We start from the raw sequence: 71268 nt of genomic DNA on the forward strand, positions 1-71268 counted from the left end.
TTTCAACCATCAGAACATGATGGGCTGAATGGCCTCCTGTGTTGTGAATGTTCTGCAATTCTTTGATTTTTGCTCCAGCTCCATGCCTTAAGATATTTGACTTTCCTAAAACTGACACATGAATGCAAGTCATTTGTGATTAATCTTGTGGGTGATTTGAACGGTAGATTTAACTAGGCGACGGGCCTGGCAAGTGAATTTCACTGTGTGTTTCGATGTACATGTGGCTAATAAAGAAATCATCATCGTCATCAAATGGTCCAAACCCAGATAATGTATGTGAGATGAGATGAGATATCTTTGTTAGTCACATGTACATCGAAACACACAGTGAACTGCATCTTTTGCGTAGAGTGTTCTGGGGGCAGCCCGCAAGTGTCGCCACGCTTCCGGCGCCAACATAGCATGCCCACAGCTTCCTAACGCCAACAGCAAATACTCAAGCAACATTCTCAGACAATTCACAAGACAAATATTGTTGAAATTTTAGCAAAATGTCTCAAGAGGTCTCCTAAGTGTTTCTCAGAAATGAATTAACAAACAGACATGGGCAAGTGTACTGGTGAGTCCTCCGGGGTTTGGAAGCAAGGTATCATGCAAGGGGGACGGGGAGGATCAAGGTCGACCAGTGTGAAGGGGAAGGGGCAAGATTCCACAAAGGGAGGTGGGGAGGGAGTGAGATGGGGGAGAAGGTATTGCAGCCTCCCCATGAGTGGAAAGAGTGAGGCAGAGCGGGGCGAGATTGGCAGGAGAAGTGCTCCCCAGCAAGGAGTCAAACTGCACCGTGTAACCGCATCTGATTGGATCAATTCATCCACAAGTCAATGGGACTGAGCCTATTCCAGCGATTGCAATGCATTTACCCATTCACTTTTAAAGAACTCCAAAACCCATTAGCATAAATTTGGCTGCATTTTCTTTTAATAGCCAGCAGACAGCAAGTTCAGTGAGCCGATTGGTGTGGTGTCCTGGAGAGATGCTCCGCAGGGTTAGCTGGCAGATGTTGAATTGAATAATATCCAAAATCATGACAGAGAGACAGCAGAGGATTCAAAATAGATACAAAATAGAAGGTCATAGTTACAAGAATGAACCACAATGCAGGCAAAGCAACATTAAATGGTATTGAATCAGAGTCACATCTCGTGCTCTAACAGCATGGGGATGTTGCAATGATAACACTTCCACAGAGGACGAGTTCTCTTAATCTTCTATTGTACCTTCGGCAGAAGGTTGATAGAAGCCTCGCAGAAATAACAGGGCAGTTCCTTCTGCTATTTCTCTTGGGTTTTTGCAATCTCCTTCTATAGAGGACAGAGAGGAAGGAAAGTATACACTCCGTCCAGTTTATTCATTAGAAGTCACTCTTAAAAGAGGTTTCCCAACTTCATTATTATTGAGGATAGACCACCAAAGTAAATTTCCCCGACGGCAGAGAACAGCTGCAGATTGGGATTGGTTTTGTTGTAGGGGAAAGAATAGTGAGGGCTAATAACTAGTAAATAGGGAGGTGGATAGTGCTAATGTGGTAACAGGGAACCGTAGACAAAGCCTAAGAGTAGAGACATGGACTGCAGCAGTGATGACACCCAAGCTTCAGGAGCTTCATTAGTTATGTTATAGTGTGCACCCATTGTTGTAATGGATAAGATGAGATAAGATCTCTTTATTAGTCACACGTACATCAAAACACACAGAGGAATTTCTGCGTCGAGTGCTCTGGGGGCAGCCCACAAGTGTCGCCATGCTTCCGTCGCCAACACATGCTCACAATTCCTTAACCCGTACGTCTTTGGAATGTGGGAGGAAACCGGAGCACCCGGAGGAAACCCACGCAGACACGGGGAGAACGTACAAACTCCTCACAGACAGCGGCGGGAACTGAACCCGAGTCGCTGGCACTGTAATAGCGTTACGTTAACCGCTACACTACTGTGCCTTTGGATTTACTGTTAGACTTGTGGATAATAATTTTATTCTGTAATCAAGGCTTTATTTGTTACTTAATCAGGTCTTTCTGTAGTTACCATTCTGTCACCCAAACCTAGTTTTACTATTAATCAAGTTTCTGTGTAATCTTGTCAGCTGAGAATGTAAAAGCTGTACCAAGTTTGCTCTCAGGTAGATCAGCTTGGACTGGTCTCCTGGTGCGCACCAGTTTTTAATAAGTCGTCCGTTATTTCGAACACCAGCTCCGCGTGGCCTTTCCGCTTGCTCCTAAGTTTTTATTGTCACACGTACTGAAATACAATGAAAAGCTTTTGTTTTACGTGCCATCCAGACAGATCATGCCATACATAAGAACACAAGGTAGTAAAAAGAAAACAGGATACAGAATATAGTGTTACAGTTACAGAGGAAATGCAGTGCAGGCAGACAAATAAAGTGCAAGGGCCACAACAAGGCAGATTGGGAAATCAAGATTTCAAAGAGTTCATTTTTTAACGTATGTGAGATCCGTTCAAGAGTCTGATAACAATACGATAAAAACTGTCCTTGAGCTCGGTGGTTTGTGCTCTCAGGCTTTTGTATCTTCTGCGCAATGGGAGGGGAGAAGAGAGAATGTCCGAGGTGGAACAGGTCAGGAAGCGTAGACAGAGTCAATGGAGGGGAGGCTGGTTTGCGTGATGGACTGGGCTGTGTTCACAACTCTCTGCAGTTTCTTGCAGTCTTGGGCAGAGCAGTTGCCATACCAAGCTGTGATGCATCTGGATAGGATGCTTTCTATGGCGCATCTATAAAAATAAGTGAGGGTCATTGGAGACGTACTGAATTTCCTTAGCCTTCTGAGGAAGTAGAGGCGTTGGGGGTGCATTTTTGGCTGTAGAATCCACAGGGCTGAAGCAGGACAAATTCCTAGTGATATTTACAGCTAGGAACTTAGAGCACATCCAGCACGTTCCCTTTCCTCCATAACACACCTTGGGTACGAGCAGCATCTAGAGGGGAACTGGGGCATCAGATTACTTTTACCTTTTCACTTTAGGAGAGGATTAAAGAGCTGTAGCATCATCTAGACTGGGATCAGAGGCAAAATAACCTTTAGCAGGTCAAAGGCAGGAGCAGAACTCTTGTCAATTTCAGACATGTTCTACTTTCTAAGTACAAATAGATCTTGCACGTTAATCTTCAAACTGAAGGCTTGTACTGTAGCACACTGCCATATTTTATCAAAGCATTGAAGGAGATATGAAACAGATCGTACATGGAACATTTTTGATGTTGTCTCATCTCTAAGAGGAACGTCATCAGATATAGAGTGCTTCCAAGTCACATAAAGGGACCAGGTCAGTTGACCAGAGCACTGGTAACCAACAACTGGTCACAGCAGTGGTTTTAGAGCAGGCACAGTAGTGTGGTTGTTAGCGTAATGCTATTGCAGTGCCAGCAACCCGGGTTCAATTCCAGCCACTGTCTGTTTGTACGTTCTCCCCTTGTCTGCGTGGGTTTCCTCCAGGTGCTCCGGTTTCCTCCCACATTCCAAAGATGTATGGGTTAGGAAGTTGTGGGCATGCTATGTTGGCGCCGGAAGCGTGGCGACACTTGCGGGCTGCCCCCAGAACACTCTAAGCAAAAGATGCATTTCACTGTGTTTTTCGATGTACGTGTGACTAATAAAGATATCTTACTTTATCTGATAAGAGGTGTATGTGGATGAGAGGTTATGGGGCAAATTCTAGAATTTGGGGCTGAAACAACTGTAGACATCACCATTGGCAGTGAGACAAGGAAGCTGGAGATGTACCTTGGAGGAATACATTCAATGGGCAATTATCCAAATGGAGGTGGTCATAGAGATAAAGGGGAAAGTAATGGATGGTTTTAAAATAAACAGTAAAAACATTCAAACCATCAAAGCCATTCCTCCTCAGGCCAAGAACACTTTCCTTTCCCATTCATAAGAGATAAGATAAAATAAGATATCTTTATTAGTCACGTGTACATCGAAACACACAGTGAAATACATCTTCTTTGTGTAGAGTGTTCTGGGGGCAGCACGCAAGTGTCGCCACGCTTCCGGCGCCAACATAGCACGCCCACAACTTCCTAACCCGTACGTCTTTTGGAACGTGGGAGGAAACCGGAGCACCCAGAGGAAACCCACGCAGACACGGGGAGAACGTACAAACTCCTTACAGAGAGAGCCCGGAATTGAAGCCAGGTTGCTGGCGTTGTAATAGCGTTACGCTAACCACTACACTACCGTGCTTAACTCTTAATTCACTTAACTCTTTTACTCAACTGTGCTGACAAGTTCTTCTCAGAGCCAAGTAATGTTGTTCAATTGTCCTCATTAGCCAGACCGAGCTTCAGTTGTTCCTTTCATAGTCTCAACAGCACACAAAAGACTGTGTTTCATTGAGTATTTGACTGGAAACAAAATGCTGGCATCAAGCTGACAATGGACATGTTTGTAAGAGCTTATTGGTGAATAGCAGCCATTCATTCATGATCTCTCAAGTACAATACACGACTGTTGGACTCAGCGTACCAAACACAATTAATGCTGAACAGGGTTAAGTAACTCAAGAGTACCATAAATCAACCAGGCTTCACAATTCAGAGTGACTTTGGCCTCTTCTTTACACAGCAAGTCCCATTTGAAAAAGCTTTATGAGTTGTCTCTACGTCAATACCAATTAACACGAACCATCAGGCAATAGACCATGTAGCAATGTGCTGATTAAATGATTTGTCCAGCCTTGCTACTTCTGTTTTGACTAAATTGATGAGCTTGTTCAGGGAACAAATGAATTGTAAATCAAATGGGGAAAAGGAGAAGTAAAGGTCCAATTGAAGTGAAAATCAAAAATAACGGCAGATGCTGCAAATCTAAAACAAAAGCAGAAACTGTTGGAAATGCTCAGCATTGCCCTCAATCCTGATGAGTTGAAATGTTAACTCTGTTTCTCTTCCCACAGATGCAGCCTGACCTGCTGAGTATTTGAGCATTTTCTGTTTTTGTTGTAGCAAAGCGATATGAATCAAGGTAAAAGATTGATGCTTGGCCTTGTAAAAAACGTACGTGGGTTCTTAACCCAATACAGAATGTGCAATAAAAGTAGAAAATGCCGGAAAAACTCAACAGGTCAAGCAACATCTGTGGAGGGAGAAGCAGTTAATGGCTTCAGGTTGAAGACCCTTCATCAGAACTGAGAAAGAGAAAAAACAAGTTAGTCCACGTCGGAGAGAAAATGGAGGATGAGAACTGGTGGAGCAAAGGGGGTTTCTGAGATAGGCTGAGATAATGTAGCTCCTTCATCTGTAATGTGTTGCTAATGTTGGAGTCGGAGGCATTTGTTAGAGGGAAAGAGATGTGGCTGTGGATGCAAGTTTTTGTCAACACCTCATTGAAGACAAATCCAGTCAGAGAGCAGGAGGGATGCTGGAATTTCTGGAAGAGAAGCGACAGTGAGTGGGCAGAGTGTGCAGACTTATACACAAGGCATGCAGACAACATACAGTACGTGTCCTTGTTCAGAGGCTCTCTGCAAACCATCCGTGCAACCTTCCACAAAGCATTGTTGCAGCCCAGAGAGCAGTTACCCATATGACGCTGTCTTTAAAAAGGTGACAGGCTCAGAGTGGCAATCATTGTTCACAACCGATGTTACCTATACCAGTGGGATGTGCACTGTTGTGTGCAAGGGAGAACCCTCTCAAAGCAGGGTGTAAGGCTTAGGCCAATGTTGGACAGTCAGGCCTTCTGGGACCACGGTACAGGTGGGGCAGGCACGGTAGTGCAGCGGTTAGCGTAACGCTTTACAGCGCCAGTGACGCGGGTTCAATTCCCGCCGCTGCCTGTAAGGAGTTTGTACGTTCTCCCCGTGTCTGCGTGGGTTTCCTCCGGGTGCTCTGGTTTCCTCCCACATTCCAAAGACGTACAGGTTAGGAAGTTGTGGGCATGTTATGTTGGCGCCGGAAGCGTGGCGACACTCGCGGGCTGCACCCTAGAACCTTCTACGCAAAACGATGCATTTCACTGTGTGTTTTGATGTACATGTGACTAATAAAGATATCTTATCTTTCACAGACTTAAAATGATTGTCAAAAGACTGGTGGGAAATGGGGAGGATTTAACTCACCGCCCAAAAAGGTGGTGGAAGCGGATTAGATAGTAATTTTCAGAAGAGACTTGCTGATCAGTTAAGGGAGAAAAGTCTAACCCTTTGGGAAAGAATGTCGTGTGATGGCTTGCATGTATTTTTTCAGAGTTGATACAGGTATGACTGGCTGCATGGACACCTTTCTGTGTTGCTGGATGTGCCAAAAGCTGACTTATCACAAAATTCACGTGAAAAACACGATGATGCTGGAGGAACTCAGCAGGCCAGGCAGCATCCGTGGAGAAGAGCAGGCGGTCAACGTTTCGGGTCAGGACCCTTCTTCAGGACTGAAGATAGGAAAAGGGGAAGCCCGATATATAGGAGGGAAAGCAGAGCAGTGATAGGTGGACAGAAGAGGGGCGGCGGGGTGGGCACAGGGTGGTGATAGGTAGATGTGGGTAAGAGATAGTGATGGGCAGGTGCGGGGGAGGAGGGGAGGGCAGATCCACTGGGGGATGGGTCAAAAGTAAGGAGGAAGAGAAAGGGGGTAGAAAAAAAGAGAGATAGGCTAGGAAAGGAAAGGAAAGATGCATGGTTGGGGTGGGGGTTGTGGGGAAGGAGGGGTGGGGATTACTTAAAGTGGGAGAATTCAATATTCATGCCATTAGGCTGCAAGGTTCCAAGACGGAAAATGAGGTGCTGTTCCTCCAGTTTGCGCTTGGAATTCAGACGTTAGAAGGGCCAGTGTTTACTTTGTCACAAGCAGACCTCCCACGAGACAGATATGAAAACTATTAGGTTTCTCGGGGAAAGAAGTGCTCACAAAAGGGATATTGACAATCATGTTATCTCCCCTCACCCCACCTAACACGAGAGCCTAAAATGGATTCACATGAGACTCAGTGGCGACACTCTCAGCTTTTGGTCAGACAGTCCTAGAATCCTGTACGCGGAGGCCAGTTTTAGCTCTTTTATCAAAGACCTGCCAACACGTTATAGTGGTTCAAATCAAGCAATATTTTCTTGGCGAGCCATCTGTTTTCACTGGATTTACGTTAGAGTGCTGTCATTAAGATAGGACTCTATGGCACAATGTTATACAACAAAACAAGCCATTTGCTTCACCAGGACTCGGCTGAGCACTTACACTAATCCCATTTTATTCTCCTCACATTCACATCAACTCCCCCCCTTGATTCTACCCCTCACCTACACACTGGGGGCAATTTACAGTGGCCAATTAATCTGCCAATCTACTCACCTTTGGGATGTGGGAGGAAACCGGAGCGCCCGGGGGAAACCCACACAGTCACAGAGAGAACGTGCAAACTCCACACAGACAGCGCCGGAGGTCAGGATTGAACTGGGGTCGCTGGAGCTGTGAGGCAGTGGCTCTACTTGCTGAACCCTTCTCCTGCTCTTATATTAACAGGTTACTTTCTGGAACAACCACTGCGCTTGTTGACTGTTGTAATCCATCGACCCTCCAGCAGAGTCCCAAGAGTAGATAAGCGGTTTTTCTTTGTACAGCCAGGAGGCAGAGGTGTGTTCCTCTGGGTCCCACAGCTAAACCCTTGGTGTCCGCCACCTTGGCTCTGCTATTGTCAGCTGCGGGTGCTTGCAACCTAACGGTGCCAGTGAGCAGCTTCGGGATCATCCGGTTTTCCCAGGTCAGCTGCCTGCCTGCGTCACCAGCCCAGCCGTCATCCCACACCCTCAATCCTCCCACCACCACCATGGACACTCCCAGGTGGGACGTTGAGCAGAACCCACCTCCACTTCTCCACTGCCTTTACCAGACTGGTAGACACCTAAGCTCAGAGACAATGACCGACCACTTGGATAAGATGGTGGTGAAAGGTGGAGGGTGTAAGCGAAAACAAATGAAACTGGCCGTGATACAAACTGATCCTAGGGATTCTGACAGTGGAAACCCACTAATCTTAATTGAACACAGCCTTCTCAGGTTTGTCTGCTGTGACTCATGTCGGTTCCTGAACCTATAATCTAAGCCACAATCAGTTCTAATTCTACATGCCTGCAAATTGCATATCATTGTTATTCTGTGGTAACAACATTGCTACCTCCAATCGATGTTACTTCAGTGCCAGCTTAGCTGTCATTGTTTCTACACTATTGAGATTTGAATTGGAATGATGATAAGAAACAAAATAATATGTCTCCAGGGCTGTAATTTAACCTCCAGATTTGTTGCTCTGGCTTATAGTGTTACCTTGCAGTAAATTAAAACTATTCACACTGTTATAGTATTAAAAATGAAAAGCCATTTCTCCAATGAGGAGCTAATTACATATGATAGGGTTATATGAGCAGCAGAAGACACCCCTTCAGATTCAGACACATCTACTGAACCTTTAGGTTCTCTTCTCTTTCTAAGTACAGTGCCTATCACTGACCTGACACTGCCTTGATATCTGGAGACATTCTTCCAACACCTCACTATAAGTCTCCTGGACAGCATATAAGGAAACATCAGGGTACAAATTTGAAGCAATACTCCTTTTATTTGGGATAAAATAGGCAACATCAAACCAACAGTGCAGAGTTTGGCTTGAAGTATTATATATAGGCTTGGCCCTACTGCGAAATTTATGGAGGATATTTCCATGGTGTTCACCCCAGTGGTCACCCCTCTAACACTCTCCACCACAAAACCTACTTCTTTGGTCACATGTCTCATGTTCTTATAAGGCTTGATGTCAAATGTTGTTTGATGAACCTCCCATGCAATGCCTTGGGACCTTCCACCTCATTAAAGCTGCTGCAAAAGTACAAATTGCTGTTGTATCATTGGCACTGATTCAGGATTGCACCCTCTCCATCCACACCTACCAACCGTTCAAGCACTGGAACCCTGCCGTATCCTGTACCTGAAGTCCAAAATGTAAATGCATTGCAGCAAGATTCTTGAGTATCCAAAGAAAAGACCATGGAAACTATGTAAATCAGATTGTGGAAGAGGCTCAGATTCATGGATGGGCCAGGCCACCAAGCATTGTAGGCTTTATTAAGTGATTTGCCCTTGAATGTCCAACTGCTGCTGCACTGAGGTGGCACCCTTAATGATCAAAACAACCTTTGGCTCCCAATGGAGCCAGGATCCCTTTATCTCCCAGGACCAATAATCTTCTGCCATAAAAGTCTGGGACCTTCAAATATCCCTCGGGTAAGCTCACATTGGCCCTCGGTTGACGGAACATGTTTTGTGAGTGTTGTGAGACCGTGTGGGAAATCCCCAGATCTCAGCCTTGAGATGTGGCAGAATTATTCTTGAGTGGTGAGCTCCCCTGGTAGACTAGGACTTTGGGCACCTTGTGATTGCTCACTACTGTACTGACCGCTTTATACCCCTCAATAGCAGAAGAGTGCTCTTAATGTTGAAATAATCCTAACAAAGGACCTTAGGGCAAAACAATGGCACAGCCAGCAGAGCTGCTGAGTCACAATTCCAATGACCTGGGTTCAGTCCTGACCTCCAGTGCTGCCCATGTGGAATTTGCATATTCTCTTGGGTTTCCTCCCACATCCCAAAGACGTGTAGGTTGGTAGGTTAATTGGCCACTTTGCAGATGTGTGTAGAATCTAGGGTGGGGGGGGGGCGAAGTTGATGGGAACATGGGGAGAACTGATAACAGGGAAAATCAGTGGGGGAACGGGCTTGGTCTGATTCATATGAATGGCATAGAATGATGAGTCAAAATGCCCCTCACGGTAGTGTAGCAGTTAGCGTAACGCTGTTACAGCACCAGCAACCCAGGTTCAATTCCGGCTGCTGTCTGTAAGGAGTTTGTATGTTCTCCCCGTGTCTGCGTGGGTTTCCTCCGGGTGCTCCAGTTTCCTCCCACATTCTAAAGACGTACGGGTTAGGAAGTTGTAGGCATGCTGTGTTGGTGCCGGAAGCGTGGCGACACTTGTGGGCTGCCCCCAAGAACACTCTACGCAAAGGATGCATTTCACTGTGTGTTTCGATGTTCATGTAACTAATAAAGGTATCTAATATCATCTCTGCCAAATAGAAATATGAAAACCTCAGCTGCCAAGAAACTGGAACACTGCTGTACTTTTTAGATGTAACTGAATCTGGATGTGCTTCATGATGGAAGTATAGCCACCTGTGCTCTCTGTAATGGTAGTGGTCGATGGCACTGCCTGCTCTACTGGCAATTACACCCTCTGTTTCCATTGTTCAAGCCTTAAGGACTCTTGTACCTGCTGAATTATCCATAAACCTGATCTATATTGATGAATAAATAACAAGGTGTTATTCACTGTTCAAAGGTGCGAATGGAGTGAGGCACTAGATCACAGATGAAGCATTTACACTGTGCTATTTTATTCGCTCCATGGAGGATATTCTCACTATGGGCTGCACTTAATGAAACTGTAAAACCTGTTCCTTTATAAACAGGTTTGTTATACATGGTTCATCGAGGAAGCTCTTTCACTCTGAGTCATAGAGTCATACAGCATGGAAACAGGCCCTTCGGCCCAACTCGTCCATGCCAACTGTGTTGCCCAGCGAGCTGCTCCCACCTGTCTGCGTTTGACCCACAGACCTCCAAACCTCTCCTATCCATGTGCTTATCTAGATGGCTCTTAAATGTTGCTAATGTGCCCGCCTCAACCACTGTTTCTGGCAGCTCGTTCCAAACACACACCACCCTTTGTGTGAAGAAGCTGCCCCTGATGTCCCTTTTAAATCTCTGCCCTCTCATCTTAAACCTATTCCCTCTTGTTTTTAACACCTCCTCCCTGAGAGAAAGACTGTGTACTTTCACCCTGTCTATGCCCCTCATGATCTTATACACCTCTATCAGCTCACCCCTCAATCTCCTACATCCCAGGGAATAAAGTCCTGGTCTACGCAACCTCTCCTTGTAACTCAGGCCCCCATGTCCAGGCAGCATCCTGGTAAATCTTTTCTGCACTCTTTCTAGTTTAATAACATCTTTCCTAGAACAGGGTGACCAAAACTGTACACAATATTCCAAGTGCAGCCTCACCAACGTCTTATATAACTGTATCATAACTTCCCAACTCCTGTACTCAGTGCCCTGACTGCTGAAGGCCAGAGTGCCAAACGCCTTCTTCACCACCCTATCTACCTGTGACACGGCTTTCAGCGAACTATGTACTTTCACTCCTAGGTCCCTCTGTTCCATAACACTCCCGAGGGCCCTACTATTCACTGAACAAGCCTTAGCCTGATTTGATCTCCCAAAACGCAATACGTCACATTTATCTGGATTGAAGGCCATTTGCCAATCCTCAGCCCACATCCCGAGTTGATCTAGATCACCCTGTAATTTTTCATAACCTTCTACACTATCTACAATACTACCTATTTTAGCATCATCCTCAGACTTACTAAGAACACCTTGTACATTCACATCCAAATCGTTTATATAAATTACAAACAACAAAGGTCCCCACATTGACCCCTGTGGCACATCACTAAATACAGGCCTCCAGTCTGAGAAACAACCCTCAACCGTCACCTGCTGCTTCCTACCACTGAGCCAGTTATGAATCCAATCAGCTATCTCCCCCTGGAGCCCACACATCTAACCTTCCAGTCTAGCCTGCCGTGAGGGACCTTGTCAAAGGCCTTGTCCATATAGACAACATCTACTACCCTACCCTCATCTACCCTCTTGGTTACCTCCTCAAAGAACTCCAAGAGATTTATCAGGCACTACTTCCCACCGACAAAGCCGTGTTGACTGTCTCAAATCGGACCCTGTCTCTCCAAGTGTTGGAAGACTTTGTCCCTCAGAATCCCCTCCAGCAACTTACCCACCACCGATGTCAGACTTACTGATCTGTAGCTTCCTGGTTTATTTATGCTACCCTTTGTAAACAATGGTACCACATTAGCCACTCTCCAGTCCTCCAGAACCTCATCTATGGCCAGAGGTGAAGCAAAAATTTCTGCAAGGGCCTCCGCAATTTCTTCCCCAGCTTCCCACGAGGTCCGAGAATGCGCCAGGTCAGGCCCTGTGGATTTATCCACCTTAATGCACTTTAAACCCTCCAATACCTCCTCCCTGCTGATTTGTATGTGGTCCAAGACATCACCACTCATTTCCCCCATTGAACTTCCATCATTTTCTCCAGAGTAAAAACTGAAGAGAAATATTCATTAAAAATCTCACCCATTTCTTTTGGCTCCACACACAGACGGCCATGCTGATCTTTAAGAGGATCTATTCTCTCCCTATCCAACCTTTCAGTCTTAATATACCTATAAAATCTCTTGGGATTTTGTGTCACCTTGCCTGCCAGACCCTCCTCATATCCTCTTTTTGTCCTCCTAACTTCTCTCTTAAATTCACTCCTACACTTCTTGTAGTCATCAAGAGATTCATTCATTCCCAATTGCTTATGCACAGTGCATGCCTCCTTTTTTTTAACCAGAGTCTCAAGATCTTTCATCAGCCAGGGTTCTCTAAACTTGCCAGCCTTACCCTTCACCCTAACAGGAACATGCAGGTGCTGAACTCTTGACATCACACTTCTAAGGGCCTCCCACTTGACGGATGATGCAAACAATATTACCCAATCAACCACTATCTGACGGCTCCAAAATTTTCTCTGTCCCAGTTCAGGACCTTAACCTGTGAATGGACCGTATCCTTCTCCACAACTATTTTAGAACTAATAGAGTCATGGTCACTGGACCCAAAGTGCTCGCCGACAGACACTTCTGCCACTTGACCTCACTCATTCCCCAGGAAGAGGTCCAGTGTTGCATCCTCTCTACATCAAGGAAGGTTTCTTGGACACATTTCACAAATTCCACTCCGCCCAAACCTTTCACATGATGGATGGCCCAGTCAATATTAGGGAAGTTAAAATCTCCCACTAATACTACCCTATTATATTTACTATCAAGCTGCAATCTCTCTACATGTCTGCTCTTCCAATTCCCATTGATTAATGGGGGGGTCGTATAATACAGTCCCATCAGAGTGACCATCCCCTTCCTATTTCTAAATTCTACCCACATGGCCTCACTGGATGATCCCCCAAGAACATCCTCTCTAACGACTGTTGTTATGTCTTCTTTCATCAAGAAGGCAACTCCCCCTCCTCTCTTACCTGTACCTCTGTCACATCTGTAGCATCTGTATCCTGGAACATTGAGCTGCCAGTCCTGCCCTTCCCTCAGCCATGTTTCTGTTACAGCTGTGATATCCTAGTCCCCAGAGCCGATCCACGCCTTACCTGTCAAGCCTCTTGCGTTGAAATAAATGTAGTTTAAACCAATGGTCTTTCCCCTCCCTTTACAGTGCTCCTGCCTACCTAATGACTAAGTCTGCTCTCGTTGGCTACAGTATTATCCCCTGATTTCTCATCAGCCACTCTACTGCTCAGGGCCCCACCCCACTGCCACTCTAAACCCTCCTGAGTACCACTGCAAATCTCCCAGACAGGCCTTGGTCAACATTCCACATTCTCTGTTCCCTTCAGTCTCTGAAGGACCCATTCCCCCACACCAACCTGCCTCCTCACATACATCGGGTAGTGGTAAATGCAACAATCGTCTTTCCTGGCTTCGGAATAACATATCCACTATAGGTCACTTCCCTCATCAATTATCAGCCTCATCACTTGGCCGAAAAACTAACAAATGGAATTCGAGACAAGCCTCTGGTGCCACATCCTGTCACTGACCTGGTGCTGTTTGGTAAATTATCCCACAGGACTGTCAAGGAGGACAACTCCTCCTGGTGCATTGGTTGACCAGGATGGGCAAATTTCCTGACACTGCTCCCATGTTGACCGTGACAGCATCACAGGAAAGGGGAATTGTTCATTTGGACCAGAGAAGGAAGGGAGAGATTTAAGAGCGATGGCCAAGATAACGAGGGTTCTTTAATTGGGTGGGGGGAGAGAATTGTTTGGGAAATTTTGAAGGGAAAAGTATGGGGAAGTAGGACTAACTGGATAGTTTCTTCAAAGAGCCAGCACTAGCACCTGATATATAACAGGCCAAACACTTTACTGTCAGATATGTAGCAGTTAGTGTAGTGCTATCACAGCGCCAGCGACCCGGGTTCAATTCCGGCCACTGTCTGTAAGGAGTTTGTATGTTCTCCCCCTGTCTGCGTGGGTTTCCTCCGGGTGCTCTGATTTCCTCCCACATTCCAAAGGCGTACGGGTTAGGAAGTTGTGGGCATGCTCTTTTGGCGCCGGGAGCGTGGCGACACTTGCGGGCTGCCCCCAGAACACTCTAGGCAAAAGAGGCATTTCGCTGTGTGTTTCGATGTACATGTGACTAATAAAGGTATCTTATAAAAAACAGCAGAGTAGACTGAGAGGAGGCAAGAAATGAAAGGCATTTAATCTTTTAAGTAGAAGATCGGGAGTAGATTTTGACCGTGTGATAGAGAGAGCAACTTATTTTACATTGTTAATGGTTTTAATTTCCACCGATGTCTATGAAGATCAAACTGAGATGAGATGTAAAGTGGGCCTATTCCCCTCAGTTTTAGACTGAGTGTTGACTGAGTGTAGCAACATTTGCCACCTACCGAATTATACCTCCTCAGCTGAGACAGGGGAACTGTTTGGATGATACACACTCTGTGTGCCTGTCAGTTTATTCCTCAATTTAAAGATCCTGCGAGAAAGGAAAGTAATTCTGAACTGCCGTTTTGGGGTTGGAAGTTAATCATCCTCAGAGTATTCCCTCCTGTCCTGTATTCTAGTTTAATTCAAAGAAGCTTCTCTCTCTCCTGTTATCTCTCACTCTTAATATTTTGTAAATCCACATTTTATAAAGGGAGATTCTGAGTGCAAATTGCAAATGAGATTTGCCCCAAAACCATGAAACCTTTTTAGATTCAATCCACTTTCTGAAACAAGCAGCAACATGCACCTTTTCCTCATTCATGTTCCACTTGAGATGTGCAGTCACATTCATCTGAGGCAGACCAGGCAGAAGGCAGCTGCTGTTATGCTTTTGACACTGGGTCAGACTTGGAAAATGAATCTCTGTCACCCTGCCCCTGTCCCAGCTCGTTCCACCAGCCAAATGGCGCCAGAGGCGTTATCAGCCATCTCTACTTAACATCAAATTTTCTTAACGCTGGAAAAGAACTAATGGAGGAGAAACAGCATTGTCGGTTCTGGTAAATTTAATCTCAGCGCCTATGAGCAATTGGATTTATTTTTCTTTAAACTTGAAAATTTAGAAATAAAGACTGCATTAGGTGTAAGTTAGTAGCAACTAGTCAAGTCATTTTTCCATAAATGACAAAATCTATTAAATCAACTTGTTGTAGGGTGTCATGAAATGTCTGAACACGATTACCCTGCCAGCAGTAACCACTGACTAACTGGCGGCTTAGTGGTAACACATTTGCTTATCAATCAGAAGACTGCTAGTTCAAATCCCACTCAGGAAACTGGAGTACATAATTTAGACTGGCGCTCCAGTTCAACACTGAGTGACTGTGCCTCGGTTGGAGGAGATTCCTTCCAGACAAGCTGTCATTCTGAGGATTTGTCTCCCTTTCCTGTGAACGTTAGCAATCCCACAACACTATGTTGAAGAGCAGGGAAGTTACCCCTGGAGATTGGATGAATACTTATCATTCAACCAACGCTTAAGAAAGGTGTACTACTGATGAAGCCACAGGGAAAGTCCAAAGGCTTCATCTAGAGGTAGTGTGTTGAACTGCAGTTAAACTTTAGTTTGCACAAGTGGCAGCCCAGAGTATGGGAGATTAAATCCCTCAAATTCAATTATTTCATTAATTTGGCACCAAGAAAAAAAAATGAGCACAAAAATCATCAGATTGCTATAAAAACAAAACGGGTTCACTTATATGTTCCAAGGTTGGTAATTTGACATCCCCACCCCTGTAGCCCATGTATGGCTGTGAAGTACCCTGTGTGGTCCAGTTGGGCTCTTATTTTCTACATTTCCAAAATAACACAAAACATAACGAGCAGTTTTACTGTCTCAGAAATCAGAGGACATGTCCCATGCTTAGGCGATAAACTTTAATTTGCAGAATTAACATTTCAGTTAGCCAGTGGCATATTCATTCAAATAAAAGTTAGCTGGATTTCTTTCTACCAATAACGTGTCAGGGGTAGAGGGAAGGTATGTTGTGGGATGCAACAAAATCTTATGAGTTAGTCATGGACATGTCGATTAGGGTCACCTCCTTCCTTCCTCAGCCTTCCCGTTCTCCTGCCTGTCTTCCTTCTTCTCACTGGCTGCTCGCCGTAGAGCTATAGCCAATCACAGAGCCCACGCTGTAAAGCATCCTGCAAAGCCATGAATCCTTACACCCATTCTGTGGGGCACTGCAGAGCTTCTCCAGAGTCCACTAGGCAGACTGGTCTTACACACGACTTAGCGACCTGCCCTCAAGGATAGCACGATGGCATTTCCCAAGATACTGAGCCATGATGTACATGATGTGCTGTGCATGGTCACATGTACCAACTGGGCACCAGGCAGGGAGTCACTCAATTCCAAGTTCATATGTGGTGTCTGCAGTGGGTTGGACATACCCTGCACCCATGGTATAATGTGGTGTGGAACCTGGCAAGAACTTTGTAAATTATTTAGAATAGTGAGTTTATTAAAACTTTGTGATGTGTGCATCTAACGTAGTTAAAACCATTGATTTGGTAATGGTTAAAGCATTGAACAGCTTAATTAAAACTGGTTTGCTATACTGATTTATCATGTGACTGTAAGGTCATGTCACGTGACAGGAAGTTGTTTGATCGCACTATGAAGGGTGGTTCTCCACTGATAGAGAGGACCTCGCCTTTGGACTAGGATCGTGAATGGTGCCAAGGGCCAAAAACAGAGAAGATATTCTTACATTCGCTGTTGCCAGGGGTCCAGAACAGCAGAAGGAATGCGAGAACACTGTTTGAGAACTGTTTGTGTAATTGCTTTAAAAAAACAACTTTCTCATATTGATTAGATCAGAATCCTTGTAAGAAACCAGCATTTGACAAGACGGAGTAAGCCTCATGAAGCCATGTGCTCACTTTGCCAACTGCTTCCTGGCAAGAGAGGATGAAGTGTGAGTATCAGTGACCTCCTTTCTGCAAAGGTAGGTAGAAGACTGAAGCCAGGCATCTCACCTCTTGGCCCCTGACCTCCCCCCTCAGATACGGAGCCACTTCACTTTTAATGAATACCTTGAGATAAAGAGTCTTCTTCACATTCTCCTGCTCTCTGCACTGGAAAGTGGCAACTTCATGTGGAGTGGCCAGAAAAAGCTGGCACCAGCGGAGACCCTGATGTCTCCGATGTCTGGGTGAGCCCGGGAGCCCAGTAGGCAGTGGGGGTAGTTGAATCCCACTCCACAGTGCGCCCTCCCTGGTCTACACGTTTCCCCTGGTGACGTCACAGGCAGCTCCTTGTGGCTGAGCTGGGGATCTTTGAACATGCGGTCAGTGCCTGCCAGTGGACATAGCTGGCTCCAGCCCAGAAGGTGCCCAATGTTCAAAGTTCAGGGCCACAGGGACCTTGACAGCCACTGGTACAGAGATCTCCCCACGCGTAACATGTGCTGGAGCAGGAGTGGGCATCCTCGCTGAAACAGAAGGTGGTGCCGAACATTGTTCCATGTGAGCTTCAAATGGAAAAAGTACTCCCTATGGAAGCCTGTGGCCTCCTCCTGGGCACCCTGCCCTTCTTTCTCTAACACCTGATCCTGTTCTGTCACCCTCTGTCCATTCCCCTTGTCCTGTTACACTCCGAGGGGGTTGCCGAATATTGCACCCACTTGTAGGGTGGGCAGCAAGCTGAATTTTTTTCATTTCAAAATGAACTTCATTCATAAAAATATATGCAAGAGATATAAAAATACAAAAGAAAATATAGTGGAAGGTTATCTTCACGTTCATCTATACATTCACAGCTTTATCAATTCTATACATTGGCTGTGTTCACACATTGTGTGTACTGCCTCTCACATTGTCTCCTGATATTGGTACAAACTTCAGGTGTTTAAGATACTTCTACACCAGACTTAGCCCCTCCATGGATAGTGGCAGAAGGACCCTAGACTGCAGTCCTTCTCCGTAAAGCCTTTACGTTGGCTGAGCCAAGCTTCAGTACACCCCTCAGCACCTACTCCTGCAGCCTGGAATGTGCCAGTCAGCAGCATTCCCTTACGGACGTCTCACTGTGCTGGGAGACCAACAAGTTTTAGGTAGACCAAAGGGTGTCTTTCACCAAGTTGATGATCTTCCAGTAGCACTTGATGTCCATCTCTGCGTGTGTCAGGGGAACAGCCTGTAGATCTGTTACGCAGTGTCTCGGGATGAGCTGTGTCAGGGCACCTTGCAACTTTCTCCGGACCTTCTTTGCAAAGATGTGGGAAAGTGTCTTATCCTCATCCAAGCTGTCCCGAGGGCAGCGTGTGCTGTGAGAGAGATTCCAATGGTACAAGAAGGAGCTGACAGGGAGGGCCACCCCCACTGCCAAGCAAGCAAAGTCTTGGTGCTTCTTGTTGAAGCTCTGGCGATGAGGCTTTCTGCCAGTTGATTTGGACTGCCTGATCAGGGAACCACCCCACAGGATCCGTCATTTCTTTGCAGCAAGACTGAAGTCAGTGCAAAGTCCTTCAGCACCTGGCACCAACTCCTTATAGGCTGAAAGACCCCCAGAAAGCACCAAACCCCTAATCTGGTGATGGTGGTGACTACCAGTGGAAGTCAATCAGCAAGTGGTTCATGGTCCCTTTTACAGCACAGATGAGGTGTCTGGGGTCTAATTTATGCCACTGAACCAATGTTCACCTGTGTGAGATTGGGGGGATGTTAATTGGAGAGAGGCACATCTTTCACTGCAGGGGGCTCCTCTAGTTTAATTGCCATAATTGAATCAATTTAGTACCCAAATGGCAGGTGCTTTGGATCCAGATTTTGCGGATATGGTGCTGAAACCTCTGGTGTTTACCTCGCCCCATGCCCATTATAGACTACAGTAAAACTACAATACTATGCTAATCGATTGATTAGAGATTCTGACGATTTGGTATCTGGCCCCAGAAGGGATACCCATGTTCCCTTCAGCACACCAGAGCTGCAGTTCCTGCGCTTCCCTTCACTCACCGGGGCCTCAATTCCTGCCAGGGCCTCTGTTCCAACGCTCCCTTTAAACTCACCAGGGTCCCAATTTCCTTTACTCCTTTTAAACTCACCAGGGCCCCAATTTCCACACTCCCTTTAAACCTACCAGGGTCCCAATTTCCTGTACTCCCTTTAAACTCACCAGGGCCCCAGTTTCCTGTACTCCCTTTAAGCTCACCAGGGTCCCAATTTCTCATGGTCCCTTTAAACTTGCTGTGTTTGCTAGAAAATCTATTATCCTACATTGCATCATCTGAAAGAAAGTTAATTAAAAATGTTAGAGTATTAATTGGAATAACATCCAATATCCAGGAAAATCTGCCCGTCCAGCACCACTGAGTGTGCTGGATTAATGGAGTTTTAATGCAATTAATTATGACTGATAGTTACAATTAGTCAAGAGCTCCTTATCATTGTGGTAGAATGTACTGAATTAGACATTGGCGTTTTAATACCCAGGAACTGGTCTACGAAGGTAATAAACTGTACAAGAAAATGTATCAGTCAAGACCTTTGCTTTTGTAAGGGTTGGCAACACTTTTGACCATGACAGTGCTGTCCACATTTGAAGAATATATTCTGTGTCTCACCCGGAGCTCCCGGTTCGACTCTCATTTCAGCCCCATCAGACTGATATCTCCAGCATCAACGATCGGGTGTGTTGGGAGCTGAATGATGTCAGGTTCTGAGAAGAATGGACGGGGTGAATGGGGAGAGAGTGTGTCCCTTGGCTGCAAGGTCTACCGCTAAGAGACACTGTTTCAGGAGAAGAGAGTTTTTGCAGGAGGGCCGGGATTACAAACCAAACCACTTCCAAGGGACGCTCACAAGAAACGTGTTTTATTGACCCACACATATATGGATACGGAATCTTTAACCCTTCCCGTTGCAGCATATCTACAGGTCACCACAGGAGGTCCAAAGTCCAGGAGAACCAAGTTAAAGGGGATGAGACGCAGTTAGAGTAGATTAAATGAGTAACTGCAGTGCGTTTTGTAGATGGACACACTGCAGCCACCGTGGTGGTGGTGGAGAGAGTGTATGGGCTGCCAGTCAGGCGAGGTACTTTGTCCTAGGTGGTGTCCAGCTGCTTTGTAGTTGTTGGGGCTGCACTTATCCAAGCATACAGAAAGTATTCCATCACACTCATGAGTTGTGCCCTGCAGATGCTGGAAAAGCATTGAAGTGTCAGGAGGTGAGTCACTTGCTCTAGGATACAAAGCTTCTGACCTGTTCTTACAGCCAAAGTATTCAAGTGGCTGTTACAGTTGGGTTCCTAGTTAGTGAGGTGACCCTCAGGATATTGATGGTGTGGGACTTGGTGAAGTTAAGGAAAGCTCAGTCACCATAGAAGTGTAGGGGCAGGCGACGTAGTGTAGCGGTTAGCGTCACGCTTTACAGCACCAGCGACCTGGGTTCAATTCCGGCCGCTGTCTGTAAGGAGTTTGTACGTTCTCCCCGTGTCTGTGTGGGTTTCCTCCGGGTGCTCTGGTTTCCTCCCACATTCCAAAGACGTACGGGTTAGGAAGTTGTGGGCGTGCTATGTTGGCGCCGGAAGCGTGGCGACACATGTGGGCTGCCCCCAGCGCACTCTACACAAAAGGTGCATTTCACTATGTGTTTTGATGTACATGTGACTAATAAAGATATCTTATCTTATCTTATCTTGCCTTAATCCACTCTTCAATTATTCAGGAATCCCAATGGTTCTGTATCTGGCTCACTGAGTGATGTGACCCAGACTCCACTCCCTTTAATCTCACTGGGGCCCTGTTCCCATGCTCCTTATAAACTCACTAGAACTCTATTTCCAGTGTCACACAAACTCACCAGGGTCCTGGTTCTAGCACTTAAACTCAGAAACAAGATGCTGGAGGAACTCAGCAGGTCGGGCAGCATCTGTGGAGGGAAATGGATAGTCGACGTTTCGAGTCGCAACCCTTCAGCTGGACTCAAATGAGTTCTGGTGCACAGCACAGTCCAGATGAAGGGTCTGGACCTGAAACGTCGACTGTCCATCTCCCTCCACAGATGCTGCCTGACCCGTTGAGTTCCTCCAGCATCTTGTGCGTTGTTGAAGATTCCAACATCTGTCATCTCTTGTGTCTTCCTTTAAACTCACTGGCTTTTGTTTCCCGAGTTCTCTTTAAACTCACTTGGGTCACTGAAAAAATGTTACAGCTAAAAAAATTGAATGGAAAGTAGGTTGGTGTATTAATAGGAGTAACATCTAGTAGTCCAGAAAATCTGCATCTGGCACCACCGATATCCCAAAGGTGCCAAATTATCGGAGTTTTATTACAATGCCGTTGAATATCAAGGTTGGTAGTTAGATAGTCTCTTGTTGGAGATGGTCATTAGGACATAGAACATAGAACACTACAGCACAGTACAGGCCCTTTGGCCCACAATGTTGTGCCAACATTTTATCCTGCTCTAAGGTTTAGCTAACCCTTCCCTCCCACATAGCCCTCCATTTCTCTATCATTCATGTAGCTATCTAAGAGTCTCTTAAATGTCCCTAACATAACTGCCCCCACAACCTCTGCAGGCAGTGCGTTCCACGCACCCACCACTCTGCGTGTGGAAAAACTTACCTCTGACATCCCCCATATACTTTCCTCCAATCACCTTAAAATTATGCCGCCTCGGGTTAGCCATTTTTGCCCTGGGAAAAAGTCTCTGACTGTCCACTCGATCTATGCCTCTTATCATCTTGTACACCTCTATCAAGTTGCCTCTCATCCTCCTTCTCTCCAAAGAGAAAAGTCCTAGTTCACTCAACCTATCCTCATAAGACATGCCCTCCAATCCAGGCAGCATCCTGGTAAATCTCCTCTGCACCCTCTCTAAAGCTTCCACATCCTTCCTATAATGAGGCGACCAGAACTGAACACAATATTCTAAGTGTGGTCTAACCAGAGTTCTATATAGAGCTGCAACATTACCTCACGGCTCTTGAACTCAATATCCCGACTAATGAAGGCCAACACACCACATGCCTTCTTAACAACCCTATCAACCTGTGCGGCAACCTTGAGGGATCTATGGACGTGGACCCCATGATCCCTCTGTTCCTCCACACTACTAAGAGTCCTGTCATTAACCTTGTATTCTGCCTTCAAATTCAATCTTCCAGTGTATCACTTCACACATCCAGGTTGAACTCTATCTGCCACTTCTCAGCCCAGCTCTGCATCCTATCAATGTCCTGTTTTAACCTACAGCAATCTTCTACACTATCCACAACCTTCGTGTCATCAGCAAACTTACTAACCCACCCTTCCACATCCTCATCCAAGTCATTTATAAAAATCACAAAGAGCCGGGGTCCCAGAACAGATCCCTGTGGAACACCATTGGTCACCGACCTCCAGGCAGAATATGCCTCATCTACCACCACCCTCTGTCTTCTATGGGCGAGCCAATTCTGAATCTGCAAAAGTACCAGTCATTGCCTGGTACTTTTGCAGAGGTGCATGCCCATTCACGTCACCAGTGGAGTTTATTGTTATTCAGCTACTCCTGCCGAATTCAAGAGGGACAAAGCAAGACATTGCCAAGTTACTGGATCACTAATGGATAAATTGCCCGCAAGGAGCTTCCGTTCAGCATTAGTCGTGAAGCGACTGCAAACTGGTTGTTGCTACGATTAGTGAGTTGCAAGGAGTGCTGTTTGTTTATCTTGTGGAAGGTTGTCAAACTTCCCAAAAGAACAGTTGCATTTTAAGCATCACGTGGAAGGAAGTCAAACCGAGGAGGAAGACCTCCCACCTTACCCCGCCTGGGCTGGAGGCTCCAGTGAGGGCAGGGAGAAAGATCTCACAGGAAAAAATCCCTGAGGCAGCACGTTCTGCCACAATGGTCCACGTGATCCACTTTACTGCACTTCATCACCTTATTGCTTCAGAGAAGGTTTTTCTCTGCGTGTATGGGTGTTGGTTTATTATTGTCACTTGTACCGAGGGACAGAGAAAAACTTGTCTTGCATACCGATCGTACAGATCCATTACACAGCGCATTGAGGTAGTACAGGGTAAAAACAATAACAGGATACAGAGTAAAGTGTCACAGTTACAGAGGGAGTGCAGTGCAGGTAGACAATAAGGTGCAAGGTCACAACGAGATAGATTGTGAGGTCAAGAGTCCATCTCGTCGTATAAGGGAACCATTCAATAGTCTTATCACAGTGGGATAGAAGCTGTCCTTGAGCCTGGTGGTATGTGCCCTCAGGCTCCTGTATCTTCTGCCTGATGGGAGGGGGGAGAAGAGAGAATGTCCCGGGTGGGTGGGGTCTTTGATTATGCTGGCTGCTTCACCAAGGCAGCGAGAGGTATAGACAGGAGTCCATGGAGGGGAGGCTGGTTTCCGTGATGTGCTGGGCTGTGTCCACAGCTCTCTGCAGTTTCTTGCAGTCCCGGACAGAGCAGTTGCCGTACCAAGCCGTGATGCATCCAAATAGGATGCCTTCTATGGTGCATCAATAAAAGTTGGTGAGTGTCAAAGGGGACATACCAAAATTAGAGGCACTGGTGAGCTTTCTTGGCCATGGCGTCTACGTGGTTGGACCAGGACAGGCTATTGGTGATGTTCACTCCCAGGAACTTGAAGCTCTCAACCCTCTCGACCTCAGCACCATTGATGTAGACAGGTGTATGTACACCGCCCCTTTCCTGAAGCCAATGACCAGCTCTTTTGTTTTTCTGACATTGAGGGAAAGGTTGGTGTCATGTTTATTTATCCTTTATTAGCTCCTGAGTGCTTGTTCTGGAGTTTTCTCACTCTTGCTAGGCTTGAGTGCTTCGTCAAGGAGTGCAAAGTGTTTAGCTCTGATGCTCTAGCCAATTGTGAGTGGGATGGGTTGATGTACCAGATGGTCCTCTGTTATAGGATCATACATTATCCTATACATGCTAAAGGTGCATTGGTATCCTCGATGCTGCTTTTAGTCATAGAGCACAGAAATAGGCCCTTCAGCCCACCATATCCGTGCTGACCCAAGCACACTAAACCCATTTACCAGTACTTGACTCAAAGACCCTCCGTCAGAGAGAGTGATGAAGGGTATTCAACATAAAACTGCTGTTTCTTTTCCCACAGATGCTGCCTGACCTGCTGAGTGTTTCCAGCATGTTCTGTTTTATTTTAGGTTTCCAGCATCCGCGGTCTTATTTTGATTTTCACCATCTTGTGCAGACTCTAGAGTGAAACTGGCTTTGGTGGCACTTTAAAGGGAAGTAGGCGCTTGGAAACAGGCAGGTGGATGGTCTCTGAATCACTACTCCTCACCGCCCCTCTGGTCCTTGCCCCCATTACCACAACCCCTTTAAGCACCTCTGAGTCAAGAAGCAACCAATGTGGGCTCTGACAGAGTCGAGGGCTCACCGTGCAGAATAACGGAGCCCCCAGCATCCTGTTCCGATGGCACTCGGGGCAGGGGAGGGGAAAGAGAGAGGGGAGAAAGGGAGGGCAGGAGGGGTGGGGAGGAAGGGAGGAACAGAGGGAAGGAGAGGGGAGGAAGGAGAATTTGAGAGGAGGAGAGGGGGAGGAAGGAAGAGGAAGGGAGGAATAGGGAAGGGAAGGGACAAGAGGAGGGAGGGGGAGGAGGGTGGAGGGGAAGGGAAGGAGGGGGGTTAAAGGAAGGGTAGGAGAGGTGAGGTGATGGGGGGAGGAAGGGAGGGAGGAGTGAAGGAGGGGAGGAAAGAGGGGAGGGGAGGAGGAGTGGGAAGAAGGGGAGGGTTGGATGGGCGAAGAGTTATCACTACAAAGTATCGTCAGCTCTGTACACAGCAGATCCCAGATCAATAATCAGTGAATTAACACAGTGGAAAATTGTACTTCCCCCTTAATGAACAGAGTTGGAAAGCACTGCTGGTAACTGAATACACAACGGGGTCCGTGTAAGCGAGGCTTGTCTCTGATTAAAGCCAAACAGGGTTTGCCAAATAGGACGCTGCACTATCAGCCAGTTGTTGCAGGCAGCCATTTTACACCGATCATTAAATCAGGAGACAGTGCCTCTCTCATCAAATGGAAAGACTTGATGCTGAATCAGAGCTGCTCAGCCATGCTCCTTTGCATGCAGCAGATAACGACCAGCCGGGAAATATCTCTTCAGTGAAGCTGTAACTGGTTTTAGGTGAATAAATATTGCTGGTGTGAAGGAGGGAATATTGTAGAGCATTGGCCATACTCATGAGAACGAGCCCCACATGCTTGGTTGATCGAATGTCAGTCGGTGCATTGCATCCAACAATTATATGAACCACCTACCAGTACAAGGGAGTTTTTATGTGCAGTGATTGATGGTGATTAGTTCACATGGTGAGAAAGTATTCATATTGGCACAGAAGGAGGCTATTCAGCCCATTGAGTCCATGCCTGACAGATGATCACTGATAACTCAATAAGTCCTAATTAAAGAAAGTCAGTATTGCCTCCTGAGTATCTCATTAACACAACACCGGAGCGACAAGTTTTGGAATCACAGAACACTTACAATACAGAAAGAGACTGTCTCTGTGCCATTCTGCAGATCACAATTCTTCAGGTACCCATTTTACACACCTCATTAAGTTCCCCTTCAGCCTTGGCCGTTCCAAAGAAAACAACTCCTGCCTCTCCAATCTTTCCTCGTAGCTAGATTTTCCAGTCCTGGCAAAATCCTCCAAATCTCCTCTGCACCTTCTCCACTGCAAACACCTTTCCTGGAATGTGGTGACCAAAACTCTACACAGCACTCAAGCTGTGGCTAGCTAGAGCTGTATACACTTCTAGAGTAAGCTTCTTGTATTTACACCCCAGGGAGCCACACAACTGGCATCGGTGCTGTGGTTTTTTTATAAAAAGGTAACACTAATGATTGATCCGGACGTGAATGTAAAGGTTTGCACAGTTTGATTGTTGTATATAGTTTGTATTTTATGATGAATAAAGTTCATTTTAGAATAATAAAAAAAGTTGGCAACACTGCAGCTAATAAGGGAAGTATCCCAGTTGCTTTTTTAACTACCTTCTGACCTGTCCTGCTAGCTTTAAGGATCTGTGGACATACACTCTGAGATCGACACCATATAACCCGAGTTAATTCACATTCCCTTGTTGTGTTTAAATTTTTTTTTTAATTTTATTTACAGCGTGGTAACAGGCCCTTCCGGCCTAACGAGTCCGCGCCACCCATTTTAAACCCATATTAACCTACCCGTACATCTTTCGAATGTGGGAGGAAACCGGAGCACCCGGAGGAAACCCATGCAGACACGGGGAGAATATACAAACTCCTTACAGACAGCAACGGGAATCGAACCCCGATCGCTGGCACTGTAATAGCATCGCACTAACCGCTACGCTACCGTGCCGCCACCGTGTTGCATCTACCCAATACATTACCTCCAAGTTAAATTCCACTTACTAGTACTCTGTTAATCCAACACACTCAGGACTTTGGTGCTGCCGGACTAGCAGATTTTCTGGACTATCGAATGTTATTCTATTAATGCTCCAAAACAATCTTAATCCTTTTTTTTGAAATGTTACGAAGTAGAATAATAACTTTTGCAGTAAACCCAGTAATATTAAGGGGATGCTGGACAACAGGGATGTAGAGAATGTGAGGAGACTATGGGAACTGGAGCCCCAGTGAGTGGAAGATGAGCCCTGGAACTAGGGCTCAGTGACTGGATGGGGAAGATGGGAACTGATGCCCTGGTGAGCGGGTGGGGAGCTCAGCAAACATCACCTGGTGACCCAGATACCAAACCATTGGGATTTCGTATTATCGGAGCTTTACCGTTCCCATTCCCCAGCTGACCAGGCCATCGATACCCTCCTGCAGTCTAAAGCTTTCCCCCTCACTCAAAACCAACTCCAAGTTTTTGCATCATCTGCAAACTTCATGCCTTCCAGAAGTACGACCACCCACCAAGGGAAGCGTCCTTTCCTATAGATCATACAAGGACCAAAACAATTTGCATCTCGAGAAAAACTTGACATGCAACTGCTCCAGTAAGTGAAGCTCGAGGGTTCACACACTGTACTATTGCAACGCATTCCTTTGTGTAGGAAGGCCTCAGGCAAAGGTCCCCATCCTTCATCACTGTCGTGTTCTGCAGGCCGGAAGCATTCTGTGGGGATATTGTTTATTATGCATTGGTGTCTTAAGCTGGAAATCTTGCAAGAAATCCAAACGATACAACGCATTTCAGGTTCAAAAAAACTCGTGTGGGATTAAGCATAACTCAATGGAAGTGGATGAAGAAGGAACCCCTCTCACCTGGATCCACCTATCACCTGCTAGTTCTTGCTTTGCCCCTTCCCCCCACCTTTTTAAACTGGACATTTCCCCCTTCCAGTCCAGATGAAGGGGTCTCGACCCGAAACGTCGACTGTCCATTTCCCTCCATAGATGCTGCCTGACCCGCTGAGCTCCTCCAGTGCCTTTTGTGTTGCTCCAGATTCCAGCCCCCGCAGTCGCTTGTGTCTCAAACGTAAGTGAAGCAGTGTTTTGTAACCTATTCTCTCTCTCTCATTCCAATCAACTCCAGGCTGATCCACCAACATAAGTGGATAATTTACAGCAACCAATTAGCCTACCAACTCGCACGTCTTTGGGATGTGGGAGGGAACCGGAGCACCCAGAGGAAACCCGCTCAGTCACAGGGAGAACGTGCAAACTCCACACAGACAGCGCCACAGGTCAGGATTGAACCGGGGTCCCTGGAGCTGCGGGGCAGCAGCACTAACACCTGTAGTACCACGGCTCCTCTTTCTTTCGACGTCAAAAGAAAATCGCACATCTACGTGGTGATTTCTGTCCTGACACTGGGGATTGCAGGTTTGAGAATGTAACATCACACGTTCTACCCTGACATGTAGCTGGTGTGTTTAGATTGCAACAGAACGGTTAAACCTATGTCCTCACTGCCTCACCAGATGTTACCAGATGTAACACTGATTTCTCTAACTTCCGGTAACCCCACTCCTTCTTTTTCTCCCCCCCCCCACCCCCCAACTACTTCATCTTCCCTTATTCCTGTGGCTCCCTTCCCCCACCTTGATGACCTGCCCATCTCCTCTCCTCCCCTCCCCCATCCTTTATTCCACGGTCCACTGCCCCCTCCTACCGGATTCCTTCTTCTTCAGCCCTCAGCCTCTTCTACGTTTCACCTCCCAGCTTCTTACACTTCCCCCTCCCCCACCCACCTACCTTGCCCCTCTCACCTGAACTCACCTTTCACCTGCCTGCGCGTGCTCGTCCCCCTCCTCCCACCTTCTTATTCTGGCTTCTGCCCTCTTAGTTTCCAGTCCTGATGAAGGGTCTTGGCCCGAAACGTCAACTGTTTATTTCCCTCCATGGATGCTGCCTGACCTGCTGAGTTCCTCCAGCACTTTTTGTGTATTGCTCCAGATTCTAGCATCTACAGAATGTCTTGCATCTCTATTATTAGCTGGTCTCAGCTGCTAACCATGAATTATTTTAAATTTCTTATCAGGCCTGGTACTGAGTACCTTCAGCATATTGCTGTTAGCCTGTTACATTCTCAATGCTTTTACAATCCGAGCCAAAAATTAGGCTTTGAATATATACTCAGAAAGTCTAATGCCCCAGCAGGAATCAGTGCTGGGACACCTGTTGTTTGTATATTAACGACAGGGATGTGAATGTAGGGGGTATGATTGTTAGGTTTGTGAAAGTTGGTAATGTTGTCGACAGCAAGGAAGGGTGTCTAAGGCTACAGCAAGATATAGATCAGATGAAAAGTTGGGCGGGGTGCTGACAGTTGGAATATAATCCCTATAAGTGCAAAGTGATGCACTTTGGGTAGGACATACCCCATAAATGTTGATGAACAGAGAGACCTTGGGTTCAAGTTCGTAGTTCCCTAGAAGTGCCAACACTGGTAGGCAGGGTGGTGATGAAGGCACATGGCGTGTTTGCCGTCCTGGGTTGGAGCATAGAATGTAAAAGTTGGGACATTACATTGCAGTTTTACAAAACTGCATTTGGAATATTGTGTGCGTTTCTGGTAGGCATACTATAGGAAGAATGTGATTGCGCTGGAGAGACTACAGAGGAGATTCACCAGAACGTTGCCTGGATTGGAGGACTTTAGTTATGGGGAGAGATTGGACAGGCTGGGCTTGTTTTCTCTGGTGCAACGGGATGACCTGATAGAGGTATATAAAATTATAAGGGGCATGGATGGGGTAGATAGAATATCAGAATCTTTTACCCATAGTAGGGGTATCAAAATCAAGAGGGGATAGGTTTAAGGTGAGAGGAAGGAGTTATAAAAGGAATTTGAAGGAAAAAGTATTTCACGCAGTGAGTAGTTGGTATCTGGAACTTGCTGCCAGAGGAGGCGGTGGAGTCAGATACAGTCACTATGTTTAAGAGGCGTTTAGACAAGGACTTACAACGGCAAGGCGTAGAGGGATACGGACCTGGTGCAGGCAAATAGAATTTGTGTAGATGGGCAAAAAGGTCAGCATTTGTGTGGTGGGCCAAAGGGCCTATTTCTATGCTGCACAATGATGACTCTATTAGACTGCATCTAACGGCAGAGGTGAGGTGGTACAATGGCCACTTTGGTCAGTAGCCCAGTGTGTCAGGCCACAGTCCCACGGCTGGTACAGCCACTGCCTTTCAGCGCCAGTGAACCAGATTCATTCCTGACCTGTGTGCGTAGAGTTTGCACGTTCTCCGAGTGGGTTTCCCCTGGGTGCTCCGCTTTCCTCTCACATCCCAGTGCCCGTTGGCAGGATAATTGGCCCTTCTGTAGGTGAGTGGTAGAATCTGGGGGAGCTGATGACAATATAGGGACGATAGAAATTGCAACTTATGTAAAGACAATGTAAATGGGCGCTTGATAGTCAGCACAAACCTGATGAAGCGAAGGGCCTGTTTCCATGTTGTATCTCTCTATGTTTCTGATGCACCAGCTGCATTAGGGCTGCTCCTCCTCTCTCAAGGCCAGGCCCGGGAGGTCAGCCAGTATCCCAGCAGACCAACAACCAAAGACTGGGGGAGAAGGGTAAATGGGTAAATTGGTAAATTGGTTTATTATTGTCACATGTACTGCGTTACAGTGAAAAACTTTGTTTTGCATGCCATCCATACAGATCATTTCATTACATCAGTGCATTGAGGTAGTACAAGGGAAAACAATAACAGAATGCAGAATGAAGTGTTACGGCTACAGAGGAAGTGCAGTGCAGGCAGACAATAAGGTGCAAGGTCATAACAAGATAGATTGTGAGGTCAAGAGTCCATCTTATTGTACTGGGGAACTGTTCAATAGTTTTATAACAGTGGGAATAGAAGCTGTCCTTGAGCCTTGGTGTTACATGCTTCCAGGCCTTTGTATCTTCTGCCTGATGGGAGGGGGGAGAAGAGAGAATGTCCGGGGTGGGTGGGGTCTTTGATTACACTGGCTGCTTTACCGAGGCAGCGAGAAGCGTAGACAGAGTCCATGGAGGGGAGGCTGGTTTCCGTGATGCGCTGGGCTGTGTCCACAACTCTCTGCAGTTTCTTGTCCTCACGGGCAGAGCAGTTGCCGTACCAAGCCGTGATGCATCCGGATAGGATGCTTTCTACGGTACATCGATAAAAACTGGTGAGGGTCAAAGGGGACATGCCAAAGCATATGTGGAAGGGATGGGTTGGAAGGAACTCTTGAAGGCAGCATTTGGTGTTGACGCGAGTGGGGTGTGATCAGACATCAGTCCATGCACGGGGCGGATCAGAAGTGTGGAACTCACTTAGGGTGGGTGGGAAGGGGATAAAATCCTGATGTTGCACTTCTTCAAGGAGCACATCCTTCAGTCTCTCTGTCTGTCCATCTGGTAACTACATACTACACAGAGCTTGAAATAGACTGCCTGTTTCAGGAGTCATGCGGCCAATACGGTCGAGAGTAACAGAGTCTCAATGCCGAAGATGGAGTCCTGGTACAGGGAGCTAACTTTGGTTCACTTTTCCTTCCAGCGAACTTGGAGGATTCTGCAGACTATCAACAACCTTATTTCTTCTCCCTTGTTGTTTACACATCCCCCAACAATTCCTGGGTCCCAGGTGAAGGATCATTGCCAGGAAGACTTCTATTTACTTTGGCAGTAAAGTGAGGTGTCCACCAAGTGTCCTCTACCAAAATCTTCTGGCAACTCAATATTTCATGACACAGGAATTCGGGTCAGTACAATCCAAAGGGGAAAAGGCCCTCTGGTCCCAAACTCCTAGATGGCAGCTATTTCCCATTGGGATCAAGGGAAGTCCCATTCAATGTGGAACCATTGGCAACTCTACCCAGACTGTGAGCCCGAGTGGAGAGGTGAGCAGGGAGCACTCTTTTAATTCTTGGCCCACAAGCAGGTATCTGGATTTCTGAGACCAAAACCTCTCCAGGGGAATAAAATGCAAGCCACACGTCCTCAATATAAGACAACACGCCTCATGGGAGAAGGATGGCTCCTGGCCACTGACCCGTCTCTGTCGCAGTTTTAAGTGATTTTGGGAAGTGACCAAATTCTAAATAGCTAATTATGAGAGTTAGAATTCATCTTCTCACCATCGTCCACAGAGTTGGTCAAAAATTAATCAAATTGATGAATATTCTATGGGAATAATTTATTTATGTGTGACAAAGCTGCCTTGCATTGAAGTGCAGGATCAGTGACACAGAGTGTTAGATAGCGGGGAACTATAACCAAATAGAAGGGTGTGATATTTTACCTTTGTGTAGATTATGGAACACTGGTGCATGCAAACTACTAACATAAATGGAAGAAGACTTCTGAGAACCAAAGTGATTGCTTTAATAAAGTGTATTTAATTTAAACAATGGCCCTACACGTCTTTGTGTAGAGGTGCTGGAACCTGCACCAGAACATATTTCGTAAAGTGTGAAGTGTTAGAAGGTTAGTCATTGAGACAGCAGTCCGTGTAAGAAATTACTTTTATTTAATTCAGTTTCTTCTGCACAGCTAAAGAAAAATGCATTTTGATAAAAATTTGACAGCTGAAAGTTAGAGAGCTGCATATAATTAAAGGATCAAGAACAACCACAGGAGAGATTAGACAAGGTTTTCTGATCACTCTTGAAGATCAAAAAGATGTGTTTTATTTTCTCAGCTGCTTCAGAGAATTAGAGGCAGACATTGTATCTGAAAAGGTTACCAATTAGGGTTACCCGTTCTTGAGAACACTTTCCTGTATACGGTTGGTAATTGATGACTATTTCTTACTGTCACTGCAATTTCATTTACAAATACTGCTGCAATTTAAGCCAAGATGATTCTGGTCTGGCATTTCACACTTCATCCTTTCTAAATAGATTGGAAAGGACATGTTGTCTGAAGTACCAGCAAGCCGTGTACTGCAGTTGTATTCATTGATAGACTTCAGCCCTATTAACCTCTGTTCTGGGACACGGGCCTTTCTGATTCACAGGGAACAAGATTCCTTGGAGGAAGGATAGATAATTGTATTGTATAAACTTCTTTTACAACCTCAGCACGTCACAAAATATTTTACATCCGATTAAGGACTTTGAAGTGTGGGAAACACCATCGCCTATTGAATCCAACAAGATGCCAGGGAGCTAAGTGACAAGGTAATTGTGGTTTAGTTCAGGGATAAGTATTGATCAGAATGAGGGAGAAGGTCTCCACTCCGCAAAGGCTACGGACCAAACATTTTAAATTTTTTCAGAGGGGTAGAAATGCACAGGAGGGGCTTATTCAGGTCATCGTGTCCATGACAACCAAAGTGGTCAGACCGTCGTTCTTCCCTGTTTGTCTCCTCCGCAGCAGTCCCTCGGGGTAGAGGATGACTTGCTTCCACTCCAATAATGAGGACAAGTGGGATCCGTGGAGGGGAAGGAGGAGGTGGTTGATGTGGCAGGGAGGCAAGCGTGCTCCTTCCGCCCCTTACGCTAGGCTTCTATGTAGTCCTGACAAGGGTCTACCACTTCCCAGCCTGTGTCCAACAGCTCGACATCGTCTCCTCACTACAGCTCTGACGTCAGTTGGAATTACATGTTCAAGTCCTTAGGATGGGCCTGGACCCACAAACTCCTGACAGAAGTGAGAATGCTACTATTGAACTATGGCTGTACAATCCATAAGCCTTGCATCTCCTAAGAAACAGACTACAATTAGGGCAAGAGGTTTGAAAGAGATTGAGTGATTTGTGAATCAGATTCTGGTATTTATCATTGCATTGGACAATGTGTTTATAATCGTCTATGGTCCGGTCTATTTATTCACTCTTACAAAGCGCTGCACAGATTACATGGTACGCACACATTTGAATACAAGCCTAGAAAACAAGTTCATGTTGCTCTGTCATGTTTCCCCACGGAACAGAGAATCCACATTGCACATTGGGTACCTGAATGATCTGAAGGAATCGAAGTGGATCATTAAAACCTGAGCTCACAAGTGGATGGAAAAAATTCCACAGCGCCACTCAAAAGAGATCGGGGGTATTCCCCCTGCACTCTGAACAATATTTGTGTTTCAACCAACACCTACAAACAGATTAGCAGTTCATTCATTCATTAAATATTTGTGGGATCTTGTGTTTTCAAGCTGGCCACTTCACACAACTGAAGTATTTGACTGGCTTGGGACAGAAGTCATGAAAGCTGATGTTGGATGGAAGCAAGTTGCTATGATCTCCAAGTCTGTGGACCCAGAGCTGGGAAGTGGTAGACCTTTGTCAGGACTACATAGAAGCCTAGCGTAAGGGGCGGAAGGAGCACGCTTGCCTCCCTGCCACATCAACCACCTCCTCCTTCCCCTCCACGGATCCCACTTGTCCTCGTTATTGGAGTGGAAGCAAGTCATCCTCTACCCCGAGGGACTGCTGCGGAGGAGACAAACAGGGAAGAACGACGGTCTGACCACTTTGGTTGTCATGGACACGATGACCTGAATAAGCCCCTCCTGTGCATTTCTACCCCTCTGAAAAAATTTAAAATGTTTGGTCCGTAGCCTTCTACGCTCTGGTGATTCAAGTGTCCATCCAGACACTGGAGACACAAGAGACCGCAGATGCTGACATCTGGAGCAACAAACAATCTGCTGGAAGAACTCAGTGGGCCGAGCAGCCTCTGTGGGAGGGAAGGAATTGTCGACATTTGGACCCACAGATTGTTTGTTGCTCCATCCAGATACTTCGTCTCTGCCTCCTTCACCCCCTCAATCAGTGCTGCCTCAGGATGGGCCACCATCTTAATCAACAGATACACAACAGACCCAATTGCTGTGCAGACTCCCATCAAGAATGGCAGCATCGTCGCCCATTGACCTTCCTCGCTCCAAAGCTGCACGTCACCTCCAACCAGCTCCCTGCTGGGGTGGAGCTGATCTACAGGACAAAAGGGGGAACTGTTCGACTCATCTCTCCTCCACTCCAGGACCAAGGTTACCCTGACCTCAATCAATCAAGGTGCAGTGGGCAAACACCTTCAGATCCCAAGCTCCAAGTATGGGTGGATGGGCAAAAGAATGGGCCTTACACACCACATTTACAAAACAATGCCCCCGCCATACAACATCACCTCTTGACCTGAAAGGACTGTAGGAAGACCCTGGAAAAAATGGATCATTTCCGATATCTTGGTAGCTAATCCTCAGCAAAGGCAGACTTCTTGTGCCAGCTGAGACAAAGGGGGAGGGGGGTCCTGAAGATCAAGGACTCACATCTGGCACTAAGCTCCTGGGCAGCAGGGACCCCTGCCCTTCTGACCACCTCCAACACAAGCCTGAAGACACTGGGGAGATACCACCAACCCTGCCTCTGCAAAGTGCTCCATACCTACTGGCAGAATAAGCAAACCAACATCATTGCCCTCTCCCAGGGCAACATCCCCGCCAATCAGATCCCAATTTACTGGATCGGACAGGTTGTTGGGACGTCCTGAATCTGACACCCAAATCTGGACTCTGTCTCAGGAAGAGAGCAGCAGGAGGACAGAGGAAAGAATTGAGGGACGTTCTCAGAGCATCCATGAGTGGAACATCTCCAAGGACTCCTGGGGATCCCGGCCCATGAACGCTCAAAATGGAGGAGAGTCCTGGCCAACCCCTACACAGAAGCCGAGTGTAAGGGGCAGGAGGAGCACACTTGCCTCCCTGCCACGTCAACCACCTCCTCCTTCCCCTCCGCGGATCCCACCCGTCCTCGTGAGTGGAGTGGAAGCAAGTCATCCCCGACCCCGAGGAGGAGGCAAACAGGGAAGAACCACGGTCTGTTCCTGCAGCAGGTCACTCAGCCTCGGTGACAGCACCACACGTCTGCGCACTGACTCATCGCCAACACCTCCAGAACATCGTGGCACAGGAGAATCTCCCAGGGAACTGCCAGGCACCACCTGAGCCACCACATGACACGTTGCTCCACTTGATTCATCCACCCTATCAGCAACATGCCACTGCACAAATTGTACAGCAAACAAACAGGCCATTTGGCCCACCAAGTCCAGACCGGCCCATTTACCCTGATCCTACATTAATCCCATTTTCATTCTCCCCACATTCCCAAAAACTCCCCCCAGATTCTACCCCTCGCCCACACACCGGGGGCAATTTACAGCGGCCAATTAACCTACCAACCCGCACGTCTTTGGGATGTGGGAAGAAACCGGAGCAGCGGAGAAAATCCCCGTGGTCACAGAGAGAACATGTAAACTCCACGCAGACCAGCACTGGAGATCAGGATCGAACCCAGGTCTCTGGAGCTGTGAGATAGAGGCTCGACTACCTGTGCTACTGTGCCACTCAGGAACCACTGCACAAATGTGGAGGATACCCATCTCTGGAGCACTGAGACCACAGGTCGAGTGGCTTCCTGAGCGAATCCACAGTGAACCTTCTAATGACCATGGGGAAAACACTCTTGAAAGAACACAGCTGTCTGACGGTCAACAGAGCACTCCCACTGACAAAGGAGCTGAAACCCCCCACACACACCCATACAAAATTCCATTGCACCTGACCGAATACACCTCAAACCTCAATGGTGAAGCAGGCTCTAGGCTGCTAGTGTTACAGCTTTGTACAGGTGCTCCCCAGCTTACGTACAGCCCGTACGTACGAGCGAGCGTTCGGGAGACCGGTGGGATGGATTTACCAGCTGCTGAGGGGCTGCGGATATTTCCTGCCATGTGGGAACTCGGTTCATTGCCATTCTTCCGATTTGCGACAAACAGTTCACAGGAACAGAACCTTGCCGTAACCTGGGGAGGACCTGTTCTGGGATGACGAGGAAGATGTCACATGAATCTCTCTGCAACTTTTCCATTGAAAGAAGAGTGTTCACCGAGAATCAGTGGAAGGGTAGGAGGAGGGGAACAGCCAGCCTTCATCCACAAGACCAGTAACACAGTGGGACAGCTAGTAGAACCACCTCCAACAACCCAGGTTCAATTCCAACTCCCGGTGCTGTCTACGTGGAGTTTGCACATTCTCACTGTGACCTTGTGGGATTCCCCCAGGTGCTCCACTTTCCTCCGACATCCCAAAGGTTAAATGGCCGTTTGTAAATTGTCCTCAGTGCGCAGGTGGGTAGTAGAACTGATGAAATGCGGGGAAAGTAGGTTACGGGGAAAATTAACAAAAGGAAAGGGATTGTTCAGAGAGCCAGCATAGACTTGATGGGCCACATGGCTTCCTTCTATGCTGTAAGCAAGTTAGAATATGTCCAAGTTTCCTTATTAAAACTGGGTACATGACTTCAGTCATTGAATGTAACACAGCGACAGATAATGGTTGGAAGTGCTATTTCTAGTTCAGGAATTGAATACAAAAAAAAATTTATATTGATCAAATTAAAAATATTTAATCAAAAGTCATGCAAAACCAGACTCTTACATATAGTCAGATACATATCAATACATTGATCTTCACAGAAAAGTTCAAAAGAGAATAGCTCCCTAGTCTGTACTGTGTCTGGAGGTAAAAGTAACCAGGATTTCCCAGTAAAACAGCCCAACAGAGTTCATTTAGAAGAAGTTTTATGGTTGGCACCGAGCAAATTAATCTGGGTCACAAAAAAAATGAAACCAAATCCAATTGGAAAAAAGTAGCTATGTAATAAAAGCCAAAGCTGGCAGTAATATAATCACAAGACAACTTGTAAATAAGATGTCAGCTTTGCCTTTGAGGCAGTGCTTGCCTCATCTTTGTTGAGGGAGGTACAGTCATTCCAGCAAGATGTTAAACCAAGGCTCCCTCTACCCCTTGATTCCATGCTGAAGACTTCACAATACTATTCAGAGAGGATGAACTCCCTGTTGAGGCCGTACCTGGCATACTGTATACAGTTTTGATCTCATTGCCTAAGAAAAGACCTACTTGCCATTGAGCAAGTACACCAAAGATTCACTGGACTGGTTCCAGGGGTGGCTAGTTTGCCACGTTGAAGAGAGATGGAGTAATCCAAGTCTATACTCTTTAGCGCTTGGAAGGATAGAAACATAACGGGGTCGACAGGCTGGATGCAGGGGCGATGTTTCCCTGGCTGAGAAACTTAGGTCCAGGAGTCGGTCTCAGAACAAGGGAAATGCCATTTGGGACTGAACCAAAGAGAAGTTTCTTCAGAGGGTGGAGAATCGTCAGAATTTTGTACCCGGGAAGGCAGTGAGGGCTCAGTCGCTGTGTTCATTCAAAACCTTGATCAAATTCAGCGGGAATAGGATTCTTTAACCTGCTACTGTCAGAGTAAGGTCTGAACAAAGGTTGAACTAGCTCCACAGAATGTTTCCTTGCACTCCCTTCAGTGACGGCAAGAGGGAGCTGCACGTGAAAACACCATCCATAACGAGCAGCACATGGACATCGAGTGAGAGCACCTCGGAGAACAGCAACACTTGGTCACAGGGCTACGTTTCCCAATTCTGCCTGCAAATAGCTGGTCTAACACATACTTGGCAATCACATCAAAAAGCCCGCTCCCCCAGGCATGCCCACCTCAGCCACCAAAGTGTGCACATTTCGAGGTTAACCAGAGAAGCCTGTGTTTGATAACATCAGGAGCTTTGCGAGTCAGTTTTGATGGGAAGTCCAGGATCTGAAACGTTAACCCTTTCTCGTTATAGAAATGCTGCCTGACCCATTCAGTGATTCAGAATGTTCTGTTTTTATTATAAATCAGTCCATTGGCAGGACAAACTCCTTTTTTGCTCCCTCCAGCTAACAAAGACATTTCCCAGACGAAAACTAGAATTTTTTTTTTGAAAAGTTAAACTGAAGACATTTGGACCTGCCCAGCTGCTTCACGCACTTCACACCTGCAACTAACCTACAAATTGCCATTACAGTGATGTCCACAGCTTCTGGGGTACACAAGCTGATCTTCTTCCAGGCAGGGTGTACCTGAAGTTCATACAGCTATTGGGGTTCTTTTGTGCATTAGGACAAAAGAGTAAAACGTACAAACTATTGGGAACTCTGGGAAAAGTATCTGTTCATTAACAAGTCTGAGATGCTAACAAAGCTAAACAGCATCAATGATTTCAGTTTTCACAGAACAGGAGTAATCCTGCACTGGGAATGATGGCTGGAAAGTCCAATCAGTTTGAGTCTCTTGAGAAGCAAGCAGCTTTTTCTCTCCAAATGCCACTTGAATACCTGGAATCGAGAAAAGGATATCACTGCAGCTTAAAGTGTGGTAATACAATGGAACTGTATAAATATGAAGTTACATTTAACTGTTACCTCAACCTCATTATATAAGATATCTTTATTAGTCAATGTAAAATAAGTTACTCTTTCTAACACGGTCAAAATCTACTCCTGATCTTCTACTTAAAAGATTAAATGCCTTTCAATTCTTGCCTCCTCTCAGTCTACTCTGCTGTTTTTTTTTAATTAAGATCTTGTAGCAACTCACCGCACCGGCATCGAACCGGCTCCCAACATCGCGAACGTCATCGGAGGCCCCGATCCAAGATGGCGCAGGGCCCTCCTTCTTCCCCATCGTCGGGCTAGGAAAGCCCACGCGCGGGAAGGTCAGGTGACCCGCGCGTGACGTCAGCGCGGGAACTGTAGCGCGGGAAGTTTTGGGATATTAAAGGCGCACTGCGCCCTGTCGTTCATTTGACTTCTGATTTCGAACCAGCGACTCTGTGTCTTCATTTTGTAGTGTGTAGCTAGCCGCTACAATATCTTTATTAGTCACATGTACATCGAAACACACGGTGAAAGGTATCTTTTGCATAGAGTGTTCTGGGGGCAGCTTCCGGCGCCAACATAGCATGGCCACAACTTCCTAACCTGTACGTCTTTGGAATGTGGGAGGAAACTGGAGCACCCGGAGGAAACCCACGCAGACATGAGGAGAACGTACAGACTCCTTACAGACAGCGGCGGGAATCGAACCCGGGTCGCTGGCACTGTAATAGCGTTATGCTAACCGCTGCGCTACCGTGCCTGGCCTTGGTGAGTACAGTGTAAAGTTCTGGTCTCCTTGCCTAAGAAAGGGCCCACTTGTAGCAAAGTGGTTCCAGAGATGGTGGGTTTCCTCTATGTGAGGAGACATTGAGTAGCCTGGGACTATATGTATTAGCTTTTCGAAGAATGAGAGGAGATCTCATACAGTTATACAGCACAGAAGACAGGCCCTTCAGCCCAACTTGTCCATGCTGACCAAGTTGCCTACCTGAGCTAGTCCCATTTGCTTGCATTTGGCCTATATCCCTCTAAACCTTTCCCATCCATGGACCTGTCCACATGTCTTTTAATTTTTATTCAAATCTAAAACCTTAAAAGAGTTCAACAGGCGGGAGTTTTCCCCCAGCTGAAGAGTCTAGGACCAGGGTTCAAGTCTCAGAATACCGACTGGGCCATCTGGGACTGAAATGAGGACAAACTTCTTCATAGAACAGTACAGCACAAGAACAGGCCCTTCGGCCCACAATGTTGTGCCAAACTAATTAAACTAGTAATTAAACGCCTAACTAAACTAATCCCTTCTGCCTACATGATGTCCACATCCCTCCATACTCTGCATATTCATGTGTCTATTTTAGAGCCTCTTAAACACCTCTATCGTATCTGCCTCCACCCCCACCCCTGGCAGCGCATTCCAGGCACCCACCGCTCTCTGTGTAAAAAAAATTGCACCACACCTCCCCTTTGAACTTTCCCCCCTCACCTTAAATGCATTCCCTCTGGTATTAGACGTTTCAACCCCAGGAAAAAGATACTGGCTGTCTACCCTACCTATCCCTCCCTTAATCTCATAGACTTCTTTCAGGTCTCCCCTCAGCCTCTGCCTCTCCAGAGAAAACAACCTAAGTTTGTCCAACCTCTTCTCATAGCAGAATCCCTCTAATCCAGGCAGCATCTTGGTAAGCCTCTTCTGCACCCTCTCCAAAGCATCCTTCCTATAATGGGGCGACCAGAATTGAATGCAATACTCCAGATGCAGCCTAACTAGAGGTTTATAAAGCTGCAGACAGGAGGTGAAGATTTCTCTACCTCAGAAAGCTGTGGAGCCTCAGTCTTTGCATTCGTTCAAAACAGATCCATTTCTGGATATTAGGGAGAGTCGAGGTATGTGGGGATAGTGCAGGAAAATGGAGCTGTGGAAGATCAGCCTTGGAAGAGAAGGCAGATGAGGAGGAATTTCTTCAGCTAGAAGGCGGCGAATCTGTGGAATTCGTTGCCACAGAGGGGCTGTGGAGGCCAAGTCATTGGGTGTGTTTAAGGCAGAGATTGATAGGTTCTTGATCGGTAAGGGGGTTAAGGGCTACAGAGAGAAGGTGGGAGATTTATGTCCATTCCAGGTGCAAGCCTTAGCTCAGTGGTGACACTTACACCCACATCATGATAGGGACGCCTCACAGGACAAAATTCTTACTGACACGTTAGAGGGAGTGGTATAGTGCAGGCGCCATCTTATGGAAGAGGTATTAAACCAGGGCCCTTCTGCTCCGATAGAAGCAAAAAGATTCTTCAACACTGCTATCCAAGTAGTTGGCAAGTTCCTTCACTAGGTGAACCTCGGATATTCCCCATCAAACTTACAGAATGTTTGAAGAAAACACCTGCTATAATATCAAGAACAACTTTGTTCTGTACCGTTAAATGCATCAAACATGCCTTTGTGTGAAAATAACTCTCCATTTGATGTTCTTTTCCTTAAATGCAACTCAGTGGGTTGTTAATAAGAATTTTGAGAAGAACACATTGGGGCAACATTACCAAACAGAAATCTGGAATGCGCTGCCAACATTACAAAATAAAAAAATCACTGAAACGTGATATTTTTCTGATAAACCTTTAGCTGTTTGTACTGTGTGGTCCCAGAAGAGGTCAGAACCCAATGCCCTGGTCATTAAGGAGTTCACAGCTACAAGAGAGGGGGGTCTCATTGAAACTTACTTAATACTGAAAGGCCTGTTTAGAGCGCACGCGGAGAGGGTGTTTCCGTTAGTGGGACAGTCCAGGATCCAAGGGCACAGCCTCAGAATAAAGGGACATCCGTTTAGAACTGAGATGAGGAGGAATTTCTTCAGCTAGAAGGCGGCGAATCTGTGGAACTCGTTGCCACAGAGGGGCTGTGGAGGCCAAGTCATCGGATGTATTTAAGGCAGAGTTTGTAATTGGTTCCTGATTGGGAAGGGAGTTAAGGGTTATGGGGAAAAGGTGGGAGAAAAGAGTTGAGGAAAAGAAAATCAGCCATGATTGCATGGCGGAGTAGACTCGATAGGCTGAATGGCTTGGTTCTGCTCCTATATCTTATGGTCTAAATTCCCAACCATGCATCCCTCAACTGCATCAAGGATACAGTCATAGTCACTCTCCTAACCCAACTGGAAGTAGGAAAAGAACTCCCTACACGCCACTGTCATCTTGACAAGAACACAAATGAGAATTAAGAGAAAACTAGCTGAAAATGTCAAAAATCTTCTTTAAATAGTAAAGACAGGAGGAACCCTTTCCTTAGGCAGACGTAACTTACCAACTGTTCTGACTTTGGGTTTGATCGTGGTCTGAATTTTCTTGTTATGCAACTGATTCACTCCACAGACTCTGTTCGCTCCACACAGCTGATCACTCAGTCCGACTGGTGTGCGGTTGATCACACTGGCCGTACCCGTTGGCTGCCTGCTCTTTGAAGATGGTGGGCAGTTATTCGGGGAGGGGACATTGGTGGTCAGGGCGCAGCTCTCGCTCACACTACTCAAGCCGGACGTCCCGTTGGTGGTTTTACAGCTCTCTTCGTCAGCAGTCTCGTGGATGGTGTACATGACGGAGGTGCTGGCGTCAAACAGTTGGTGTACAACCTGCAAACATCGGAAAAAGAGTTAACGAATTCAGGCGAGGCAGGCAGAGAGAAAGTGCACTTTGAGAGAACCGGTATAGATGGCAGTACTGTTCTTTTGTGCACTTCGGCAGAAGCTTCCCGTGTCCTGCTCCGCTTGCTTGATGGACCTGCACAGTCGCTGGAGTCGGCCGGTGCTGCGTCCATTTTCAGCTTGTGCCTGGAGGAAAGATAATTAAAATATCCTTAAATGAGGTAGGCCAATTAGATTGACACAAAACCTATGGGTGCAGTATTGGTATTGGTTTATTATTGTCACTTGTACAAAGGTACAGTGAAAAACTTGACTTGCATACTGTTCGTACAGATCAATTCATTACACAGTGCAGATACAGAGTGCATTGAGGTAGTAGAGGTAAAAACAATAACAGTACAGAGTGAAGTGTCACAGCTGCAGAGAAAGTGCAGTGCAGGTAGACAAAAAGGCGCAAGGTCATAACAAGGTAGATTGTGAGAGTCCATCTCATCACATAAGGGAACCGTTCAATAGGCTTATCACAGTGAGATAGAAACTGTCCTTGAGCCTGGTGGTATGTGCCCTCAGGCTCCTGTATCTCCTGCCTGATGGGAGGGGGGGGAAGAGAGAATGACCCGGGTGGGTGGGGTCTTTGATTATGCCGGCTGCTTCACCAAGGCAGTGAGAGGTATAGACAGAGTCCATAGAGGGGAGGCTGGTTTACGTGACGCGCTGGGCTGTGTCCACAACTCTCTGCAGTTTCTTGTGGTCCTGGGCACAGCAGTCGCTATACCAAGCCGTGATGCATCCGGACAGGATACTTTCTATGGTGCATCGATAAAAATTGGTGAGTGTCAAAGAGGACATGCCAGATTTCTTTAGCCTCCTGAGGAAGTAGAGGCGCTGGTGAGCTTTCTTGACCGTGGCATCTACATGGTTGGACCAGGACAGGCTGTTGGTGATGTTCACTCCTAGGAACTTGAAGCTCTCAACTCTCTCGACCTCAGCACCACTGAAGTAGACAGGTGCATGTACACCGCCCCCTTTCCTGAAGTCAATGACCAGCTCTTTTGTTTTGCTGACATTGAGGGAAAGGTTGTGGTCATGACACCATTCCACTAAGCTCTCTATCTCCTTCCTGTACCCCGACTCATCGTTATTTGAGATACAGCCCACTACGGTGGTATAGTATTAGATGTGAGCAACTGATTAACATGAAGGGTTATTAATTATCTATTCAAATCATTCATGCGTAACAGCAGGGCCTGAGACCCATCAATCTGGATAGCCCATAATAATCACTGTCCTACTCATCCCGTGCATGATCCAGGGGAGGGGCTTTGGGGCTTCATTCAGTGGGAAAGTGTCACACCAGGGGGACAGAGCTCGTCCAAGGGGTGGTCCATCCCCACCACAGACCCTGACCCTTTGGCCCCTGTCTCCTGGTGACCAAAATACTGGTGCATCTTTGCACCGATGTACTCGGCAGGATCCGAGCAGCAAGGCAGAGCTGTGGGTTTGTGGCCACCGCTCACCGCTGGTGTTGCTGAGGGAGGCCTGGTCAGTGATCCAGCCGTGGGAACCCCAGCCTATCTGTCACCCTGCACCCACCTCAAACCCACCCCTGCCCGTCGCTACCCCCCCCCACGGCCACTATTCCCCACTCTCGTCCACCGTTTCACCACCCCAGCCCAGTCCACAAACCTCTGCTCGCCATCCCGTCCGTTTCCTCCCCAGTCCCAACTCTCAGCCACTGCTCCCCGCCCACCCACCATAGGGGCCAACTGAAGAGACCAGCACGGTGGTCGCAACTAAGAAAAGCTGCTGGAAACACTCAGCAGGTCAGGCAGCATCTGTAGAGACAGAAAGAAGTTGATGTTTCAGGTCAATCAAACACTGGAACTACAGGAGATAACTTTAATTAAAGGTTGAGCTGAAACATTAACTCGCCTTCCCTCTCCACAGATGCTGCTGGACTTGCTGAGTATCCGCAGCATTTTCCCTTTATTTCACATTGTCCACGTGTGCGGCATTTTACTTTTCAGCTGGTTGACCGATGGGGTTAGTTCCTCCTGTCCACGAAGCTGCAGTGAATGACTGAGGGTCTCCTTGCCTCCTTCAGGAAGGATGCAACAAGAGCCGACCCCAAGCAAAACTGGAGGCCTTGATATTTAAACACAACCCGGGGGCAGGACACTACCTGCAGCAGGAGGGTTTGAAGGGGGAGAAAATGACATAGGCTTTGGATCCCTGGGCTCTGGGGTGGAAAGAGGGGGAGAGGTGGGGGAGGGGGAGAGGTGGGGGGGAGAGAGAGGGGGGGAGAGAGAGGGGGGGAGAGAGAGGGGGGGAGAGAGAGGGGGGGAGAGAGAGGGGGGGAGAGAGAGGGGGGGAGAGAGAGGGGGGGAGAGAGAGGGGGGGAGAGAGAGGGGGGGAGAGAGAGGGGGGGAGAGAGAGGGGGGGAGAGAGAGGGGGGGAGAGAGAGGGGGGGAGAGAGAGGGGGGGAGAGAGAGGGGGGGAGAGAGAGGGGGGGAGAGAGAGGGGGGGAGAGAGAGGGGGGGAGAGAGAGGGGGGGAGAGAGAGGGGGGGAGAGAGAGGGGGGGAGAGAGAGGGGGGGAGAGAGAGGGGGGGAGAGAGAGGGGGGGAGAGAGAGGGGGGGAGAGAGAGGGGGGGAGAGAGAGGGGGGGAGAGAGAGGGGGGGAGAGAGAGGGGGGGAGAGAGGGGGGGAGAGAGAGGGGGGGAGAGAGAGGGGGGAGAGAGAGGGGGGAGAGAGAGGGGGGAGAGAGAGGGGGGGAGAGAGGGGGGGAGAGAGGGGGGGAGAGAGAGGGGGGGAGAGAGAGGGGGGAGAGAGAGGGGGGGAGAGAGAGGGGGGAGAGAGGGGGGGGAGAGATTGTGTGTGTGTGTGTGTGTGTGTGTGTGTAAGAGAACGTGTGAAAGAGGGTTTGAAGTAATTCAGAACAGGAATGGAAGTCAGGATGTAACATGAAAAAGAAAACAAAACTGTACACAAAAGAATTGGCTGAGACAAACGCAACCAGCACAAGAAGTGGCACCAGATTGGACGGAATAAGACCGAGGGAACGAGGGTGTCCAAATCCAGGAAGTGTGGTAAACGAGGTTAGTGAGCTGCAGCGATAAACAGTTACCTGGGATCAGGATGTTGTGGCAATAACAAAGTCCCGGGTCGAACCTAAGTATTCCTGGACACGAGGTATTCAGGAGATGTAGGGAGGGAGGGAAATGGGTGTGGAACGTTGATTTGGAGAAGTATTTCATTGCTGGAGGAAGAGGGTGCCCTCCAGAGATCCTGGCGAGAATCCACATTGTTAGAGTTAAAGAATACAGCTCTTCTCATAGGTCCCCAGTTCGTGGGAAGGATGAAGAAGATTGAATTATGAAACGGACAGTAACTAGAGCAGTGATAGAGGGGGCGGGGGGTAAGACCCAACCACCCCAGCATAGGCTGAGGTAGTCAGTCTGTCAATGCCTCCCCAGGCCAACACTGCATCAGGCATTGTTGGTTCCAGTCCTGGGAATGAAGACATAAATGGAGCAAGTGTATGTGGGGGAACTTTTCGGGAAGTGATTAGTGTACGACGCAGGGTACCATCATGAGGAAAAAGTACTTGATTGGAGTGGATTGAAAATGGATCTGCCCAGATCAAACTGGAATCGAGAGAGGTGGGAACAGAGAGGCAGGGAGGGCAGTGAGGAAGAACTCAAGCTCTGGATTTCAGACCTGGGGCTTTGCAAAGTTGTGAGGTGCATGGACAGGATGCCTCATGGGTGAGTCAGGACATGGGTCTGCAGGTACAGCGGGGTTGGGAGGCCATTATACAAGTCAGGTTGAATAAAGAAAGATCTAAGAAAAGAAATAAAGACAAAGAGAGACTGAGAGAAGATTGGCAGCTATCAAGGAGATTCAACAGGTTACTTAACATGGGTGCAGACAGTCTGGCAAAGAGACACCTTTTGCGCTCTGGGTTGTGGGAAAGACCCCAACAACAGAGGTCAGCATCGAAGACATTGTCCATTCAGCAAGACGCACTGCTCGTTTGGTAGGTTGAAGCCAATGGGGAGATTTTGGGATTCACGACAAAACCGTCACAGAGCAACAGGCTTGGATCATCTCCAAGGCAGTTGGTAGTTTCAACCTGTGCACGAGCCACTGATCTACACTCTTAGCAAACAGAAGAGGGACCATGGCCCCTGCTGCCACCCCATGGCCTGTAGCTTGTGTAGTTCTGCCTTTGTAATTTTCAGAGGAGTGAACATTATTTTTTCTATTGGGAAACTTTAATTTGAATTGAGGATTTGTACCCAATGCACAAACTTATCTGTCCCCTCAAAGTTGACCTTGTGACCAAGGAGATATTTTTTGTTAAATAATTCCAGGTCTCCAGCATCTTCAACTCTTATTTTGGCTTCTAATCCTAGTAGCTGCAGTGGTAAAGAAGTTGTGACCATACTGCCCCGCAGACTCACTCAAACGGTTTACCTAGCAGAACAAAACTGTTCTAGACCTGACAGAAGAGCTGGAGGCACAAACAGGCAGTGTGGACACACAGGAATCGGCCCAACTCTACCCAAAGACAAGGCCGGCTCCTCTGCAGGAGGAGCACCACAAATTGAACGAACGCCACACGCACTGCGTGTTCTGGGGACTTGACCCAAAGCATTTCCTTCCAAAGGTACAGTTATTAGGACAGGTGTCCAAAATCTTGGCCAAAAGGAGGGATGCTTTAAGTGTTCAAAAAGGTATAGGAGGGGATGATGGCAGAGCCCAGACTGCTAAAGACAACTATCAATAGTGGAGCCAAGAAAGTGTAGGCAAGTCCCCACAGGACACCGTAGCTGGGGGAAAGTACATTTGTCAATATACACTGATCCATCAGTAGGCTCCCACACTTGCTTCAACTCAGGAGCAACCAAATGGCAAGTATATTTTAATTCCAGAGCAGGATCAAGCTCTTGTGCCCCACGAAATCAGAGCAAGAAGTCCTCACTGCTGCTCCCCCAGAACCTGCCGGGCACGTCCTCCCGCTCTGCGTTTCACAACTTTTGTCTATGACCTTGTTCTCTAACTGCTCCTGTTCACTCACTGAACAGATAACCTGGTTTTACCCTACAGAGACATTCCCCCTCCTCCACCTCCCCGCAGATTAACAAGCTTCCTTTCGTCTCCTTTCCAGTTCTGACGAAGGGCTTCCGACCCGAAACGTGACCTCCGTTTCTCTTCCCACAGATGCGGCCTGACCTGCTCAGTGTTTGCAGCATTTTCCGTCGTTTTGTTTTAGATTTCCAGCATTTGCTTTTGATTTTCTAAAGTCCTCAATGAACAAGTACCCAGACTGAATTATCTGCAACCTATCTTTCTTAAATTGTCCAGCCATTTTCCTTCAAACTGTTGCATTTAACAAATTGAGCGCCTTCCTTACACCAACAGGAGGAAATCTGTTCAAGACTATCCAATTATAACATTTGTGAATATTATTCTATAATTACACACACATCAGTTCCAAAGAGCAGCACAATCACAATTCCCTTTCAAACAACAACAAATGAACAAATATAAAGTCCAAAAAGAGAACCGATTGCAATTCTATGTGACCTTGGAATATTCCAAACCACCTCACAGACGTTGAGCTTCTGAAGAGTAGTGTCTGTTGTAATAGTGGAAATGCAGCCACCAATCTGCACACAGCAAGTTCAAATCAACCAGATGGGTTTCAGGAGAAAAACTGGTGATGTTACTGGAAGGAGCTGCAGCCAATCAGAAAGGAAATCTCCCCAAGCCAAATGGAAAATCCTAGAAATCTGAAAAATTGATAATGATGAAAAAACACAAGACAAGCAGCAGCTGTGAAGAGGAAGGATTAACGTTTCAGGTCAATGAACTTCCATCTGAACCGAGAAAGATTGGAGACAAGTGGGTCTTGGGATGCGGAGGGAGGGGAGACGAAATGAGGTGTGTAATAGGGTGGGAAACCAGAGAGGTTAACTGATGCTGCAAAGCTACACAAGTCTGGCAAGGCAGACAGCAAAGAAGGGAAGAACTGGTTACAGGAGCTAAAAAAAATGGGAGCAGAGTTATTTGAAATTATAGAAGGAAAATACTGCTAATGTGGGAAATCTGAAAGAAAAACAGAAAATACTGGGAATATCATTTCGGCTGAAATTACCGAGTTGCAAAGACTATAATGCAGCAGATTGGAAGAAGCGGTGGTGTTCTGGAAGAGTCTGCACTGGAGCTTCATTAGAACGGTGCAGATCCACAGGAGAGAAGGCCAAACTGGGATGGGAAGGAAAACTGGAAGCTTGGGCCATGCTTAAGAACTGAAATGTTCTGCAAAGAGGTTACACAATGTGTAACAGTAACCACATCGTCAGCAATGGATTCAACGCACTGCTTCGCCGAGGAACTGTGTGCCCCAGGCAGTGAAAAGGGAGTAGGTAATTGGACGGATGTAGCAGTTGTGTCGTTGTATGGGGAGAGACGAAGGCCGTGCACAAGCTTCCCCAACAGAATGGTCTCTTTGGAGATGGTGTGTTCGGTGATGGCGTCACACTGCAGACTCGGAGATGCTGGAGAACCAGTCATTCACCACGGAGGCTGCTGAGGTGGAAAGCAAGGACAAGGGGAACTCTACTGCGGAGGAGAGAGCAGAGGGAGAGAAAATGGCACCTGCAGGGACCCGGTCAACAACAGATTGGGACACCTCAGTGGAGGAAAAATGAAGATCCATTCAAAGCACTAGTAACATCAGAACAGATGAGGTAAAGCAATGGCGTCCATTGCACTGGATGGGAGATGAGTTGTCAGGGTTGCTGTGGGCTTATAACGAATGTTTGTTACTTGTCCGCGCCTTGAAATGCAGCTGGTGAGAAGGAAGGGAACAGCCAGGTGGACCACAGGAAGGGGAGGGGTGGAACTGGCCGCAAAGCAATGTAATTCACTGGATTAGGACAAGAGCTGAAAGCATCACTGACACAGTGGGGAGAAGAAGGAAGAGACTCAAGCGAGGATATTCCACATCTCCCACAAAGAGGTCGGCATGGCTTGGCCCCCCACACGCCTCCCACAGCAACAGCTTTTATCTGCGTTACGCGACTGAACAACTTATGCCCTTGGCTCCGATGCGAGAATGAGTTCAGATGGGTGTGAAGGGGGTCTCAGGTGAGCTCTGTCCGGGACTTCAACCTATTCTGGTACAGGGTAGGGGTGGTGAGGGATAGCTATCCGTGGCCACAATGAGCTGGTTGGGACAGGAAACTGTTAGAGCAGCAGTGAGTCTGTGAAATATTGCGGATGTAACAGGGAAGATAAGGAGCAAGAGGAAACAGGAACCGAGGTTGGAAGGAAAAGCAGGGACAATGCACTGTGACCATTGTGGCCTCAGGCAGGAAGTAGAAGTGGGCCATGTGTGGTTGAGGGACTCTGAGTTTGGGAGCTGTGGAGGGAAGATCTCCAGAGGGAGGGCAGTCAGCAAGGGTCAAAGTCAAAGTCGAGTTCATTGTCGCATGCACAAGTACATTGATATACAGAGGGATCTTGGGATACAAGTCCATAGCTCCCTGAAAGCAGCAACTTGTAGATAGGATGGTAAAGAAGGTGTACAGCATGTTTGTCTTCACTGAACAGGGTGTTGAATATAAAAGTCAGGAAGTCATGTTCCAGCTGTATAAAACTCTGGTTAGGCCACATTTGGAGAACCATGCGCAGTTCTGGTCACCCATTACAGGAAGGATGTGGGGGCTTTGGAGAGGGTGCGGAAGCGGTTCACCAGGATGCTGTCCAGATTAGAGAGCATGAGCTATAAGGAGGGGTTGGACAAACTCGGGTTGTTTTCTCTGCAGCGTTGGAGGCTGAGGGGAGACCTGATAGAGGTTTATAAGATTATGAGAGGCATAGATTAGTGAATAGAGTCTTTTTGCCAGGGTGGAAATGTCAAATACTAGAGAGCGTAGGTTTAGGGTGAGAGATTTACGTGATAAGTTTCTTTTTCACACGGAGAGTGGTAGGTGCCTGGAGTGTGCTGTCGGGGGAACTGGTGGAAGCAGATACAATAACAACATTTAAGAGGCATTTAGTCATACAGATGAACAGGCAGGGAATTGAGGCAGATGTGCAGGTTAAATTAGCATCATGTAGGCACAGACATTGTGGGCTGAAGGGCCTGTACCTGTGTTGTATTGTCCCATGCAAGGACAACTCCTTCAACCCAGAATCCATCTAGTGAACAAAGGTTGTACCAAGACCAAAGCAAGTATATCCTTATCTTGGAACAGGGGCTGGACCTCCATGCTAAGCTCTCACACAGTTCTTCCCAATCTCAGCAAGACTTTCTTACTTTCACACTGCATGTCTCATTAGCTCTAAAAACAGAAAATGTTGGAAACACTGAGCAGCTCAGGCAGCACCCGTGGAAAGAGGAGGAGTTAATGCTTTAGGCTGAAGACCCTTCACCAGAACTAAAACATTAACTCGGTCTCTCTTCCCACAGATGCTGCCAGACCTGCAGAGTGTTTCCAGCATTTTCCGTTTTATTGCAAAACTCCAGCTTCTGCTTTATTTTGATTTCTAAGTTCCATTTACTTTCCCAAATGTTTATTGTACCTCCATGGTCACTTGGTGCTTTATGGACCAATGTCCCAAGATACCTTTGACACCAGTATAATCACGGTTTAAAGTTCTTCCTATTCTTCATACCAAGTGCACAAACTTGCATGAAACTCTATCTGCCATCTTCTTGTCCACTCTTAACCTACCTCTGTCTCCTTGCAATCACAAGTCATCCTCACAGTATACCTTCCCACAGCGAGCCAGCCTCACGGACATTCAGTGATGTGTCCAAGTCATTAACATAACCTTATTTATTCCCACTGTCTTCTGTCCTTTAACCAATCTTCTACCCATGCTAACCATCACCATCCCTTCTGACTCAGGGTCACACAGCATAGAAACAGGTCCTTTTTCAGGCACCCATATACACTTGTTAACCTGATTTTGAAGTCCCACTTCTGTCTGCTGTAAAATCACACAGTGCCACAGGTTAATTCAAACGCGTTTATTTAGCAATGTAGCACTAGGGAGAAACCTCCTTACTCTCAGGTAGAGTCCGCAGCAGAGTTCTCCGAGCTACAGAGGGGGCAGACAGTAATTTATACAAACATTGTCACGCACACTTTAATGAGCCAGGCGCCACGGTTCTGGGTTGAGCAGCAAAGAAACAAAAGGACAACTGCAGAGAAACAAAGAACAGCATCGCACCCAAGGTTCAGTTAATTGGTTTGCAATCAAGAGACACAAAGACAGGTATCACACTCACTGTTTGGGACAGCCTTCCCATTTCCCGTTAAGTGCGACCATCATCCTTATAGTTTAACTTGATTGCAAGCCAATTAAGTCCCGGACACAGCAATTATCACTCAGCACCCAGCCCAGAAAAAGTGGTTTTGCTGCTCTGGCCTGCGAACCACCTTTTTAATCAGTATTTTGTGTAGCCACAGTCCTCATCAGTTATAAGATATGAATACAGTTATAGTTTATTAATCCTTTACTTCCTCACACTAATCCCATTTTATTCTCCCCATTTCCCCGTCAACTCCTCCCACATTCCGCCACTCACCCACGCACTAGGGGTAGCCCTACCAACCCGCACATCCTAGGGACGTAGGAGGAAACTGGAACACCGTGCGGTCATAGGGAGAAGGTGCAAACTCCACACAGACAGTGCAGGAGGTCAGGATCGAACCTGGGTCGCTGGGGTTGTGAGGCAGCAGCACTACCTACTAAGCCACAACTGAGGCTGGATCAAAAGTCCAGATAAATCTCCTCATCCCTGATACATCACAATGTCCACAACTTAGACCTGAGCTCAATAACAAGTCAAAGTTCCTTAAGATGCCAGCACAAAGGCAGTACTGGCCATCTCACACACTGAACACAATCAACTGCATCGCCATCCCTAGCAAATGCTGTTATATACATTCAAGTTTAGGTTTCTATTCACTAGAAAGTGTTTGTTTCAACTAACTGGATTATTACTAAAAGCAGGTATTTCTACATTCTTTTGTTTTCATTTAGCTTTCCTCTGATTGGAAGAGTTAAGGTTTCATCGGAACATGTTCAACTTCTAGAGTCAGTGCCCAGAGGAAGCAAAGAATGCTGACAGTCCATTTCCCTCCATAGATGCTGCCTGACCCACTGAGTTCCTCCCGGCTTCTCTGTGTGTTGCTATAGGACAGGACAGCACAGGAACAGGCCCTACAGCCCGCGATGTTGTGCCCAACTAATTAAACTAGTAATTAAAGGCCTAATTAAACTAATCCCTTCTGCCTACACAATGTCCATACCCCTCCATTCTCTGCACATTCACGTGCCTATCTAAGAGCCTCTTAAATGCCTCCATTGAATCTGCCTCCACCCCCACCCCTGGCAGCACATTCCAGGCACCCACCACTCTGTGTTAAAAAAAGACTTGCCCCACACATCTCCTTTGAACTTACCCCCTCTCACCTTAAATGCATGCCGTCTAGTATTAGACATTTTGACCCTGGGAAAATGTCAGTAAGACATGACAAGATTACTCAGAAACAGATCATGTTTTCCCCAGTCGCTATTTTCAAAGCACAGCCAATCGTCCAATGAAGTTTCTCTCAGGAGCAAGCCCCCCCCCCGCCACCCCCCCCAATGGGAGCCCTCCTCTCTGCTGATCGGCAAGGCCTGCACCACACAGGGCCTGAATATCTGCCAGTGTGAGCTCCGCCCCTTGGCTGACAGCCAATGAGATGCCAGCAAAATCCACACCTTAACATGTAGAATCCTGACAGATGGGTGAAAGTTTGACAAACTTCACATTCCCTGAGCACTTTCCAAAAGATCATGCAACAATGACAGGTCTATCAAACAGAGAATCCGCATGGGTCACTTTTCAAGCATCTCCTGATTAGAAAGGTTCTGGCGTAAAAGTTCAATCACTTCTAGGAACAGGATTCACCATTATTGATGCGATTTCCCAATCTGGATGCAAGGTAGGATGTTATCAATCCGGAATTGTACAAGGGCAGGAAACCCAAACTGCACCAAATGACGAATCCTTATGTAACAAGTTGCCAAGATGTGACTACCAGACATTCGTTAACTTACAAAGCTTGAATATATTAATTTTCACTACAATATCACTAACTTTTTGCCTTCATTTTTCACTCCGATAGCATGCCACTCTTCTACCACAGGAATTAATTGCACCAAAACTCCCACAGTGTATTTCATTCAGCCTTTTCAACTTACAAAACCTTTGCTTAAGGAAGCATTTCCTAAGAATTTCCAATTTTTGTAACTTATAGTAATTTTTACGTCTTGCACTGTACTGCTACCGCAAAACAACAAATTTTACGTCATATGTCACTGATAATAAACCTGATTCTGAGAATGCATCCTCTCAGCAATCGAGGAAAAGCTACACATCGATCCCCCTAATATCTTTAAGAGGTGCCCAGAGGTATATCCATAACAGCAACAACCAAACAACCCCAGAGAAATCAGAATCAGAGTTATTATCGCCGACTTAAATGACGTGAAGGTCAGGGCCAGGAGATAGGGTATGTCTTTAAGAGCTGGCAGTATGTTCTTTTGTGGGGATACAGCTAAACTGGACAGCATTAAAACAGAAGGAATAAACTCATCAAAGGACCAAAGTGTACTGTTTGGAGATTGGTTTGGAGCAAAGGTTGAGTGTTCTGCTAGCCTTGGAGGCAGTGTAGACTGATGCACTTGGCTAATTCCTGGGATGAGGGTTACCCCATCACGAACAACTGAAAAAGTTAGACTTGTATTCCTTCGGGCTTAGAAAAATGAGAAGATGTCTTACTGAAATACAGACCGCCCCCAGGTAACGAATAGGTTCTGCTTTTACAAATGCCCGCAAGTCGATTTTGTCCACAAGTCAGAAAAATACACAAAAATCACTTGATATGGTAACCACATCTCCACAGTATTGTGATGGGTGGCATCAAAAACACTGATCAGAAAGAACAATTACTAAGAGTGGAGAGAAAACTCATCCTGCAATGTATTACGTGCATCAGACTTCTGAATTTAATAACATTGTGGGAGCTCGTTCGTATTTACGGGTGTCCATATGTCAGGCATTCGTAACCTGGGACAACAAACAAGATGCTGGGGGAACTCAGTGGGTCAGGCAGCGACTGTGGAGGGAAATGGACAGTCGATGTTTCAAATCCTTCATCTGGAGTGCTCCAGACTCCAGCATCTGCAGGATCTTGTGTCTCCATCTGTAACCAAGGGATGGTCAGTATATGAGATCCTCAGGGAGCTCGACAAGGTCAGGTATTGAGATTTTCCACTAGGGGACATAGTTACAAGATTAGGGGGTGATCGCTTAAAACAAGAATGCGCTGGGAATTTTTCCTGCAGAGGGTGGTGAATCTGGAATTCCCTACCCTGGAGGATTGTGGAGTTCAGAACACTGGTGCTATTTATAAACAAGATAGATAAATTTTTGGAAGATCGAGGAGCTAAGAGCTGTGGAGAGCTGGCACGGAAGAGGAGATGAGGCCCAAGGCAGAGCAGCCCTGATCACACTGAGAGGCGGGGCAGGCTTGAGGGACTGAGTGGCCTACACCTGCTCCTATTGTCTGGTGTACTGTTGTTACATATACTGTGGGCCTTAACAAGAACAATAAGCAGCTATGACAGGGTTTGCATGCCACTACTTCCTATAAGGAGAAGCCTAACAGCATAAAGGTACCTTTATTAGTCACACAGTGAAATGCATCTTTTGCGTAGAGTGTTCTGGGGGCAGCCCACAAGGGTCGCCACGCTTCCGGTGCCAACATAGCATGTCCACAACTTCCTAACCCATACATCTTTGGAATGTGGGAGGACACCAGAGCACCCGGAGGAAACCCACGCAGACACAGGGAGAACGTACAAATTCCTTACAGACAATGGCCGGATTCGAACCTGGGTTGCTGGCGCTGTATTAGCATTACGATAACCGCTACACTACCGTGCCTAATGCTTCACTCCCTGACGATCTCAAGGCCTTTCATGCACACTTTGAAAGGGAGAATAACATAACACCTCTGCGAATCCCCACAGCATCTGGAGACCCTGTGATCTCTGCTCAGAGGCCAATGTCCAAACCTCCTTCCAGAGGGCGAACCCTCGCAATCCATTAGGCTCCAACACCTTGCGAGGGTACTGAAAGCTCGTGCCGACCAACTGGCTGGTGTGTTTAAGGACTCCTTCAACCTCTCACTGCTGCGGTCAGAGGTTCCCACCTGCTTCAGAAGGGCAGCAATCATACCAGTGCCCAAGAAGAGCAGGGTGAGCTGCCTCAACGACTATCGCCCGGTTGCACTCACATCTACTGTGATGAAGTGCTTTGAGAGGTTGGTTATGGCTAGAATTAACCCCAGCCTGAGCATGGACCTGGACCCGCTGCAATTTGCCTCCCGCCACAACAGGTCTACAGCCAATGCAATCTCACTGGCTCTCCACTCCCCCAGTACTAATAACCAAAACCTGAGCCTCTGTACCCCCCTCTGCAACTGGATCCTCGACTTCCTTAAAGGGAGACCACAGTCAGTGCAGATCGGTAATAACATCTCCTCCTCACTGACAATCAACACAGGTGCACCTCAAGGATGTGCGCTTAGCCCACTGCTCTGCTCTCTCCACACTCATGACTGTGTGGCTAAGCACAGCTCAAACACCATCTATAAGTTTGCCAATGACACCACTGCTGTTGGTAGAGGAGGCGTACAGGAGTGAGGTAGATCTGCTGGTTGAGTGGTGTCGCAACCACAACCTTGCACTCAGCGTCAGCAAGACCAAAGAACTGATTGTGGACTTCAGGAAGGCAAACACAGATCAGTCCTCATTGAGGGGTCAGCGGTGGAAAGGGTGAGCGGCTTCAAGTTCCTGGGTGTCGACATCTCAGAGGATCTATCCTGTGCCCAACACATTGAAGCAATCATGAAGAAGGCAACCCAGCAGCTCTACTTCGTTAAAAGTTTGAGGAGATTTGGTCTGTCACCAAAGACTCTTACAAATTTCTACAGATGTACGGTGGAGAGCACTCTGACTGGTTGCATCACCGCCTGGTACGGAGGCTCCAATGCACAGGATCTCAAGAGATTGCAGAGGATTGTAGACTCAGCCAGCTCCATCATGGACACAACCCTCCCCATCATAGAGGACATCTTCAAGAAGGCGGCATCCATCATTAAGGACCTTCACCGTCCGGGACATGCCCTCTTCTCGTTACTACAATTGGGGAGGAGGTAGAGGAACCTGAAGACCCACAATCAACGATTCAGGAACAGCTTCTTCCCCTCCGCCATCAGATTTCTGAACAGTCCACAAACCCATGAACACTACCTTGTTATTCCTTTTTTTTGCACTATTTATTTATTTTTGTAATTTATAGATTTTATGTCTCTGCACTGTACTGCTGCCACAAAACAACAAATTTCACGTCATACGTCAGTGATAATAAACCTGATTCTGATTCACCAATGATGAATTATGACACAGTGGTCAAAAGTCTCTATTCTCAACAGTAGTAAAACGGGGCAGGTCTTCCAACGATGAGCAAGTTTCCCAAAGCTCATCACACACATGCAGTTTCATCTGGCGCTTTCCCTGGCACATTCTTACAACAGGAGGCCACCTCCCAGCCGGAGGAGGCTGGGGTGGGAGTCCCGCATTTCCCAAAGTCCAGGCAAGCAGTGCCTCCATCGGCAGTAACTAGGCTGTCAGCCGACACAAGGGCTGGGGAAATCCCGCCGAGGTGCCGCGTTCCACTGACAGCTCAGTCTCACAGAGGAGGCCCTGCTAGACTGAAAGAGGCTGGTCAGAAGGCAGATAAACCAAACTGGAGGCAAAAAATGAGCTGCTGGAGGTCAAGCAGCGCTGGTGGAAGGAGGTGGACAGGCAATGTCTCGGGTCGAGACCCTGCACCTGATCCAACCCAAAACGTTGACCGTCCTTCTCCCTCCACAGATGCTGCCGGACCCACCGAGTTCCTCCAGCAGCTTGGGTTTTTTTTCGGTCCAGATTCCAGCATCTGCAGTCTCTTGTGTTTCCATGAAACGAAACTAGAAGACCGTCTGCCTGACTCCCAGTAAAGAAGACCCAAGGGTGCTGGCAGTTTCAGGAATAACTGCTGGTGGGACGGCAAGAGACACAGCTTCATGGGGCAGTTAAATCTTGCTTCCCATGCATAAGAAAATAAGAGCAGGAGTAGGCCACTCGGCCCCTCAAACCTGCCCTGCCATTCAATATGATGATGGCTGATCTGTCCCTGGCCTCATCTCACTTCAAACCGAGCTCCCCGTCCCACACCCTAAACATTCATTCCCACCACCACCAGCACACAGTGGCTGTAGTGCGTACCCTCGACACAAATGCATTGCAGTTGCTCGACCAGGCCACTGCCACAGCGTCTCCCAAACCCACGATCTCATCGACAAAGGCCGAAAGCAGCAGGGAACACCTGCAGGTTCTCCACACCCCCACGTCACATACCATCCCAGCTTGGAAATATATCGTGTTTGGATCTAAATCCTGGAACTCCCACCAAACTGCACGATGGAAGCAGCCTCATCAGGATTGCAGTGATCCATGACGGCAGCTCACCACCGCTTTCTCAAAGGCAGTTAGGGGATGGGAATAAATGCCGGCCTTGCCCAGATCACACAACATGAACAAATACAAAAAATTTTCCTTGGATTGTCACGGCAATTCAATTCCAGGAAGTCTCAACGCAATCTACAGCTAGTAAACAGTTAGAATGCAAAGATATATAGCCTGCACCCAGCAAAAGCTCGCACACACAGCTATAAGGAAACATTTTAAATACAGTGATACTGGTGGAGAAAGACAAACTGAGACTTGCCCTTCTTGAAGCCAAAGAAGAAAACTTCAGCCTGGGCTTTAAAACAAAAGGAGAGGGGGAATCAAAATTTAACTCTTCATTTGCATTCGTTGCCAAGCCTTCCACTTCCATTGTCTAATGGCAGCACTTTTGGGAGATCACAAAAGATACGTTCTGGAAAAAAATTACAACATCCACTTTGACACAAAAAAATTCCTGAGGCCAGAATTAATCGGACACCTCAGTTCAAAGGCCGGCTTCTCCGCCTCACTCTATGCTTCAACAGGTCACCACTTCGTGGGGTAATGAAATGGTAACGTCACTAAAGCAGCAGTGTCTCGACACAGCCAAGCTGTGAAGCATCCAACTTACATCTATAAACATAGAACACTACAGCGCAGTACAGGCCCTTCGGCCCACAATGTTGTGCCGACATTTTATCCTGTTCTAAGATCTATCTAACCCTTCCCTCCCACGTAGCCCCTTATCAATGATAGTAAAATGTGTCTATCTCAGACTCAATAAACATGGGGTCAAATTGTCAGATCGATGGGGGAAAATCAGCTGAATTTGCAGCCAAAATGAAAACAAAATAGGAAGTGGCAAGGTTACATCTCAGGGAGAAACCTTGTATACATGGATCAGGATCAGAACTCACTGATTTCCCACCTCACATTCCAAAGGCATTTGGTGGGACAGTGTGCAGACAGCCTGTTCTTTGTGCTGGAAGTCGAGGGGTTGAGTGTGGTCCCAGACTTTCAAACAGGTGGGAAGTTCTACAGGCAGCTTCTGTTGGGGGCTGATCCAGAGGCAGGGCAGCACCGCCTCAGTGGGGCACCTTGCCCTGTGCGCTCATGTCTCTGGGGGAGGGGGGGGGGGGTGCTGAAGCTTTTGATTCAGAGTTGGGACTGTGCCACTGACACTGACCCCCTCGGATGCACAGCAAGCTGGCCTGGTGGGAGGTGCTGAGAGAGAGACAGAGAGAGAGCAGGCCACGCCGGAGCAAGGGTTGCCCCTGGTGTGATGGTAGCGCAGCCCAGCACAGGCGGGGGAATCCCAGTGCAGGGGGTAAATCAATAGATCAAAGCCCCGCAGGGTGTGGGGCGCTACCTGTGCGGCGGCTCCTTCTCCTCCCCCTCTGCCTCCTCCTCCTCCTCCTCCTCCTCCTCCTCCTGCCACCGCTTTTTTCTCAGGTGATGCAACAGCAGCACTGCCGACATTTCCCAGCTCCCAGGCTCAACAATATCAGCAGCCCACCCACCGTCTCTCGTCACTTCTGGTGCACGTCGGCGCGGCTGCCTGGCTCACTACCACCCCGCTGCTATTGGGGAAAACCAAATTCACGATTTAATTTCTCCCCGGACCAAAATTTACTGCGATTAACCGACTAGGGATAGATCCATGCCACATTTGCAATTTAGGAGCAATTGCATTTGAAAACCCTTCAATTTAAAGATAAAACGTTTTTATTTCTTCGATGCAGAATTGCAAAACAGTGGGTTAATTCAATGGCTGCAATGTTTGCATTGATTCTGGTACTGGATTCATTGTGTTGGATTTCTGGAAGAGACAGCCGCGGATGTTAATAAGGTTTGCAACAGCCAAGTCGTGTTGCAGCGAGCAGGCTTCCCAGGGACTGACTCCTAGTGCGCCTCTGCTAGTTTGCGGGGAGTTGGGTTTTGCAAATCAGTACGCTTTCTGCAACATCAGATTTTACCAGTAAAAACTTAGCAAATGAGAGGAGACAGAGTGAGTCACGAGGTGGCCGTGGCATTGGGAGGGTTGCAGGCTCAGGGTAGTGCAGAGATCCAGGAACCATTTGTGTGTGGGGATTGAGCAGCCACTTGGGAATAGACCAGTGGGCGGGTGGTGCTTAGCGGGCACCAGGAATTCCAGTTATTGGATTCTCCAGCTCTGACAAAGTGCAGGGGCCAATGGCTACTGTCTCTCCCCTACCTTCTGTGCTGCTGCTGAAAACTAACATGTTTTTTTCTGTTCCCCAGGACGTTATTCCTCGGAGCGCAGAAGAATGAGGGGAGATTTGATGGAGGTTTACAACATTATGAGGGGTATAGACAGAGTTAATGCGGGTAGGCTCCTTCCACCTAGATTAGGAGAGAGAAGTACGAGAGGACATGGCTTTAGGGTGAAAGGGGAAAGATTTAGGGGGAACTTCTTCACTCAGAGAGTGGTGGGAGTGTGAAACGAGCTGCCATCTGACGTAAATGCGGGCTCAGTCTTAAGTTTTAAGAATAAATTGGATAGATACATGGACGGGAGAGGTCTGGAGGGTTATGGACTGGGTGCAGGTCAATGGCACTAGCGGAATAAAGTTTTGGCACAGACTAGAAGGGGCGAATGGCCTGTTTTCTGTGCTGTAGTGTTCTATGATTCTGACAAGTGGACTGGGACCAGAAACGTTAACTCTGTTTCTCTCTCCACAGGTGCTGCCTGACCTGCTGAGTATTTCCAGCATTTTCTGCTTTTATTTCAGATTTTCGGCATCTGCAGTTTCTTGGCTTTCATTTACAGGCGGAGCTGGTAGAGTCGCTGCCTCCCAGCGCCAGAGGCCCGGGTTCGATCCTGACCTGGGGCGCTGTCTGTGTGGAGTTTGCACGTTCTCCCTGTGACCCCATGGGTTTCCCCTGAGTGCTCCAGTTTCATCCCAAAGATCAGTGAGTTGGTAGGTTAGTTGGTCTCTGTAAATTGCCCCTCGTGTGTAGAATCTGGGGAGAGTTGATGGGAATGGAGGGATAATGGGATTAGTGTAAATGTGTGCTTAATGGTTAGTGCGGGCTAGATGGGCTGAAGGGCCTGTTTCCGTGCTGCATCTATGACTTTATGATTGTGACTGCAACTGTGTGGAGAAAATAAGCCAAGCTCTCCCTGAGGACTGGTCTTGTAATCCAAGTACTGGTCGTAATAGAAACATAGAAAACCTACAGCACAATTCAGGCCCTTTGGCCCACAAAGGTGCTGAATGTGTCCCTACCTTAGAAATTACTGGGCTTACCCATAGCCCTCAATTTTTATAAGCTCCGTGTACCTATCCGAAAGTCTCTTGAAAGACCCTATCGTATCCGCCTCCACCACCGTTGCTGGCAGCCCATTCCATGGACTCACCACTCTGAATAAAAAAACTTAGCCCTGACATCTCCTCTGTACCTACTCCCCAGTACCTAATGCGCTGGTACTTTTACAGTTGGAGGCTGAAGACAGACCATCTGAAGAGGGATGTGAGGCCACGGCTAAGAGACGATCCAGGCAGCTAAAGCCAAGACCTTGGGGGGAGATGCGAGAAGTCAGGACAATGCGGGCAAAGGTTGATTCCCGGGGAGCTGGGGGAAGAGGTGTGAGAAGGCGCCTGTGCTGCAGTAGAAAGGTGAAGTGGGATTGTACTGGGCATTAATAATAGTAGCAAAGGATACACCTTTTGGGAGATAAAGAGAATACTGGGGAGATCTGATAGAAGATTATAAGATTATGAGAGGCATAGATAGACAGCCGGTTGCTTTTCCCCAGGGTTGAAATGTCTAATACTAGACGGTATGTGTTTAAGGTGAGGGGGGGGTATGTTCAAAGGAGATGTGTGGGGCAGGTCTTTTCTACACAGAGAGTGGTGGGTGCCTGGAATACACTGCCGGGGTGGTGGTGGAGGCAGATACAATAGAGGTGTTTAAGAGGCTCTTAGATGGACACATGAATGTGCAGAGAATGGAGGGATATGGACATATAGGCAGAAGGGATTAGTTTAGTTAGGCATTTAATTACTAGTTTAATTGGTTCTGCACAACATTGTGGGCCGAAGGGCCTGTTCCTGTGCTGTACTGTTCTATGTTCTATTAGGAGCAGTTTTTTGAAAACCACACGTTGTTGACTGCCTGGGTGTCTGCTAGCAAGAACTGCACACGTTTACTTTGCACTCACCGACGTACAACTTAGGGGCAGGAGTAGGCCATTTGGCCCCTCGAGCCTGCTGCACCACTCGATGGCTGATCTGACTGTAACCTGAGCTCCCCCTGCTCATTTACCCGTGGTAATCTTTCACCGATACTTGCTTAATAAATATCTACTTTGGCCTTAAAAATATTCAGCAACTGTGCTTCGACTGCCCTTTGAAGAACAGCGTTGCAAAGACCCTTCTCTCTGAGGGGAAAAAAGTTGCCTCATCTTTCTTAAACTGTGACGCCTAGTTCTGGATTCTCGCATGAGGAAACATCCTCCCAATCCACCTCGTCAAGTCTTCTCAAGATCTTATATGTTTCAATCAAGTGTCCTCTCACTCTTCTAATCTCCAACAGATCCAAGCCTAGTCTGTCTAGACTTTCCTCAAAAGTTAACTTGCCCATTCTGGGTATCAGTCTGGTGAACTTTCTGTGACCTACTTCCAGAACATATACATCCTCTTTTAATTACAAAGACTGCACTCAGTACTCCAGAAGCAGTATCACCAGTGCCCCATATAATTCAAGTATTATCTCCCTACTTTCTCATGCAATAAATGATAACATTCTGTCAACTTACCTGATCATAAGCTATACCTGCAAACCAGCCTTTTGTGAATCATCCGTCAGGACACCCACATCTCAGAATTCTGCAATCTCTCACCACTTAGATAATCTGTTTCTTTTTTTATTTTTCTTGGTCAAGTCAAGTCGAGTTTATCGTCATGTACGCTGAGGTACAGGTACCATGAGAAACTTGCAGCAGCATCACAGGCACATAGATTCAGACAACGCACAGAACATAAAACATACATAAACTATACAAGACGGTGAAGAAAAAAAACTGTGCAGAACAAGACATGAGAAACATGTCCAAGATTGTGCAAGAGGTGGTCTGCAGTGTTCCATTGGTGAGGTAGCAATAGGGTCAATTCAAGAATCTGGTGGTTGTAGGTAAGTGGCTGTTCTTGAACCCAGTGGTGTGGGAGTTTAGGCTTCTGTACCTCCTGCCCAATGGTAGCAGCGAGAAGAGGACGTGACCCGGACGGTGGGAGTCCTTGATGATAGATGCCGCTTTCATGAGGCAATGCCTATTGTAGATGCTCTCGATGGTGGGGTAATTGATGTTAAATGGACAACTTCACATTTTCCCACATTATATTCCATGTGCCAGATCTTTTCCAACTCACTTCACCTACCTCTATTCCTCTTTATGTCTTCGTCACATCTTACTTTCCTCTCTCTTTGTGTCAGCAAATTCAGCAACTAAACCTTCGGTGCCTTTTAAAATTAAAATTTTATTTACAGCTTGGGAACAGGCCCTTTCGGCCCAACGAGTCCGCGCCGCCCATTCTAAACCCCAAATTAACCTACCCGTACGTCTTTAGAACGTGGGAGGAAACCCATGCAGACACGGGGAGAACGTACAAACTCCTTACGGACAGCGATGGGGATCGAACCCCGGTCGCTGGCGCTGTAATAGCGTCGTGCTAACCGCTACGCTACCGTGCCTTCATCCAAATCATTTATATAAATTGTAAAAAGTTGAGCCCCAGCATGAACCCCTGTGGCACCCCTCCCAATATAGCTTGTCAACTTGAAAAAAACCCATTTAAGCCCACTCTCTGTTTCCTGTGAACCAGTAACCACACCGATCTGTTACCTATTCGCCATAAGCTTTGACTTCCTGCAATAATTTGATGTGGTACCTTATCAAGTGTCTTCTGGAAATCTAAGTATACTACATCTACCAGTTCCTCTTTATCCACAGCACACGTCACTTACTCAAAGAGTTCCAACAAGCTAGTCAAACATGACTTTCATAAAAGCATGTTGATTTTGCCCGCTCACCATGCCACAATAACATTTGAATAGATGAAAGATATTAGTTTCCTGTAGTTTCCTGCTTCTGATCTCCACCCCTGGAGTAATGCTGTGCTTTCTCTTTCCTGCACTTTTTTCGTGCATCTGGCCTTCCTACAGTATTGGGCTCTATAAAAACTTCTGTTTGTCTTATCCTGTCTGCTCCTTAAATTTTAGGCAACTCGAGATTTAGTCAACCCACCCTTTGAAAAACTAAAAAAATACTCCAGATGCTGGAAATATGAAATAAAACAGAAAAATCTGGAAACAGCCAGCAGGTCAGGCAGCATCTGTGTGGAAGGAGGAACAGTTAACGTTTTAGTTCCAGGACTACTTCAACTTTTTTAACTTATCCATGGATGTTGGGTCCTGCCCTTGGAGTTTTTCCTGTTGAAGCACATCTATTTGAGTATAGAGAAAGAATCGCTTCATTGTTGGCCAATGCTTCTCAACTGACTGAACCCTTAATCTAATTCGCAAGTTTGCTTTAACTCACTCTGCTTTCATACTTAAAAATTATCTTCATTTAAGTTTAACCTACTGATCTTGGACATGTTGTTCTCTCCATGAAACTGAACGTAAAATTTAATCATGATTGTTGCTGACTTTCACAGTGAGATCGTTATTTGATTCTATCTCTTTGCACCGTATCAGGTCTAGTACACCTGCTTTCTGTTTGACTCCAGATGTGCTCTTTTGTCCTGAAAATACCCTTATGGACTTGTCATCTGGTCTCCCTTTGCCCATTTGATTTTTCCAGTCTAGGTGTTGATTAAAAATTCCCAATGATTACTGCTGTACCTTTTTCCCCACTGTTTCTTCCGTATTTACTCTGTCCTGCCACATGGTTAGTGTCAGGGGTCTTATACAGTACACCACATCTACTAATGCCTTTATTATTTCTTGTCTCCACCCAAACTGTTGCCACATCCTTGTTTACTGAACTTAGTACATCCCTCCCCATTGTGTTATGGCCATCATTAATTAACAGAGCCACTCCCTGACCTTTCCCCCAGCTTCCTGTTCTTGGTAAATGTCATGTACCCTTAAGTGATCGGGTCCCAATCTCTGTCATCTTGCGGCCACGTCTCTGTAATTGCTACAAGATCAGACCTGTTTATTTCTACTTGCATGCTCAGTTTCATTTCCAAAGCCACATGCATTCAGCTACAGAGCTAGTTTTGCCTTATTATTATTAAGGCATCCAGCCTTATCTGTTGGTTTATTCTTAGGTTTATATGCTTTCTATCCCTTCCTGTCCCACGTCAATACCTTTCTCTCTAGCCCCATCTCTAGTCTTTGATTTGCTGCCTTGCCCACACTATCTCAGATACTGCATTACAATGGTAGCAAGGTACTTGGGGAGAAGCTGTCCATTACTGAAGTGGCTACGGAGGCCACCATATGGCAGAACTACAAATTTGTGGGCAAAACTCCAGGCAAGTCAAAGAAACAGCCCATGGTGAGATATCCCGAAGTGAAGGACAGTCCATTTTAATCATGAATACAGCACAGAAACACTCCGTCCAGCCCACCGAGTCCTCACCAACCATCCACACTAATCCCATTTTATTGGTATTGGTCTATTATTGTCACTTGTACCGAGGTACAGTGAAAAACTTGTCTTGCATACCGATCGTACAGATCAATTCATTACACAGTGCAGTTACATTGAGTTAGTACAGAGTGCATTGAGGTGGTACAGGTAAAAACAATAACAGAGTACAGAGTAAAATGTCACAGCTACAGGGAAGTGCATTGCAGGTAGACAATAAGGTGCAAGGTCACAACAAGGTATATTGTGAGGTCAAGAGTCCATCTCATCGTATAAGGGAACCATTCAATAGTCTTATCACCATGGGATAGAAGCTGTCCTTGAGCCTGGTGGTACGTGCCCTCAGGCTCCTGTATCTTCTGCCTGATAGGAGAGGAGAGAGAATGACCCAGGTGGATGGGGTCTTTGATTATGCTGGCTGCTTCACCAAGGCAGTGAGAGGTATAGACAGGAGTCCATGGAGAGGAGGCTGGTTTCCGTGACGTGCTGGGCTGTGTCCACAACTCTCTGCAGTTTCTTGTGGTCCTGAGCAGACCAGTTGCCGTGCCAAGCCGTGATACATCCAGATAGGATGCTTTCTATGGTGCATCGATAAAAGTTGGTGAGTGTCAAAGGGGACATACTGAATTTCTTTAGCCTCCTGAGGAAGTGGAGGCGCTGGTGAGCTTTCTTGGCCGTGGCGTCCATCTTGTTCTCCTCCCCAGTTTCTACCACTCACCTGCACACTAGGGGCAATTTACAGTGGCCAATTAACTTGCCAATCAGTATGAGATGTGCAAGGAAACCAGAGAAAACCCACACGGTCACAGGGAGAACGTGCAAACTCCACACAGACAGCACCAGAGGTCAGGTTTGAACCCAGGTCATTGGAGCTACGAGGTAGCAGCTCCACCAGCAGTACCACTGTGCTGCCCATTGTGAATAGTCTACATTCAGACCAACACATGGAAAGTGAGTTACCATGTTCAGAGCATGGCAGTCCTCAAATGCAAGTAGTTTGGGGTGGGGGGAGAGGCAGGCTGTTCATTGGAGTGCCTGAACAATGGCTGCACCATTGCAAGGATTCACGGACAAGGTGGGAGGCAGTAAACTCGGCGTCGAGTGCTTTGTGAGATCATTTTAACCATGTCAGATGTTGCAGTGGAAGAGATTTCTGTCATTCATGGAGTTACTGAATGGGTTGAATCAAGCTCACAGTTAGCTGAATGCCTAGAAGGAGGGATGTACTGCATTGTGGAGGTGATTTCAGAGATCCTATGGATGATGTTACACTGGGCTTGGACTTATGATATCACCACAATACGGTGTGGCCAATGTGTGCCAAGTGTGGCTGGAAACAATTAGGGCACTAAGTGGGAGCATTTGAAATATCCAGAGAGTTGATCGTTTTCCAACTGACAATGGGAACAAAAATAGGTTTGGTATCTACAGGAAGGTAAGCTGCAGAACAGAGTGAAAGTGGACGAGCCTTAATGAGGAAGCCACATAGAAACTGATATAGTTAGACATGATCTTTAGTGATATATTGAAATCAGTGTACAATTGCAACTCCTAAAGTAGTTAACAAGTAGTGTTAATCTGTGTTTAGTTGCTGTACACGAAGACAATTACCAAGGGTAGTGCTACCTGTAAAATATCTTTTATCGAAGGTAGTCAACATTCAAGTAACAGAAGATGTGTTATCCAATGTATTTATGGTAGTGCAAAATAACAGTTACAACTGTAGTACAGGATGTGAGATCTGCATGTATGAAACTTATTTGGAGAAGTCGTCGATTGGAGTTATCAGTATCTACATACTGCAGGGATATTAAGTTTAGCTTATTAGACAGATTTTATAATTAAAAGGACAAAAGAACTAAATAAAACAAATGTTTAGTTAAATTTGTAAATATTATTTATTTATAAATGTCTCTAAATAGTTAATTGAATAACTTAATATATGTAAATAGTTAACTGTTAATATAATGTAATATATGTTGATAATTGATGATTTGTTACTTCATTAGGTCTGACAAGACAAGACAAGGTATCTTTGTTAGTGACATGTACATCGAAACACACAGTAAAATGCATCTTTTGCGTAGAGTGTTCTGGGGGCAGCCCGCAAGTGTCGCCACGCTTCCAAGGGTGTACCTTTAAGAACTCTGGGTACCATGTGGTTTTACTTTTGACCTATTGTTGTACCAATCACTGCTGTTAGTTGAATGTTAACTACCTACAAAACAAAGAGGTTTTGTTGGCAGATCTATTCTTGTTATTTGCGTTAGTGAAGAGCAATATAAAAGAGCCTTTGGACGCTACAACCATCAAACAGAAATCCAAGTAGATGTACCACTTTAAAACAGTGGCTACGAGAGCAGGTCAGAGGCTGGGTATCTTGCCGTGGCTGACACACCTCCTGACATCTCAAAGCCTTTCGATTGCCTGCAAGACACGTGACAGGAATGTGAGAGAATATCCCCCACTTGCCTGGGTGAGTGCGGTTCCAACAACGCTCTAGAAGCTCAACACCATCCACAACCACCAACCTATTTCCCCCATCTCTGGCACATCATGATTGCAGTCTATACCACCCATAAGAACCACTGCAGTTTCTTGTTCAGGCTCCTCTGACAACACCTCCCAAACTGCTGCGACCCCTACCACCAAGAAGGGCAAAGGTAGCAGGTACTGGGGAACATCAGCACAGGCAGGTTCCTCTCCAAGTTACACACTCCTCTGACTCAGAAGTATATCATTGGCGATGTATCCTCGAACTAACCAGCAGAATTGTCAAAGCACCCTCAAACATTCGAAGAAGGCAGTTCACCACCAACTTCTCAAGGGCAATTAGGCAGGGCAACACACAGATCCTAAAATAATTTCAGTTTTTCTTACAGGAAGAATAGTGCACAGTGAATTTCTCCTCAAATTAGTGTTACCTAGTTGGTAGTCCACTGTTTCCAGTCTATAAATGGTAGCCTCAAACGAGTCCATTCACTATCCTTGCTGGCCTGCATTAGTTTCTATTTTACCACTTTTTCAAATTTAAAATTCTCAACCTTGTGTTCAATGCTCTGTCGGACTTCTCCCTTTCTTCCATTTTAAGAAGATACAGGAGCCTGAGGGCACGTACCACCAGGCTTAAGGACAGCTTCTACCCCACTGTGATAAGACTATTGAACGGTTCCCTTATACGATGAGATGGGCTCTGATCTCACAATCTACCTTGTTGTGACCTTGCACCTTATTGCACTGCACTTTCTCTGTACTGTTATTGTTTTTACCTGTACTACATCAATGCACGCTGTACTAACTCAATGTAACTGCACTGTGTAATGAATTGACCTGTACGACTGGTATGCAAGACAAGTTTTTCACTGTACCTTGGTACAAGTGACAATAATAAACCAATACCAATAAACAACAAGACAACATCAGCAGCCCTCTGATCTCTGGCACACTCCTGTAGCCAGACAGGATTGAAAAATTGTGGTCAGAGCTGCAGTGATCCCCTGCCTTCCTTCTTTTAACAGTTTGGGATATAGTTCAACTGGGCACGGTGACCTAGCCACTTTCAAAGGTATTAAACCCCTTAATACTTCCTCTTTTACAACATTTATCCCATCCAACACTTAGACTCCTCCTCCTTACAGCATTCTCATCACCTCCCGTTCTCATGCAAACTGTTGCAAAGTTTACCTTAAGATCCTTACCTGCTTTCTCCACACACAGGTGAGCCTTTCAGTCCCTAGTGGATCCCACTATTTCCTTGGTTACCCTCTTCCTTTTTACGTACTCAGAAAATATCTTCGGACTTTCTTTGATTTTACTTGCCGATGCTTTTTCACACCCTCTCTTTCCAGTCCGAGTTCACCTTTTAATTTCGTTCCTATACTTTTTATACTCTTCCAGTTCATTGCTCTGGGTCTCACATAAGCTTCGTTTTTTGCTGCCCACCACCAAAGTTAAACTAGTTGGCCTGTGCTGCATTTTCTTTTGGCAATTATACAGGGCCTTGATGAGACGTTTTAGGTCAGCGACTTGTCTTCAGAACTGGGAAAGAGAGAGTTTTCTCAACAAGTTTAAAACAAGTCAGTTTTCAGCAAGAAAGGTGGTGCAGAAAGGTAACAGTCAGAGTTATACAGCACGGAAACAGGCTTTTTGGCCCAACTTGTCTATGTCGACCATGGAGCCTTCCTGAGCTAGTCCCATTTGCTTGCGTTTGGCCCATATCCCTCTAAACCTTTCCTATCCATGTACCCGTCCAAATGTCCTTTAAATGTTGTAATCATACCAACCTCTACCACCTCCTCTGGCAGCTCGTTCCATATACCCGCCACCCTCTGTGTGAAAAGCTTGCCCCTCAGGTCCTCTTTAAATCTTTCCCCTCTCACCTTAAATCTATGCCCTCTAGTTTTAGACGCCCAACCTTGGGGGGGAAGGAAGACTGTGACCGTTCACCCTATCTGTCCCCCTTATCATTTTATAAATCTCTGTAAGGTCACCCCTCAGTCTTCTTTGCTCCAGGGAAAGCAGTCTCAGCCTATCCAGTCTCTCCTTATAACTCAGACCCTCCAGTCTTGGCAGCGTCCTTGTGAATCATTTCTGCAAAGTCTGTAGCTTTAATCACATCTTTCCTGTAGTGCGAACTATGTACTTGTACCCTAGGTCTCTCTGTTCTACACGCCCTAAGGCCCCGTCATTCACCTTGTGTGTGCTGCCTTGGTTTAACTCCCCAAAATACATCTCTTCACACCCGTCTGAGTTAAATTCCATCTTCCATTCCTCTTCTCACGTTCCCAGTTGATCGAGATCCTCTTGTAACCTCAGACAACCTTCTTCACTGTCCACCGCACCGTTCATGTTGGTGTCATCTGCAGGCTTGCTAATCATTCCTCCTCCATTCTCATTCAGTTTGTCAATACAGATGACAAACAATAGTGGACCCAGCACCAATCCCTGTGGCGCGCCACAGGTCATCGGCCCCCAATCTATAGAACAGCCCACCACTACCACTCTCTGACTCCCACCACCAAGCCCATTCTGTATCCAATTGGCTAGCTCACCCTGGTTCCCATGTGATCTCACCTTCCAGGACAGCCTACCTTGTCAAAAGCCTTGCTAAAGTCCATATAGACAACGTCTCCTGCCCTGCTCTCATCTATGATCTTCAAAAAAAGCACAACATTAAATTGGTAACTTGGTTTATTGTCGTAACATGTACCAAGGTGCAGTGAAAAACTTTGTTTTGCGTGCCATCCATACAGATCATTTCATCACATCAGTACATCGAGGTAGTACAAGGGAAAAGCAATCACAGAATGCAGAATATAGTGTTATAGTTACAGAGAGAGTGCAGTGCAAGCAGACAATAGGGTGCAAGGCCATGATGAGGTAGATTGTGAGGTCAAGAGTCCATCTTATCGTGCAGGAGGTCCATTCAATAGTCTCACGACAGAGGGATAGAAGCTGTCCTTGGGCCTGGTGGTATGTGCTTTCAGGCTTTTGTATCTTCTGCCCAATGGGAGGACGGGGAGAAAA

General features: G+C 46.8%; 1 protein-coding gene across 2 annotated transcripts; it reads right to left on the reverse strand.

Moving 5' to 3' along the window:
• Window positions 1-37027: 37027 nt before the first annotated feature.
• On the reverse strand, window positions 37028-59615 carry LOC127581436 (uncharacterized). Of its 2 annotated transcripts, XM_052035858.1 has the most exons (5): window positions 59491-59535; window positions 58402-58554; window positions 42571-42679; window positions 42157-42481; window positions 37028-38819 (listed from the first exon to the last, which is right to left on the reverse strand). In XM_052035858.1, exons 3-5 carry the CDS (start codon window positions 42664-42666, stop codon window positions 38686-38688), a joined length of 555 nt encoding a protein of 184 aa, XP_051891818.1. In that variant the 5' UTR covers window positions 42667-42679; window positions 58402-58554; window positions 59491-59535; the 3' UTR covers window positions 37028-38685. The 2 variants fall into 2 exon arrangements, with proteins under 2 accessions (XP_051891818.1, XP_051891817.1); XM_052035857.1 differs by lacking the exon at window positions 58402-58554 and having other exon boundaries at window positions 59491-59615.
• Between the last annotated feature and the right edge of the window lie 11653 nt (window positions 59616-71268).

Source organism: Pristis pectinata, chromosome 21 (genome assembly GCF_009764475.1).
Source record: "Pristis pectinata isolate sPriPec2 chromosome 21, sPriPec2.1.pri, whole genome shotgun sequence".
Classification (NCBI taxonomy): Eukaryota; Metazoa; Chordata; class Chondrichthyes; order Rhinopristiformes; family Pristidae; genus Pristis; species Pristis pectinata.

Excerpts from the sequence above, each read along its gene's own strand:
- LOC127581436 (XM_052035857.1), bottom strand. The coding sequence starts at position 59,600 with ATGTCGGCAGTGCTGCTGTTGCATCACCTGAGAAAAAAGCGGTGGCAG. Across the intron at positions 42,680-59,490 it reads GAGAAGGAGCCGCCGCACAG|GCACAAGCTGAAAATGGACG; the intron begins GTAGCGCCCCAC and ends TCTTTCCTCCAG. Across the intron at positions 42,482-42,570 it reads CCGAAGTGCACAAAAGAACA|GTTGTACACCAACTGTTTGA; the intron begins GTACTGCCATCT and ends CGATGTTTGCAG.